At 41.7% G+C, this 68,656-nt stretch overlaps 8 protein-coding genes across 12 annotated transcripts in view; 5 read left to right on the forward strand and 3 right to left on the reverse strand.

Moving 5' to 3' along the window:
* The window catches only part of LOC115821043 (eukaryotic translation initiation factor 2 subunit 2), a 4,768-nt gene extending 313 nt beyond the window's left edge, over window positions 1-4,455 (forward strand). Inside the window, exons 2-9 of one of the 3 annotated variants that reach the window (XM_030784790.1) lie at window positions 357-534; window positions 874-974; window positions 1,339-1,471; window positions 2,095-2,195; window positions 2,576-2,724; window positions 2,908-2,964; window positions 3,062-3,147; window positions 3,400-4,455. In XM_030784790.1, the coding sequence (XP_030640650.1) occupies window positions 357-534; window positions 874-974; window positions 1,339-1,471; window positions 2,095-2,195; window positions 2,576-2,724; window positions 2,908-2,964; window positions 3,062-3,147; window positions 3,400-3,575 (981 nt within the window). In that variant the 3' untranslated portion in view covers window positions 3,576-4,455. The remainder of the gene's footprint in view (window positions 1-356; window positions 535-873; window positions 975-1,338; window positions 1,472-2,094; window positions 2,196-2,575; window positions 2,725-2,907; window positions 2,965-3,061; window positions 3,148-3,399) is intronic. The other 2 variants (XM_030784791.1, XM_030784792.1) reach the window with 2 other exon arrangements.
* A 934-nt stretch (window positions 4,456-5,389) lies between these two features.
* LOC115821236 (cytochrome c1, heme protein, mitochondrial-like) lies at window positions 5,390-8,784 on the forward strand. Its single transcript, XM_030785013.1, has 7 exons — window positions 5,390-5,467; window positions 6,176-6,366; window positions 6,658-6,784; window positions 7,044-7,201; window positions 7,490-7,650; window positions 8,088-8,188; window positions 8,680-8,784. The coding sequence occupies exons 1-7, from the start codon at window positions 5,390-5,392 to the stop codon at window positions 8,782-8,784; spliced, it is 921 nt and encodes a 306-aa protein (XP_030640873.1).
* Window positions 8,785-9,556: 772 nt separating this feature from the next.
* LOC115820398 (14-3-3 protein beta/alpha-A-like) lies at window positions 9,557-13,445 on the forward strand. The gene is made up of 6 exons (XM_030783968.1): window positions 9,557-9,636; window positions 10,975-11,280; window positions 11,477-11,600; window positions 11,800-11,963; window positions 12,177-12,272; window positions 12,382-13,445. The coding sequence occupies exons 2-6, from the start codon at window positions 10,987-10,989 to the stop codon at window positions 12,436-12,438; spliced, it is 735 nt and encodes a 244-aa protein (XP_030639828.1). The 5' UTR covers window positions 9,557-9,636; window positions 10,975-10,986; the 3' UTR covers window positions 12,439-13,445.
* A 2,399-nt stretch (window positions 13,446-15,844) lies between these two features.
* pabpc1l (poly(A) binding protein, cytoplasmic 1-like) lies at window positions 15,845-24,461 on the forward strand. Of its 2 annotated transcripts, none has more exons than XM_030784496.1 (14): window positions 15,845-16,037; window positions 16,959-17,152; window positions 17,513-17,628; window positions 18,288-18,427; window positions 18,889-18,983; window positions 19,131-19,268; window positions 19,802-19,897; window positions 20,876-21,142; window positions 21,313-21,394; window positions 21,847-21,966; window positions 22,143-22,279; window positions 23,738-23,846; window positions 24,136-24,266; window positions 24,399-24,461. In XM_030784496.1, the coding sequence occupies exons 1-14, from the start codon at window positions 15,845-15,847 to the stop codon at window positions 24,459-24,461; spliced, it is 1,881 nt and encodes a 626-aa protein (XP_030640356.1). The 2 variants fall into 2 exon arrangements, with proteins under 2 accessions (XP_030640356.1, XP_030640358.1); XM_030784498.1 differs by having other exon boundaries at window positions 21,319-21,394.
* Window positions 24,462-26,507: 2,046 nt separating this feature from the next.
* or90j1 (odorant receptor, family 90, subfamily J, member 1) lies at window positions 26,508-27,440 on the reverse strand. The gene has a single exon (XM_030785257.1). The coding sequence runs from the start codon at window positions 27,438-27,440 to the stop codon at window positions 26,508-26,510; it is 933 nt and encodes a 310-aa protein (XP_030641117.1).
* A 4,030-nt stretch (window positions 27,441-31,470) lies between these two features.
* On the reverse strand, window positions 31,471-46,403 carry LOC115821430 (MAP kinase-activated protein kinase 2-like). Its single transcript, XM_030785258.1, has 13 exons — window positions 46,173-46,403; window positions 43,248-43,387; window positions 43,000-43,064; window positions 40,829-40,908; window positions 40,478-40,604; window positions 40,283-40,358; window positions 40,018-40,142; window positions 39,564-39,649; window positions 39,100-39,180; window positions 38,348-38,457; window positions 33,982-34,053; window positions 33,184-33,941; window positions 31,471-31,622 (listed from the first exon to the last, which is right to left on the reverse strand). Exons 1-13 carry the CDS (start codon window positions 46,401-46,403, stop codon window positions 31,471-31,473), a joined length of 2,103 nt encoding a protein of 700 aa, XP_030641118.1.
* A 1,064-nt stretch (window positions 46,404-47,467) lies between these two features.
* Window positions 47,468-54,915, forward strand: eif2d (eukaryotic translation initiation factor 2D). 2 transcript variants are annotated; one of them, XM_030784669.1, is made up of 15 exons: window positions 47,468-47,617; window positions 48,099-48,289; window positions 48,585-48,668; window positions 48,884-48,974; window positions 49,751-49,858; window positions 50,538-50,842; window positions 51,277-51,394; window positions 51,976-52,021; window positions 52,128-52,234; window positions 52,812-52,967; window positions 53,111-53,200; window positions 53,442-53,537; window positions 53,646-53,766; window positions 54,019-54,193; window positions 54,751-54,915. In XM_030784669.1, the coding sequence occupies exons 1-15, from the start codon at window positions 47,562-47,564 to the stop codon at window positions 54,819-54,821; spliced, it is 1,815 nt and encodes a 604-aa protein (XP_030640529.1). In that variant the 5' UTR covers window positions 47,468-47,561; the 3' UTR covers window positions 54,822-54,915. The 2 variants fall into 2 exon arrangements, with proteins under 2 accessions (XP_030640529.1, XP_030640530.1); XM_030784670.1 differs by lacking the exons at window positions 50,538-50,842; window positions 51,277-51,394.
* A 3,670-nt stretch (window positions 54,916-58,585) lies between these two features.
* LOC115821431 (probable G-protein coupled receptor 139) lies at window positions 58,586-60,123 on the reverse strand. The gene is made up of 2 exons (XM_030785259.1): window positions 60,069-60,123; window positions 58,586-59,523 (listed from the first exon to the last, which is right to left on the reverse strand). Exons 1-2 carry the CDS (start codon window positions 60,121-60,123, stop codon window positions 58,586-58,588), a joined length of 993 nt encoding a protein of 330 aa, XP_030641119.1.
* Between the last annotated feature and the right edge of the window lie 8,533 nt (window positions 60,124-68,656).

A 68,656-nucleotide genomic window follows, 5' to 3' on the forward strand; every position in this document is an offset into this window, starting at 1 on the left:
ACACCGTTAACAAAATTCTAGGTATTATGTAAAGTGGGCTAATGAATGATGAAGATTTTTGTTTGTTTGTTTTTTTCCCAATTGTAACGTGTTTTCCATCCATGGGCGCTTTTCAGTAGATTTCTCGAATTTGTCGGTATAAACTGCCTAACACTTACCTACTGGTAGGCTATATTTACAGTAGTCAAATCAGTCATAGGGGCTCTGTGAAGAAATAAAGCAATTTAGGCAGAACAGACATACAGAATCAGTGGGCAACGCAAAGCACATTCACACCTCTGCAGCAGCTCAGTGAATGGCTTTACAAAAAAAGGCCTAAATGTCAGAATTCGTAATTCTTGTGCAATTTTTTGTAGATTTTGTTTGACCCCACCACGACTAAGAAAAAGAAGAAGAAGAAGAAGCCCTTCATGTTGGACGAGGATGGAGAAGGCCTCAGCGAAGAGACTCCGCAAGTGGAGACCAGGGAGGCAGAACCCGAAGGAGGAGAGGAGAGAGAGGTAGAGGCAGAAGAGGAAGAGGGGAAGAAGAAAGGTGAGGGCAGAGAGGACTGAATGGACAGTTTGTTCAGGTTCCCAATGGTTCACTCTGTTCAGGAGGTGTCTTGTAAAGCACTGTGTGGTACTAATAGTACTGTAGAATACACTGATTTCACTTGACTTTGCAGCTGTGAAATATCACATTCCACTCGGCTTCAGTCTGACCAAGTACTTATGCACTGAGTTATGTAGCTAATTGAATACCACTAACTGGTTTCATTCAATCAATTGTTGTCTTTCTTTTTTCCCCATCACAGATTGATCTGAAAGTATTCATGATTTGGTATATATTGCATGTTTATCTTATTAGTCTTTTGTTTTCCCTGTTTATTAGAGCCGTCAGACGACCTTGATGATTTGAACTTTTTCAATCAGAAGAAAAAGAAGAAGAAACCAAAGAAAGTGTTTGACAATGACCTTGAAGAGGGGATGAAGGTAAAAAACCCCCGTTTCACTGCAGCCTTTAAAGAAAGAATTCCCATGAATCAGTCTTTCACAGAAAAATTCTCACACTGATGCAACAGGGTGTGACTGCCATGCAACTGTTAGATTTTTCATTTTTATTTTTTATGGTGGTGCCAAATTGCTTTTGATTTCATCACTGTATGCGTAATTCCATAGTAACCAAATGGAGTTGAAGAACAGACTGGAAATTTGGTAACCGTTGCCTTTTAATGCAGCCCCAGAATTTTAATTCTAATGTTTACTTGTGATGGTGTTATTGTATTTATGTCTTAATGTATTAAATGTGATTCCAAGGCGTATCTGATCTGTTTTTCTTTCTTGTAACATTAATCAGGAGTTGAAAATCGAAGCAGAGCCATCAGAAGGCATGGAGGAAGATGATCTGGACCTGATGCTGCCGGCCAAGAAAAAGAAAGCCAAGAAAGTGGAGTTTCATGAGGAGAGCGATACAGTCGAAAAAGATGATGGTGAGGAAACATATTCTCTTTATTTTCAAGTGTTGTTCTTACAATAAGCCTCTGAATTAGTCCAGCCACAGATGAAACTTTGGAAGATTACTTATTATTAGCTGGTTTGTTTTGTTTAATTTGATGAATCTGAGTATTCTTTGCGTATATTAACACATAGTGAAAGTTCTCTGATGGTGGTTATAACCATTGAGAAGGAACCATAATGTTATATAATGTAAGATATGTATAGTTTGCCAAATTCCGAATATATTTAGTTACTTTCTCAACTTATATGTTGCTCATAGAAATTTGGGGGTAAGAATGTACTTCCTTGTGTAAATGTATTCCATTTTAGGGTCGTCTTAAATCCATTTATATTCACTATTCTCTGAACCTCAGTCGCACCAAAGCCACTATTACATAAACTGCCTTGTCAGTAAGTGCATGGTACAGGCACCTTTTAAATGTTACGTTTGTCCACTTAGATCTTGTTTGTCAGGTTGTTCCTCAGGAATTTTGTAAAATGCTGATTGTTCAACAAAAAAAAGGCAAGGAGTTTGGATTGTTATGCGACATGAGTTTTGGTAGCATTGAAACCTCTTTTTCATTCTGAGTGTTTTTTTCTTTTTTTTTTTTTCAAGCTTTGGATGATGATGAAAGCAAAGGCTCAGATGGCATCACATTCAGCTCCCAGACAGGTCCAGCCTGGGCAGGATCAGAGAGAGACTACACATACGAAGAGGTACACACACATTCACACACACAAACACTGACCAAACAGAGGTACACGCACATTCACACACAAGCACTGCCCAACAGAGACACGTGCACATTCACAGACAAACACTGATTAAATGCAGAGTGAGACTACACATACGAAGAGGTACACACACATTCACAAACACTGACCAAACAGAGTGAGGTCATTGGTTGATTTAAGGTGACTGTGTTTTTATCTAACTTAGTGAAGACACTAATTTATTGAGTTCAACACTTTTCAAAAACAACCACTGACATCATTAACATTGATCTTGCTTAGTCGATAATACATTTTATTCAGGGTCTTTTTTTTTTTGGTGGTGGATATCACCGCCCCTTGACATCCCTTACATCTGCCCACAGCTGCTGAACCGCGTTTTCAATATCATGCGAGAGAAGAATCCAGACATGGTTGCTGGGGAGAAGCGCAAGTTTGTCATGAAGCCTCCACAGGTGGTGCGAGTGGGGACTAAGAAAACCTCTTTTGTCAACTTCACTGACATCTGCAAACTGTGAGTAGATATAGCACTTTCTTAAGTTTCTTAAGATGTCATCATCTGAAAGGCAATACAGATCAACTTAATTGCATATATGAAAATTCGGTTAAACTGGCCTCTATTCTGTGTGTTTGTGTGTATTTAATGTATTCTGCAATAACAGCTTTAATGATTTTCATTTTCTTGTTTTATGCGCAGATTGCATCGTCAGCCAAAACATCTTCTGGCGTTTTTACTGGCTGAGTTGGGAACCAGGTAAAAACTTGTCTTTAAATGGTGATTTTCAGCACAACTGCTGCTCTGCCATTGTGTTCTTTATGGTCACCTTTGATCTTACTTTCCTTTTTTTCAGTGGTTCCATAGACGGAAATAACCAACTTGTTATCAAAGGCCGTTTCCAACAAAAACAAATAGAGAATGTCCTGAGGAGATACATCAGTGAGTAGAATGTTTACTTTTTAAATTTGAATCAGTCATTAAATAATGTTGCTGGTGTGCAGTCAGTAAATTTTTCTTTATTGGTAACAGTTGTTACAGATGCCTACATGAGTGGTCAGTAAATGTGCGTCTTACTGATTCTTTTTCTCTCTATTAACTTTACTGAAAGACTGTTAAGAATAGCCGGTGCCAGATTAACCATAATAAATAATGGATTAATTACAATGTGCTTGATGTGTTTGTGCTTTACAGAGGAGTACGTGACCTGTCACACCTGCCGATCTCCAGATACGATTCTGCAGAAGGACACACGTCTTTACTTCCTGCAGTGCGAGACATGTCACTCGCGCTGTTCCGTCGCCAGCATCAAGACTGGCTTCCAGGCCGTCACTGGCAAGAGGGCACAGCTCCGTGCCAAAGCCAACTAGTGTTCCACCCCCACGCCATCCCAATGCCCCATCCCCAGTGGTCAACAGTCGGGGCACCCACAATACCTTGCCATCTTACCGCCCTACAGCAGTTCTCTTTACAGAGGCAAGGTCCAAGTGCCCGCCTCCTCCACAGGCTTGGACTACTGGAGTGCAGTGTGGAAGGGTGTGGAGTTTGGGTTTTGTTGATGTGCTGTGTAGGTTTTCAGAGAAAGTGAATGAATCTTTATCACAGAGATGCTGGAAGGTTGTAGCTCAGAGGCCTAGTGAAGCGTTGGTCTCCCTGCTTTGTCCCTCAAACCTACGGCTGGACAAACAAAGCTTCTCAACCCATCTCTTCTTTCTTATTAGCATTTAGCATATCCGGTTGTCAGGACAGATTACCAGTATGTTTTTAATCTGCCTAACTGAAAGATTGAGTTTTTCAGTCCAGTTGGAGCTTTTTTCCCCCTCTCCTCCCCTAAGCTATGAGCCGAAACACTCTCATGTATGGCTTCTCTCTTTGGTTTACATAGCTTCATTTTACATTTTGCACATTTTTGTGAAATTTTCACCCAAGTTCACACACTTCCCTACTGTTACCTTTTGAGGGGGGAACGAACTCTGCAAAAATGAAAATTTTTCTGTGTCAGCCAGATATTTTGGGAGCTTCAATAAACACGCAACTGTTTTCATTTTTAAGCATTGTATGAGTGATACGAAGTTTAACTTTGAATCTCACTCTGTATAAAACACCTTAATCTAGTCATTTCACCTATTCAGAGGAAGTTATTTGTTTATGAGAATTCTTAATGTACAGGGCAACAGATGGTGCACTGTATGTTCCGAGTGTTCTTTCAGATAGTTTTGAATCAGTTTTTTAAATAAAGAATTTGACCTGGATCCTAAATCTTTGTTTTACTCTGCATGATTTCAGGATATTGAAACTGTGCCATCATGTAACATTGAATATCCATAATACAGAAAATAAGTCATCCACGTGACATTATCTGTTCAGAGAAAAGCAGTGTAACTTCTAGCTAGGAAACACTTGAGGTGCCGGAGGAAATGCCCAATTAGGCAGTCATAGCGGAAGCTTCATTCAGGCTAGTTCAAGCCTTCCAGTCGTGAAATATCCTATTGTTTAGATAGACAGAGAGATAAGTACTTTATGCATTCATTTAGGGAAATTCAGGTGTCCAGTAGCTCATACAATGTAGCTTAGCGACAATACACAACAAATCAGGTAATGTCATTGCTTAATAACAAAGTAGTCCATGAAGCATTATTACACAGACTCCAGTAGTTAAGTTATTGCACAGAGTCCAGTCCAATTCAGGTGTCCAGTAGCTCACACAATGTAGATTAGAGACGATACACAATAAAATTAAAAGATAATAAATAAAAGTAAATAAACACAATAAAAATAAAAACCACTTGAAGCATTATGGCAGAGAGTCCAGTGGGTGAGTGTGGTGGTTATGGAAGGGGAGAGAAAGAGAGAGCCTTTAACTATTGGTTCTTTGCTGCTGGTCACTAGCTAAGGCACAGCCTGATGGCGGTGGTGACAAAGGATCCCCTAAACCGTTCAATCTTGCAGCGCAGCGAGGTGAGCCGGCTGTAGCTGTTTGTCATTTATACTCTCTCCTCCAAACAGATTTCAACCAAAAAGTCCTGGAGGTTCACTTCGGTCAGCTATCTTTGTATTTCACTTGCGTAACTGAAATTTGTGTAACGCCATTATGTGATATAGGTCAACTTTACAGTAGGTTCTCGACTGACAATGAACACGTGATAAATTTCTCAATAAGCCGGTGTCTGCAGGAGTTAAAAAGATGGCAGTCCTGAGGGTACTCTCTAGCAACGCTGGCAGGTCTCTGCTGAACACAGAGGGTGCAGTAAGAATTTCAAAAGTAAGTTTCAAATGAACATAAGGCTGTTGCATGTAGCATGTTTATGAAAACTGAATTGTCTAAGAATTAAGAAATGTCTCTGTATGCATTGTGTCAGGTATGGTCTAGACAAGGTCATGCTTAAGTTTCACAACTAGCAAGCTGTAAGTGGTAAGCAGGGTTTTGATAATTCTAGAGCCAAAAGACGTGACTAAAGGTAGCTGACTAAGCTTCGAACCCCCAGTTTTGTGTTCTCCATTGGGTTATGTAAAATGCATTTGAAAGCTTAGCATAGAGAGAAGAGCGGTAGACTTGTGGTTTGAATGTACTCCGCCAAAAGTTGCCGCTGGTTAACTTAATCCAGACGTGAAGTGACATAGTGTTGAATCCGTACTGTTCACGTAATTTTAGCTATCTCGAATTAAGAGTTCTAAAATGCATTCGTCTGAACTACAAAGAGAGATTACACATCAGCTAATTCTGAGGTTGGTTTAAGCAAAAACAAATTGCGAATACACTTGGCAATCTGAGAAAAAAAACGTACTGCAGCACTCGAAATGTACAGCACTTAATAACATGAAATAATTATCACACAGTGCGCTTTGTTGTCCTTTATGTTTCATTGAAACAAATGTTAAGAACTCGAACACCAGAGAGTCACGTGAATGATAGGGCAGCAGTCTTACATGGTGATATTATATGATGTCTAACTCCTTTCTTTGGTAACAGGCAAACATGTCCTTTGCTAATCTGTCCAGAGGGAGAAGGGCTGCTCTTTCTGTCCTGGGTGTGTTTACTGCAGGAGGAGCTGGATTGGCTATTGTGCTTCACCAGGCTGTCAAAGCCTCCGACCTGGAGCTGCACCCGCCTTCATACCCCTGGAGTCATAATGGTATTCTATCTTCTCTGGACCATGCCAGGTCAGTCAGTCACATGTTAGAGTTTTATACATGCTAAACCTGTGTTACTCATCTCCAGTCCAGAAGACTGTGCAAAGACAACAAGTATGGAATATCAGCCATAACGCCAAAACTTGACTGGTTTAAAAGGACATGATGGTGGGGAGAGAGGGGGAGAGTTAAACTGAACACCTTCCTGGGGCTAAAGTTGAAAAATTGCGCTACGATGTCTTTATCCATTGTGTGTGAATTCACCCTGTAGAAATTGCACAAAATCTTGATGATGGAATTGTGTGTGTGTGTGTTGTGCAGTATCCGGCGTGGCTATCAGGTGTATAAGCAGGTGTGTTCGGCCTGTCACAGCATGGAGTACCTGGCCTTCCGTAACCTGGTGGGTGTGTCGCACACTGAGGCAGAGGTCAAAGCACTGGCTGAGGAGGTGAGACTTACTCAAAGCAACAAACCATTCAATAACCAATACACAACCTCACAGATGATCTGCTATACACATACATATCACACAGAGTTCCACTTAATCATCAGAATTATAGACTGCACCATAAACTTGATTGTAAATGCATGGAATACAGCCAGTTTGCTAAACTGAGAGTGAATATAAGAATAATGAGACCTTTGCAATTATACCAAACTGGATGGACTTTATCTAAGGTTATTTCTCTCTGTGGGGTTCTTGCTAGATTGAGGTAGTAGATGGCCCTGATGAAACTGGTGAGATGTTCACTCGCCCCGGCAAGCTGTCTGATTATTTTCCCAAACCGTATCCGAACCCGGAGGCAGCACGTGTGGCCAATAACGGAGCTCTGCCTCCCGACCTCAGCTACATCGTTAACGCCAGGTAAACAAGGAGCTGTAATGTCCCCCCCTTAGTTCAGCTCGTGTGCAGATCAGGTTTATTCACACATACATGTCTCAGATTCATGTGCTGATGATGTTAGTTAATGCCACAGGTCTGTGATCTGTGCAGTATTGCTGTGTGCCAATGATCTAGGCCTGCCTCATAGCCTGTTTATCTGAGTTGAAAGTAAGGTCTGTTTTAGGCTAATAATTGTTTGTGTGTGTGGTAGACACTAAAGTTTGATTTGCATTAATGTGTGTGTGTATGTGTTTGTGTGTATGTGTGCAGGCATGGTGGAGAAGACTATGTATTCTCTCTGTTGACTGGTTACTGTGATCCTCCAGCTGGTGTTTCTGTGAGGGAGGGGCTCTACTATAACCCTTATTTCCCAGGCCAGGCCATTGGCATGGCCCCTCCCATTTATAATGAAGTGCTGGAATATGAGGATGGTGAGTCTAGTGTCCCTTTAGTGTTTGACTTGGACCCATGTCATTTCAGCCCATCACCACAGTATTCCCTGTAAAGAATTACCTATTTTATTTTGTGATCTTGCAACTTGTATATTACTTGTTCACTCTCTTTCATGGTCTGTCCATTCTTCATTTTCATGTTTTTTATTTTTATCTTTCTCACAAATGGTTGCCATCTGATTGCACTAAAGGCTGACCTACCCCCACCCCAGCCCCTCGTTTTCACTTTTCTGAACAAATATTAAAACATATCTCCATCTGTTTTGCTGCTCAGTAAAGCAAAAGGATATTTCAGATCAGTCATGTAAATTTTCAGTTAATCATTTGGTTTCCATTAAGTTGATGTTGTGGTTTTGTGGTGTACTTTTTACTGGCTGCTTTTAGATGAGTGACTTGTGGTCGTGTATTGTTTTCAGGCACGCCAGCGACCATGAGTCAGGTGGCTAAAGATGTGTGTACCTTCCTGCGCTGGGCGGCTGAACCTGAGCATGATCAGAGGAAACGCATGGGCTTAAAGGTACTTCCTCTTTCTGCCCCATGTCCTGTTCATCGGAGATGAAAATCACTTTTTCTCCAAAGGCAGTCTCGGTGCATGTCACATTTTTCTTACAAATGTTTAGACGGAAGTCTCGCAAACTTTTCACATTCTGTTTTTAATTTAAGAGATCTGCTGCCTTTTTAAATGTGTGGCATCCTGTCAAAAGGGAAAAACTTTCCCCTCCACCCAGGTGTTTCTGGTTTGCTGTCATAAATTAGAGAGGGAAGTTCATGCATTTTCTTAACACATTCTAATTCTAAGTGTAAGCCTTGGAAACTTTTACTGAAGAAAATGGGCTTGTAGTCTAAAGTTGATGTGTTTCATGACATTATGATTTGACCTATTTGTTGTTTTGTTAGTTTCTTGAGAAATAGAAATAAATGCACACTTCAGAGTTAATCTCCTCTCTTTCTTTATCTCTTTTCATGTTTTCTTTCTCACTCTTACTTGTATTTTCTCTCCCCTCATAGCTGCTAATGGGCTCAGCAGTGCTTATCCCATTAGTGTACTACATGAAGAGGCACAGGTGGTCAGTACTCAAGAGCAGAAAGATCGCTTACAGGCCACCCAGATAAAGACTGCTGTCTCCAGCCTCTGACCTTACATCAGCTCACAGCAGAGACACACATCTGATGGTTTGGTAAAACCGCAAATGTGTTGCCTTCACTTGGTGAAGTCTTATGGTTTTCCTGGTCTCTGCTTTTTGTATTGGGAGTGCTTCTTGAGATGAGTTCTTGTACTTTGTGGTTTTACGTATTTATTTATTTTACCAACAAAATGATCCAAATACACATGTGAAGGTTTTGTAGTAAGTGTTTAATTACTGTGTATGCGTGATGATGGTTTATTATTCTGTACAGTTTCATATGTAAATAGGTAATACGGTGCTGTCTTCTTAATAAATTGTGGGTTCTCTTGTAAGGGATTGGTCTCCTGTCATGTATTATTACGTTTCAGATACGGTACTGATGGTGCTGTGTCACTTTTCCAACACAGCACCGTGAGCCGCACCCTTCATCACAACTGCTCTGTGACACACATTTTGCGTTTCTGTAAATTACTTAGTCATGCGTTCTAATTTCTGTACGTCCAATATAACCTAACAGTGTTCACTGAGGGTAAAGCGCCCGGGAATGGTACGATAAAATTACCGCTTCATGACAGTTATGACCACTATATTAAATAACTACGTTAAACGTATATATATTCAAGCCTTGACACTTGAAATTCTTTTTAGGCAGAGCAATCAATGTATGTTTTTCAAGTAAGATTTTAGGGAGAAGCTGGGCGGGTAGGGTTTAAAGGAAGCGGAAGTGTCAATTTTAGCGGAAGTGGTACTGCCCAGAACAACTGAAGAGCGAGACGGAGGACGGAGGCTCCAACTGTATCTTTCATAGATAAAAGCAGGAGTAAAACCCGTTTATAACGTGAGTTTGCAACCTTATTTCATTGTGGCAGTTTGTTATGTTTTGAAGTGTGTTTGCAGGGGATCTAATCTTACCGCAGTTCGCGTGCAGTTGACGGTAGCCATTTAGCGCGCAAAGCTAGATCCGTATTAGCCACCTAGAACAGTGGCGGCTATCCATATAGTTAGCACGGTTAGCTAACGAAAATCGGGAGCAGTCAGAACAAGGACTTAGTTAGCATTTTGCTAATCTAGCTAGCATACTTTCAGCTTTTAGCTATGAAGGGCCTTTTAGTCTTATCAGCGAAAGACATCATTTAGCGTCGGGACTTTGGAATTGACACAGATTTTGGTCTGAAAGAGAGGACATGTGGGTCTACAAGCGGAAATGGCACCGAAAGTTGACAATGCCCATTGTTGGTTTTGTAGCCAAAATGAACATTTCACTAAGCAGGACTAGCTATTGTCGGTAGTTATTTAGCTAACTAGCTCTTTTTAACCGACTGCATGGAACGTGTATCTCGTAGATCTTTGGCCTCCGGCGCTAACGTCATGATTTGTAGAATTACAGTTGATGTAATGAAGGCTATCGAGCTAACAAGATAATTCATAGCGATATTCTAGGCGCTTAAGCTATACGCGGCCTATCATTACATTAACGTCAATGTAATGCTAAAAATGCTCATCACGTTAGCTCGGTGAGACATATCGTGTTGAATTAACGTCTAAACCTCGCGCGAACATGAATTAAAAATTTCATCTATATTGTGAGGACTTGCATCGCAGTTGTGTGGTTTCTAAAAGGGAAAGCGGGTACATGTGTGTTAAATAGGTCGTGTCCTAATTAGCATGTAAAATCTTGGAATCTGTACCGTGTGACAGGCATACAACCCTCTTAAAATGCAGTTGAATGGGAGTGTCTCCAGCAGTGCGATGCAAGGGATGTCCTACTACAATGACATCATACCCTGCGCGCACTGAAACGGGTTTTGTGAGGGAAAGATGAAACTGTAGCCTTACCTTATCAGCGGCAGTAAACTAATTAACGCCTGGAATGTGATTTTTGAAGTACATAGTTGTTATGGCTAGGATATAGGTTGATTCACTTTCAACCAGGAAACAGACTGAATATTAAGTCAAATGAGCCAAAGTATTCACGTGATATCATCTCACTTTGCTCTCTCCAAAAGTAGTCTTCTGGAAAGGAACATCATTAACACAAATAATTAAATATCTCATCAACAGTATAAGCACATTATTTACAACAGGTAACACCTTATGTAGCATATGGGCCCATGCTGTTTTTAAGTGGTTAACTGCAAAGTTATTTAACCTAGGTCTTTTTTGTCCTCCTATATAGCCGGAAAAAACCATGGACAAGAGTGACCTGGTGCAGAAGGCCAAACTGGCTGAGCAGGCCGAGCGTTATGACGACATGGCGGCAGCTATGAAAGAGGTCACAGAGGGTGGGGTCGAGCTATCCAACGAGGAGCGTAACCTGCTCTCCGTGGCTTACAAGAATGTGGTTGGTGCCCGCCGCTCTTCCTGGAGGGTCATCTCAAGCATCGAGCAGAAGACCGAGGGCAACGAGAAGAAGCAGCAGATGGCGCGCGAGTACCGCGAGAAGATCGAGACGGAGCTGCAGGACATCTGCAATGACGTACTGGTAAGACAGTGTTTAATATGATGTACTGGTACGACAGTGCCTAATGTAGTCTTCTGAAACACATTTTGTGGAATCATCTGGAATCAACACATCATCTGTGGAATTCCCACTGTATAGCTATGTCGGCCTGTTCTTGATCGACACTGGAAGCAGCAGTGACTAATATCTGATTTCATCCCCTCTGCATCTCCACCAGGTTCTTCTGGAAAAGTTCTTAATTCCCAATGCTTCTCAGGCTGAGAGCAAGGTGTTCTACCTGAAAATGAAAGGCGATTACTATAGATACCTGTCTGAGGTAGCATCTGGAGAATCTAAGAAGAGTAAGTCAAAAATCATTTTTCCTTTCTCTATTTAACCTCTAATTTTTCAAGAGTGTAGGCTTTACCTCCTTGTTGATTTGGTCCATTTGCATAATAAACTGCCAGTTGCCAAACAATACGCGAAAGAATGAGAATTCTCAGGGGCTAACATATATGGATGCATGTATTACATCTATTCTGGTGGTGTCTTCTTTGATAGCCACGGTAGAGAATTCCCAGAAGGCCTATCAGGAGGCTTTTGAGATCAGCAAGAAGGAGATGCAGCCCACACACCCCATCCGTCTCGGGTTGGCGCTTAACTTCTCCGTCTTCTACTACGAGATCCTCAATTCCCCTGATCAGGCCTGCACTCTGGCCAAGACGGTGAGAGAGTAACAGAAATCACATTCACCCCATAAAATCCATTCACCAGTATCACAATGACTGGAGTTCACAGCATACATTACATCAAAAGCGTCCAACTAACAAACGCCAAAAAAATTGGCTACAGTCTCTTCACTAGGCCTATGAAGTATGTTACTCACTATATGCGATGTGTTTAGTATTTAAAATAAAATAAATGTTGTTGCTGTCCAGGCATTTGATGAGGCCATTGCTGAGCTTGATACCTTAAATGAGGATTCCTACAAAGACAGCACTCTGATCATGCAGCTACTAAGGGACAACCTAACTGTAAGTGCCCATGTTTACATTCTTCTGCTTTTTCATTTGCTGACATCTCCTTTTAGGAATGTTTATGTAACGCCCACCCCTCTCTCTCTCATCCTGTTCTCTCCTGCAGCTGTGGACGTCGGAAAACCAGGGGGATGAGGCAGACGCTGGAGAGGGCGAGAACTAGAGGAGCCGCACCACTCCAGACACCTGCACACACTCATCTTAAACACACAAACGGCTTCCCTCCCCCCTTCCCCCCGCCCCACCCCACTCAGCCCCCAGCCCCTCCGAGTCGCGCCTGATCTGACACACAAAAGCCCCTCACACACACTCACACACAGACACACACATTGGGGGGCCCACAGGGTGCAGATGTTAGCAGGTCCAATTATATTTTTTTTTTGTTTGTTTTTGTTTTCCTGTTCGTGAGTTTAATGTGGTTGTATTGAGTAGTGAGTACATATTCTTTGTGTGTGTCTTGTGTTTGTGTGTGTGAATGAGAGCGAGTGTTATGTGAGAGTGAGTGAGTGTATGCGCTTGTGTGTATGTTTGAGAATGTGTGAGCATGTGTGTATTGGGGGTCGGGGGTTGTGAACTCTAATCGTCCTTCCTGATAATTCCTTTTTTTTCCCACCCTAGCTGGTTGTGCATTTTTCATCCTTTTTTGTTATGGTCATATTTTTTTTTTAGTGTAATTCATCATGGTATTTACAGGTTTTATTGTATGGTTATTAAACTGGCAGTTTATTTTCACCAAACACTGTAATGCTGAGTTTTGTATCTTTTTTTTTTGTTTGTTTGTTTTTGTTTTGTTTTGACCTGTGGTACTATGCTTCTCAATTTGGATATCTGGTCTCGTTGCTGGGGTTATTCACTTAATACCCAACACAGACCCACGGTCGGCTGGCCATTTCATAAAGTAAATGTCTGAAAAGTAAAAATTCAGTTGATATTGTGTCTTATTTTAAGAATCACATTGCAAACACAAGTCAGACAGTGGTAAGAAAACGTAAGTTATGTGTTAGACATTGTATTTGTTTGAGAGGACTAAATGTGCTGCTTTACAGTTCCACACTTGCTTACTAATTTACCACGTCACAGCGACGTTGAATCCGCCTTTTGACGGAACAAGATGCATCATTCACGAGAAATGACCTGAAATTTGTGCCACAAATATTCTCCCTTGTCCTCACATGATTAAATTACGTTCATGATTCACGTCTTTAAATGTTTTGGCCATTCATTTGCACACTAAAATTATGAATCACAAGTCTTCAACCAATTTGGAGGCGGCAACAACAACAAAAAACGACTACAGTGACACGGGATTTGTAGCGGTTCAAATTTGTTTGAATGTCGCTACAGGGAGTGTGGTAGTCGTGCCTTAAAATTGCTTTGTGAAAGGCCCAGGAACTATTTTTTGACGCGGAACGCATTTCGAATTTCAAGAAAGTGTACAAATGACATTCAATTAACGTGAGCATGCAAGGAACTACCAGGTGTTTCTCCGCATCAATTAAATTAAAACAAAAACATTCACGAAGAAGTTCCGACCACAGAACTACTCAAGTGATAGCCTGAATTCTTTCCTGGATTCGTATCACTGATTAAGGTAAGTACAATGAACCATTTTTATTTCTCTAATATAAATTAGTCTTTCTTCGGATGTAACTATCGTTTCGTCTGTCCTGGTAAACTGAACATCTCTGGACGTTGCTAATACTTATTCAGGACTGAGGATAGCTGTTGCCAAACTTATCTCGCCAGTTTGCACTAATCATTGGTTAGGCTGTATTTAGACTATTTATCTATGTATTATCATTAAGTGAGGATTAACTTACCTTCTTTCACAGTATTGGATACAAAATGTTATTGTGACTTGAATAACAAAAGCCATGCATGCATCTATTATTAGTTGTTTTATTTGAGCTAGTGACTTTAGCTATCTTTGTTGTGAAGCCCTCATATAGGACATACTGGTGGCATAGATATGGAGTTTAACAATGCGACAGCATAAGTACTCCAAATAAATCTATGCTTAAGAAAGTAGACTGAAGAAAGTGAATTAGCTTGTCAAGGCGGTGCTTGTCAATTAGAGGTGGTTTCACCCCTGAACACTGCTTTGCTAGCTTGATGAACATTTCACTTTACCGCTACAAGGGATCGCCATGGAGAGCCCACGCGATTCTTTGCTTATAGATTACAACTGTAAAGAAATTACCTCAGCTCAATCAAATGTGTTTTAACGATAGTTGACGACAGAATACGCGATTTTCTAAGCGCTAGATACATCATAGCTACTGTAACCTGTTTTGGGAAGAATGCAAAGAATTCTGTCTTTGATGAGTGAATTTGGGTACATTTGCTGTTGTGCTCTGCTCAAAATGGTCAGCACTTTCTGGCATTTACACGATTTTCCTCCATAAGTGAGTTTCCTCTCTAATATACGTGACAGCCAAACACGTAGGCTTTGAAGTTATCGGATTTCAGAAGAGAACCGTTAAATTAGTCTGGTTAGTCTCAGTAGGCGGGATAGCTTTATCAACACATAGATAGCGGTGGATTTGAAAGACAGATCTGCACCTGATTGAAAATAAGAAATGTAACGCCCAATGTAAATACACTTGGGCGTTAAGTCTCTCAGGTTTTCTCGTCGTTTCTTTTGTAGGTTATTAGGGGGTAAATTCACGCATTTTACATTTTGACATTTGAGCCCGATTTCCTGCTAGAATTGGACAAGATCACGCACGTTACGTGACCTCGTACACGCTGGAAATACACACACACACACACAAACTTTTTTTTAAAGTGACTACCACTGCGGAGTAGTAAATTAAGTCAATGAGGTGTGAGTGCATTTTGGCTGTTATGAAAAATTAACGATTCTTGTCGGACGTAGGCGCCCGAATCTTTAAAATCCCAGGCATTTAAAACCCTCCGAAGTACCAGCAAACATCCAGATGCAACTTTTAATTAGCACACTTATAAGTCACATTTTGCTTGTTGATAGATCGACACGATGAGAGGACAGTGTACAGCGGTGGAAAAAGTAGAGGTATTCTTGCATTAAAAAGTACTCTAAGCAGAGTTAATGTCTCCTGAAAAATACTTGAGTAAAATAGTCACTCATTTACAATTTACAATTTACAAAAACGGTTGTCAGTTTAACTCTACTTGGAGTAGTTTTTTTAAACAAAAGTACTTCTACTTTTACTTTTTCCACCCCTGACAGTGTAAAAATACAGTCAGTCAGCTTCAGTGTTTTGATATTAGCTCATGGTGGAAGTCCTCCTGAAACTTAGCCTAGTCTACTTCACATGGCTTGCCTTGTATGGCTTTCTTCTGATGAGTAATGACTGGTTCACTGAATTTCTTCCACATAATTCTTTTCTCTATAGCTTTCTTCCTTCTTAGTTTTATTCAGGTGTGTTCGCACTTTGAGGTTCTGTAAAAGCACACATAGAGATTTATCCAAATGCTTTTTGCACTGTATCTCTCCTGGTACTTAACCCACCAAAGCCAGATGACCAGCAGGTGTGAGTTAACCTACACATTACTGCTGGCCTTGCTTCCAGTGCAGGGTGTACAGAATGAACAGCAGTGGGTCAGCGTATCCTCTAGCCTCGCTCTACGTCGGGGACCTGCACCCTGATGTCACTGAGGCCATGCTCTACCAGAAGTTCTCTCCAGCCGGGCCAATCATGTCCATCCGCGTGTGCCGTGACATCATCACCCGCAGGTCTCTGGGATATGCCTACATCAACTTCCAGCAGCCTGCCGACGGTGAGTGTTTTGAGCGCCAGTACACACATACTCAGAAAACACAAACGCACATACACACAAAATCTTTGGAATGGAACATAGATATTCACTGTCATAGATTCATTGATTCATCACTTTCATTGATGTGCACTGAGCTTCAGTAGCATACCATCACATGACTATGAGCTCTCTCTACTCATTAGTTTATTTGTGAGAGATTCCACCCTGATTCAGCAAAAATGTGCGTAAGGACTAGGGTTCCTCGGCTCTGGTAGTCAGAGGAGTGAAGTCCGATTGGTTGTGGGTTCTGATGAAATATCTCATGTCTAGCACCGCACTGATGTCTTGCACATTTTCGTTTAATCTGTGTTTGTTAATAACTTGTTCTTGAAGGTAAGATGCTGGATCCTTTTAGTTATGAGGCTTGTCCAGACAGTAACATCAGCTGTGCCCTCATGGCTAGCATACATGGTACTGGTTCCACCTGCAGATTCCCCTTAGCAGTCCTTCCTATATTAAAAACGTCTCTCAGACTTGATATGAATCTGTATATTGATTTTAAACACGGCTGTTGTATAGAGTGATGCCAGCTTCAAGGCTCCCTCTCACACTGTGTAGGCACCTATGGCTTTGTGGGTAGAACTGAGAGGATGATGGTCTTTACCAAGCTTGCATTCGTTGATGATTCTACTAATTGTGTAAAACAGTTGTAGTGACTGGCTTCTTATGCATGAGTGGAAGTGAGGGCTAGTCTCAACCTTGTAGAATCTAAAATTGGTTTACAGCAGAGGAAAAAGTAAAAACGGATGGATTTCTGCGAGAGCAAGCATTGAAAACTTGGAGATAGTAGTCTCATTAAGATGTGTATTCGTGGTTTAGCTCACTAGCCAGTGTGTCATGAACTGTTGCCCCCTTGCCTATTGCTTTTAACATCTGTTACAGCGGAATGTGCCTTGGATACAATGAACTATGAGGTCATCAAGGGTCGACCAATCAGGATCATGTGGTCACAGCGAGACCCTGGCCTGAGGAAGTCTGGTGTTGGCAATATCTTCATTAAGAATATGGACGAGTCTATTGACAACAAGGCTCTCTATGACACGTTCTCTGCCTTTGGAAATATTCTGTCCTGCAAGGTAAATAGAGGGGGGAAAAAAACAAGATTTTTAGAAAACAGTGAAATACAGCCAACAATTCATATAAGTCGTCATGATGTGGACAACAAATTTTTGACAAGTGATCAAGTACTTTCATTGACTCTCCATTGATGTGGTGATTTGTACCTCATTCAGATTTAGATTTTTTACTGCTTGTGTATTCATTTATGTGACCGACCCCTATCCAGTTCACCTGGATGGTGTAAACAGTCATTCATATAATACCGTCATTATGCCTCTATCATCTCAAGTTAAGATGGAAAATGAGCTTAAAGTCCAAATCAGTTATACAAACCCGTGCAGCCTTGTTCTCATGCATCGTCATATCTTGCCTTGTAGGTGGTTTGTGATGAGAACGGCTCTAAAGGCTACGGCTTTGTCCACTTCGAGACACAGGAAGCGGCCAACCGGGCCATAGAGACCATGAACGGGATGCTGCTGAACGACCGCAAAGTGTATGTGTTCAGTAGAAAAGTATCGACCGCACCCTATGCACGCTCTCACCCATCACTCTCCTGACCTCAGAGTCCAATCTGCTGTCTCAGCTCAGGTCACTGTGGCCTGAATGGACTTGCCTGTAACTGAGGTGTGTATGCCATACGTGTCTGACTAAGGCCTTGGCAGAGAGCAACAGAGCTTAGGAAGTCTCATCAGTAGACGTGAAGAGCGATGCTTGGTAATGACGAACAGGCTCTGATCAGTCTCTCGCAGGCATTAACGTTTGACCTTTCTTTGTTCAGAAAAGAGCTGGACAATGTCGGTGCAGTCCCAAACATCCGCTCCCTGGGCGAAAAATGTCAGGTGTCCAAGTTTAGGTCAGTGTGCCAGGAAAGGTTCTAAACTCAGACAGTAAGGAAAGGTTTAAGAAAGCTTACAGAGCAAACACATGACTGCCGAGAATAACAAAGTCTAATCAGAAGTCACTTTGACTGGAGCAGATTGACTATGATGCCTCCCTCACTCAGGCAAATGTCTCCATGTCTGGTATATCTTTTCCGTTTGTCAGTTCCATGGCTGTTATTTTGATATCTGATTTCTCGTCATTGCATGAAACATGGCTGTCTTCTCCTCTTTATCTGTTTCATTGACTTTTGCATTGTCTGCTGTCGTGCAGTTTTGTAGGAAACTTTAAATCTCGTAAGGAGCGGGAGGCTGAGTTTGGAGCGAAGGCCATTGAGTTTACCAACGTCTACATCAAGAACTTTGGAGAGGATTTTGACGATGAGAAACTGAAGAATCTCTTCTCTGAATATGGTAAGCAGGCACTCTGTTCCTGGCGATGACTTTTTTTTTTTGCCAAAACTTGAAACGGTTTTAATATGGCCAACAGGAAAACACTTGTGTTCACACTCCGTGTCTGAGTCTTTTGTCCACTTGTAAAAGGAAAAGTTGCTTGAAAAAGATGTTAACTGTTGTACTGTGTCAACAGAGGTTTAACATTCTCTGGTATCCAGTGTATAAGAGCCTCTTTAAAAGTTTAAAGAGACCAAATGAAATTAATAGAAATATTCTACCAACAGCACACTATGTGTTTTCGTGTTTATCAGGGTTTTTTTCAGAAATGCGTTTTCTGTACGTAAATAAATGTCCTTTCCAGTCTTTACGATATAACTGTACTCAAGTGTTTGCTTCCATGCTCTGTCCAGCATCAGTAATGCTGTTTGAATTGTGTGTCTCGTGTCAGTAGCCGTCATTAAGATGTGTGTGTCTCACAGGCAGGACCCTGAGTGTTCGTGTTATGATGGACGAGAGGGGACAATCACGAGGTTTTGGCTTCGTCAACTTTGAAAACCATGAGGACGCACAGAAAGTAAGAGAAAAGCTATCTTCACCTGCCAAAATATCTTGTGTGTATCCAACTTCAGATAATAACATGGTGTGTTCTCACTCCCCCCCCCCCCCCCTTCTTTGTCTGTCTGTGTCTGTGTGTGTGTGTCTGTGTGTGTATGTGCGTTAGGCTGTACAGGAGATGAATGGTAAAGAGTTGAATGGGAGGATTCTGTACGTGGGACGGGCTCAGAAGAGGCTGGAGAGACAGGGTGAACTTAAACGCAAGTTTGAACAGATCAAACAGGAACGCATCCAGCGCTACCAGGTGCACTGATTCACAGAAACATAACCACCAGTGGGTGATTTGTAGGGGGGTGAGGGGGGGATGCCATCCCCCTTGTTAGCAAAATGACCAAAATGTCTCTCCCTTGTTTACCTTCCATCCCCCTATATACTCTATAGCAAGGGTCTCAAACTCCGGTCCTGGAGGGCTGGGGTCCTGCTGTTTTTCTTGTAGATCAACTAAATAGAATCTCTGATTGGCTGAAGAGTATCCACACCTGTTTTCAAGGTGAAAATCAACAGGTAACTAAGAGATGAAAACAAAAATCAGCAGGACCCCGGCCCTCCAGGACCGGAGTTTGAGACCCCTCCTCTATAGAGTAGTGTCAGTGACCATTGGGCCATTCCCCTTTTAAAATATAACATATCACCTACTGCATACTGCATATTCACTCATGCATTAACACATCTCAAATCCAACCATTCATAGAACTGTGTTAATAATACTGCAGCTACAGAGCTGGTTTTTGCCCTGACAGATGCCTATTAGCTGAACCATTTTGATTTGGACCACAGGGTGTGAATCTGTATGTGAAGAACCTGGATGACAGCATTGACGACGAGAAACTAAGGAAAGAGTTTGCTCCGTATGGCACCATCACCAGCGCCAAGGTAACTCCGCCTAACCCAGGAGTGAGTTACACACAGCAGAGTCTGTGTTCAGCGCGTACACACGTATAAGACGAGAGGCTTATTACTGTTTTCACTGGAAATGTGGAACAAAAAATGATGAAAGTGAGGCAGTGGGCTCCAGATCACCACTGGGGGACAGTATATCCTCAAAGCTGCTTTTTAAAGGCCCACAGAATTTAGATACGTTACCTCTTATGCAGCTGCTTGAGCTGCTAGTTGTTACAGTTTCTGATTTTTTTGTTTGTTTGTTTGTCATTGTTGGAGGTTATCTACTGTTTTGATATTCCTGGCCACAACATTGGCTTCCCCTTTTTTTCCAGCCTGTGTTTACACCCACATTGTGATTCGTCATCGTTTTCTTATTGGTCATTGGAGTTTTGGATACAAGTAGTTCTCTAACAGTCAGCAGAAACTTTTGAATAAGAATGAATAAAAACCCTGGCTGTGAGAGCATGTATGCAGAGTAACAGTAGACTGAAAGGTTAGAGGATAAGAGTGAGAGTGTGTCCAGGGTATATAAAGGTGAATATATAATTACTGACTGACTGACCACTCAGCCTAAGCTTCCGCTCTCTTCAGCATTTACTTTCTGTGTTTATTCTCTTATAACTAATAACTAACTGACAGTTACAAGTGGGTCAGGTTCCTTTTCACTTGTCAGTGGCCATTAGTTTGTTTTCCTCTTTTTGCCACTGAGTCAGTTGTACTGAACACATCCCTCTCTGCGTCACGTATGTGTGGATTTTGATTTTAATGCATTTTATCATTCCATTACCAGTTTTGTGTGTTGGAATGTTCTCCAAAATGGACTGGATTAAAAAGTTTTTTTTTTCTTTGTGTTCTTTCTGATCAAACACAATCACGGATAGCACCCTTTTTGTGTCCATGTTCTTTATCTGTTTATGTGTGTGTGTGTGTGTACCTGTGTGTCTGTGTCTCTGTATGTTTTGTCATCAGGTCATGACTGAAGGAGGCCACAGTAAGGGCTTTGGTTTTGTGTGTTTCTCCTCTCCGGAGGAGGCCACTAAAGCAGTAACGGAGATGAACGGGCGTATCGTGAGTACCAAGCCGCTGTACGTTGCCCTGGCGCAGAGGAAGGAGGAGCGGAAAGCCATCCTCACCAACCAGTACATGCAGCGACTGGCCAGCGTCAGGGCCATGCCCAGTCCAGCCATGCCCGTGTACCAGCAGACCTCCAGCTACTACGTGCCCTCTCTACCTCAGGTGTGTCTCTGTGTCTTCTCTTCTGTAACACAGGTATTTCTGCATCTGTGTTTAATGCAGATACTCTTGACTCGTCTGTATGAGTGCTGTGCCTTTTTTATTTAGGAGTACTTGCAGAAGTATGTTTTGCATGCTTTCATGTGTGTTGAATTGTGTGTGTATGTCTACAGCCTCAGGGTCGTGCTTTTTACAACACTGTGCCTAATCTCCGCTCAGCGCCCCGCTGGGCAGCCCATCCTCCGAGACCACAGGGTGAGCTTGTCACTAAGAGAGAATTAGATTCTTAAATCTCTACTCCTGTCTTTTTTTTTCTCTCTGCAGCTCCCTCTCAAGAGAGTCTGTCAGTCTATATTAAAGGGCTTTTTTTCCACTCTTAGAGTTGCATGACAAATATTTTCACATCTTCATTTCCTGTTTTTGCCCCCCCCCCTTTTTTTTTTTGAAATACTGTTACTGGAAGAGTGTTGATGTGTCTACAGTATGAGGGCAGGAAATGCTCTCGATTTAAAAGCATGCTTTGTGGTTTCTCTGTATTTGCATCTCTTTATATTCCTTTTATCTATTTTAGCACATCCTCCATTTTGAACTGCTCTGCTCCTTGTCACTACTAAACTATGGTTTCTTCCCTCTCTCTGCTTGGTCAGTAGTGTGAAAGTCAATGATTAGTCGATGCATATCTTCTGTGCTCTGATTGGTTGCTTTAGCTCCGTACTCGGCACAGGTTGTGAGGTCGGCTGTACCACGTAAGGCTTCTACCCCTATCAACACTGTCCGCCAGGCTTCCACCCAGGCCCCGCGAATCCTCAACAACACACAGAGAATGGGTACTACACACACACACGCTCACTCACTCACTCATGCACACAGATGGACATAACTCAGCATTTGACTTGTTCTCCCGTAGCCCTCTGGCATCGTCTGTGCCTGTGCCTATGTGTGTGTGTGTGTGTGTGTGTGCGTGCGCGTGTATGTTTAATTGTCGCTCTCTGTCTTGGTTCAGCTAATATTGGCACCCAGACGGCAGGTGGGCGTACAGTAGGTGGTGCTGTGGTCAGAGGAGTCAATCAGTATAAGTATTCTGCAGGAGTCAGAAATGTGCAACAGGTTATCACTGTCCCAGCTCCTATTGTACAACAGGTAACACACACACACAAACATTTTTTTTTTCGCTTTAGTAATGAAAACAGTGTTGTCTGTTCGCTAAAATGGTGTCAGATAGTAATAGTGTCGTGTATTTTCTGTCGGGTGTTACAGAAAGAGCAGTGCTTTGTGTTACTGTTCTACCATGGTGTTGTGTTGCAGTAGTATGGTAATTGCCTGTTGGGCAGGTTATTGGCAGGTATGGATTTAGTGCTTAAGTTGTGCTGGCGTGGACACATGCTATAGAAACAGTGTGGTGAAAGTGTCTTTGCTTTTGTGAGATTTTAAAGGCTCTCAGAGTCTTGCCAGTGGTTCGGGGCACTTTGGTCTGGTGGAAAAAATAAAAACAGTAAATTTAAATGAGCTGGCTAATAGACAGCATGACTGTCAGTGCTCTGTCAAGCTAAAACAATCCATTACAGTCAGAGGGAACACAGTCTGGTACAAGTTGTTAAATAAGAAATAGAATGTTGTGGGTTTTAAGAGCGCTGTAGATGGTGATGGTGTGGTGAGAGATGGTGTCTGTGCCGTAGATGGTGATGGTGTGGTGAGAGGTGGTGTCTGTGCCGTAGATGGTGATGGTGTGGTGAGAGGTGGTGTCTGTGCTGTAGATGGTGATGGTGTGGTGAGAGATGGTGTCTGTGCCGTAGATGGTGATGGTGTGGTGAGAGGTGGTGTCTGTGCCGTAGATGGTGATGGTGTGGTGAGAGGTGGTGTCTGTACTGTAGATGATGATGGTGTGGTGAGAGGTGGTGTCTGTGCCGTAGATGGTGATGGTGTGGTGAGAGGTGGTGTCTGTGCCGTAGATGGTGATGGTGTGGTGAGAGGTGGTGTCTGCACTGTAGATGATGATGGTGTGGTGAGAGGTGGTGTCTGTGCCGTAGATGGTGATGGTGTGGTGAGAGGTGGTGTCTGTGCCGTAGATGGTGATGGTGTGGTGAGAGGTGGTGTCTGTGCCGTAGATGGTGATGGTGTGGTGAGAGGTGGTGTCTGTGCCGTAGATGGTGATGGTGTGGTGAGAGGTGGTGTCTGTGCCGTAGATGGTGATGGTGTGGTGAGAGGTGGTGTCTGTGCTGTAGATGGTGATGGTGTGGTGAGAGATGGTGTCTGTGCCGTAGATGGTGATGGTCTGGTGAGAGGTGGTGTCTGTGCCGTAGATGGTGATGGTGTGGTGAGAGGTGGTGTCTGTGCTGTAGATGGTGATGGTGTGGTGAGAGGTGGTGTCTGTGCTGTAGATGGTGATGGTGTGATGACAGATGGTGTCTGTGCTGTAGATGGTGATGAGGTGGTGTCTGTGCTGTAGAAGGTTTGATGACAGGTGGTGTCTGTGCTGTAGATGGTGATGGTGTGGTGTGAGCTGTAGTGTGTACTGTAGATGGTGATGTTTTGAGAGGTGGTGTTGTGCTGTAGTTACAGTGTTGACTGTATTTAATGATGTCATTGCCTCCGGTATAGGTCATGCCTCCCCCAGTGATGGAGCCTGCAGTACATGTACGAGGACAAGAACCACTCACCGCCTCCATGTTGGCAGCTGCCCCACTCATGGAGCAAAAACAGCTACTGGGTACACTACATTTTTTGTTCGTGTGTATGTGAGTGCTTACGTGTGTATGTGTGTCTGTGTAGCTTTAGTTCAAACGGCTGTTCCCACTATGCTGTTTATGGTAAATTTTTTTTAATAGTTTGGTTTATTTCTATTACAAAAACACTTTCACCCTGTTGTGTGTTTCTGTCTGTGTGTTTTTCTCTTTGTGTGTGTGTGTGTGTGTGTGTGTGTGTGTATTTCTGTCTGTGTGTGTTTCTCTCTTTCTGTGTGTCTCTCTCTTTCTGTCCGTGTACCTCCCTCATTACAGGTGAGCGGCTGTACCCACTGATCCAGGCCCTCCACCCGGCGTTGGCTGGTAAGATCACAGGCATGCTACTGGAGATTGATAACTCTGAGCTACTGCACATGCTGGAGTCTCCAGAATCCCTGCACTCCAAGGTACTAAAGACCTGCAGTTCCCAGCTCTACTACAGTCTACAGAATGGCTGCCTCAGAGTTATCTTTTTATCTTTATTTGATGTAGCAGCACCATCATTATTTTGTGTGTGTGTGTGTGTGTGTGTGTGTTAGGTTGAGGAGGCAGTAGCTGTGCTTCAAGCTCACCAAGCCAAAGAAATGTCCCCTAAGAAGTGAAGAGCCCCTTCAGGTAATATTTAAACACACACACACACACTCTGTCTCCTACATTCCATATTTATTCACAGCATCCTGTTCACTCTCCATGACACAGAGAGGTGAGAGAGTAAAACATGTAACAGGAGGTGCAAGTGTATGAAACTGTTTCTGTCAACTGAAGGAGGAAAACTTCAGGACACCTTTAGCTGACAGCCCGTTTTTACAGCCCTCCTCAATTTTCCCTCTAAATGGCCGTCGCTGTGACTGGTCGGTGTGGCATTGTGTTCTGGTCAGAGTTCAGTCTGGACTATGACTTGTCTTGTGGATCGCAGAGTTTGTGGAGAGGGTTAGCAGTAGGTTTTAACTTAACATGAAAGCTTGTATTGTTATTGTTGCTTTCAGTCCTGTGCTCAGATCCAGTGTCTGCAGTTATTCTTGTTCTTTCGATAATTTATTTATTTATTGTGTGTGGAGAGAAAAATTACACCAGGTGAAATAAATATAGTCTTTTATAGTTTTGTGTGCGAATGTTTCCACCTTTGGTTCATATGTTTTCATACTGAGTTTATAAGTGAAACAGTAGTGAGCAGTTTCCTTTTGAAACTAAAATGCTTAAAAAGACTTAAAAATTCACTCTCCCAGTTCATATTTTTGTGCTCTTTTTCCCCCTTTGCCTTTAGACATGACACTGTCAGATTGTCTCTCTCTAACTGTTGACTGTGTTTGTGCAGTAAGTGTAATTGTGTTTCTGTAGTGTGCTCTGTCGTTGTGAGTTCTATTAGTAATATATTTATCACATTATTTGGATGTGAGATGATGTGATAATTGTCCATACGCAGTTTTACTGATGTATCCTTTTCTTTTCCATCCCACAGGAAAGAGTGCTGAAGTTCCACGTTTTGCTGAAGGAGGAAAAATGAAACAGAAAAAAAGTAAAACTTTGAAACAAAAAAAAGAAAAAAAAAAATTGTTTGTAAACCGCACTTTTGGCTCCCAGGTAGCAACATGAAGCATTGACTGGTTCAGAATGTCTGTATGGGCTTTGGAGTTTGTTCTACTTTTGTTTGTTTATTTAAAAAAAAGGTGGGGAGGAAAAAAATGAAATGTTTATGTGAATTTTCTTTATGCATTAAAAAGTCAAAGTCAGAATGTGTTCTGTTCATTATTGTGTTGTTGGTTATGTAACACCACAGACATGCAGGGAAGATTAATACTGATGCTCTATATCAGTCCTTTCAGTATTACTGTAACACCTGTCCTAAACCTGTAAAAAAAAAAAAAAAAAAAAAGCAAAAGCCAACTTCTCATTTTTATTAGTGACTAGCTAGCATGTTTTAGACTATGATGTCTGAAGAGATGGAGTAAGAGGGTACAGAGAATATGAGGCAGAGGGAGAGAGGGGGAGAGTAATTATTTATGGGAGAGTTAGGGTAAGGGACTTTTTTTCCTTTGTATTGTGAGACAAACCTAAACACTTCAACTTTGAACTGAGAGGTGACTGACATGTTTTAAAGTCACCCCAGGGTAGAGCGTGTCTTAATCAAAACTTGTGTCCATGTGTAAAATTAGCACAAACTCTAATGCTGAATTTGAGCAGGAGGAAACGATATGTAATGCTGGTTCTGACGTGATGGAATAAAGAATAAATAAATTCAGTGGCCGTCTGAGCACAGTTGCTTTTCAAAATATTTGCAAAACTCAAATGCACACAACATGAAACCTGAACCGAGCTGTTTTGTTTTCTCTAAGTTACATGTTATAATGAAATCTTTTTGAGATTTAATATGTGACAAGAGCAAAGAAATAAGAGGTGTCTTTTAAACATTGAATAATAAATGTTGTTTGAAAACTCCTTCATGGCATGTGAAAGATAAGAAATGCACCACTGTGCATTTAGTCCTAACAAAAAATTCAACAGAAGTGAGCTGCGCTTAGAGGAAAATACTCATCAAAAACCATCAGCTCACCATCTCTCTCAGCGCTCTGCACAAATGTGTGTTCCTTTCACGGTACAGGGAATTTACAAGAGTCTTTGGTTGAAAGCATGTGGACTGATTGTGTGTGTCAAACTGTCGGGTCGACGGAGCCCTTAATGAGCCGACACAAAACCAGGCCCTCTAAGTGTTTTTTAAAGGTCTGGTCCCGGAGGCCGTAGATGAGCGGGCTGAGCAGTCGTGGCAGGATGCTGCTGATGATGTAGTTACAGAAGAGAATGACCGACCTGTAATCTGGGAAGAGCACAATCAGTGTGGCCTCCACTATGGGAGTCACGTAGGACGTCATGCAGAGCACCAGCTGTATCCCGTGCAGTAAGATGGTTCTCTGGGCCTTTTGGGCCTTGACCGGGTCTGAGGCGGCTGCCTTGGCTGAGAAGAGCACCCTGAAGTAGGTGTAGAAAAGTGTGACCCACACAAAACACAAGTGGCTGATGTTAGAGGCGAGATTATTGTCGATATTGTACTTGAGGCTGAAGATGTTGGCGTGGTAGCAGAGCCTGCCTGCGGTGAAGAAAGAGAGCGGTCGCAGGGCGAGAGTGATCAGGAGGTCTATGACGCCAGGCAGAGCACCCAAACACCAGATAATGGCAATTAGCATTTTAGTTCGTTGTACGGTGCAGATCAGGGAATGGTGAAGAGGGTAACAGACAGCCACAAAACGTTCCAGAGCCATTCCGGCCAGGTTGAGAGGCATGTTCTTGTGCACGTTGTTGGCGATGAGGATCAGAATGCAGCACACGATAACGTTTAGGTCTCTTACCGTGTAACCCAGCACATGCAAGGCGACGGAAACAGACAGCATGATGATGTCGTTAAAGACCAGCTGCATGTAGAGAATGTATCGGCTTTCGCTCCTGAGAGAGGGCGTCCTAACGAAGGTAAACACCAGCAGGCTGTTGATGGCGTTGATGATGATACCAAACAAGACCACGGTCAAGTTTTTAAAAACGACCTCTTCGAAAAAATCCTTGCGTCTGTCAGTCTCTGAACTGTTGTTCATTTCTCCTGTTTCTAAAATTTTTTGTGTGTTCTGCGTGATAACCCAGAATATTTGGATCAAATTGTAATTTATTACAATACACTCATATACAATATCAATTTAAAAACCGATCAAACATTTCCAGAAATCATCAACAACAACAAAAAAACAGCCTGTCTTAACACACGACAGTTCAACGTTTCAGTTAAACAAAATGAAAGTGTGAATCTTTTCCAGATGTCAATGGGTGCCCTGTGTGGTGATTGAGATGGTTCCCTGTTTTCTCTCCTCTCCCTCTCTATTGTTGGATAAATGTGCGAGAGATATGAGAGACGTGATCAAGTCATGCTCACAGTCAGCAACTAAAATGTATAAACAATGTCTCTGGAGCTCATTTAATGTCAACACTCAGTCCCAGATGTTGAGTTTGGATCAGGGGGGGCCAAGTATATACCCCAAAGCAAATGTTGTGTTCTCATTAACCTTTTCCACAAGTTCTGAGGCTCACTCTAGAAAAGTTAAGTGTTCAAAGATTGATTCAAAATTGCTAAAAATACAATGGAAGCATGGAGAGATGGATGTTTCATATGAATAAATCAGTATTTTCCTTATATATATAAAAAATAATTACATTTACTGCTTGCCCAGCTGAGGCATACCTATGCAAGCCCAATAAAACTTTTAGAAATCTACCTTACAATGTAAAATGTAATTTGATTTAAAAAGTTCAGCATTATGAATGAATGTTTCTGAGTTTTTTTTTTTTGTGATCCTGTCATTCAGACAAAGCATCTCTGAAAGATTTTGCACTGTGAGTACAGTGAGAAAGTAAAACATTACCTCCAATGTCTTTCTCATGCCCAACTACGTTATACATTCAGAAGGTTAAGTTCTTTTGAAGGCATAAATGTAACTCAGTCTTACCTGATCTCTGTCTGTGATTCTTTCTAAACTATAGCAATACATACAAAATGGACAATAAAATAATTAGTACACCTCAGGTGTCCACTTGATTTTTAATTTAAGACAATATTGCTTTTTCTCATATTTTCACTGGGGTGCTGATAATGAAAAATATTGTTCAAAGGTTTTTCTTTATAAATTCATTTTGATTAAAAATCTCAATGTATTAAGGAAGACCATGGTTGCATGTCAAGTATTCTCCTGTGTAGCTATCAATATCAGAACATTGCACAAATGTCATGTCAATATTAGTTTAAGTTTCAGTGTCTTTGGTTGAAACGGTCATGCCTTTTGTCCTCATAAAAATTTTTGCTCAAAAAATTCCATCAAAAATTCTATCTTTGTGACCTATGAGTTGGTTGTGTCTGTATTTTTCAGTGGTTTAGGAATAAAACGAACAAAAAAAGCAAACAAAAAAAAACAAAACTTGTGTCAAGTACCTGTCTTTATCTTGTTTTTTGTTGCCATTCCACTGTTTTCATCTGTAGAGGTATTAAATTATGAAAATATATAAGGTTTCATGTATATGCATTTACACCCTCATATGAATAATATGGAAACAGTGTTTTTATCACACTTCACAGGGAATGCATCAAATGGTTTGAAATCATGAAATGGGTAAATTTATCCCACCTCTGCTCCATCACTCATCACACACAAACCACTGATGTATGTTAAAATGGACCAGCCCAAGAAACCCCAGTAAACTGCATTTAAATCATGAAAATCAGCATTACAAAGTACAAAATAAAGCTGTTGTGTGAATACCAACCCTCAGAACTGAGCTATAATTTATAATAACTACCACTTACAGGAACCTCTGGCTTCTTTTCAATAAACATGTCTGTTTATGTAGACGCTAAACATACAAGCATTTAATGTGAACGCACAAAAGCACAAAAAATGTTACTTAAACTCATGGAAAAGACAAAAAAAATTTGTGATGTTTGTATGAGATGACCTTAAATGCGCTTAAGAGAGGAAGTTATACATTTGATATGCAAATTAGTAACCAGTGCAAACCACTTTTGGTTGTGATAAGTGCTTTGATCAGTCGCCCATGTCTTCCTGTTACACTTGTATTGACGCACCATATACCATACAGACACCATGTACACTTAATGTAATCCTGAGACAACCAAGTCATCAGTTTCTTTGTAACTTCTTTTAGTTTTGTAATTTCATTTATTCTGAATAAATCTGGAGTACTTCAACCTTTGTTTTTGTTATTGCTGGCCTTCCAAGCTGGACAGAGTGATTGCAGTATAAGCTTTCCCACTGTGTTTTTCCAGAATTTAGATCTATAATGGTATTAAGAGTTAGTTAGTTAGTCATATGGACTGTAACGAGTATGACGCAAGAACAGGTGAATATATGCTGAGGTAAAAGTAGTTGTAATTTGTTGATCTTGTTTTGTTGCATTTGGTTTTAATTTCATAATTTCTCAGTGTAATTGAGAGTATAGCACTAAAATTGGCCTCTTCAGAGGACATTGAGAGTTTTTTGAATATGATCTCAAATTTTTCTGCCAGTCCATTTGTCCTAATTTTGTGTGTTGTGTTTGGATATGGCGTGATAATTGCTATGGCATTATTCCTAACCTTATGGAATAAATGCTTTGTTTTAAATGTCTTGTCTCTGTGGAGTGAGGTGGTTGAGTAAACAGGCCGTCTTTGGGGGGGTGGGGTGTTGACATTTCTCCTGTCCACTGAGCCTTGCATGAACATTACCTCTCTGATGGTAAACACAGGCCTCACTGAGGCACAACCAGCTCTCCCAGAAGGGGACTTCTGCAAACGTCTGGGCCAGGCAGGGCCCTGTTTTCAAACCCTAATGACAATGTCTGGGATTACTTCATTCTTAAGGGAAAACTCACAAAGTTAGTTTTATAACTGGCTTAGGAAAAAAAAAACATTGAAATTTAAAACTTAGGAAAATGAAAGTCATCAGCTTTTATCTGAGAGTTCATTAATCGATGTGACCTGAGGCTTGGAAGGTTTCACTAACTGTCCTGCCTCTGTCAAACCACAAGCAGATGTGGGTAAAGATTAAGAATGTTTCAAATGCAGTCATGTTATGAAAGAGGATTGTTGTAGAATCACTTAGCCTTAAAAGACATAAACTTTGCACATTTAAGTGGTTACAGCAGCAAAAACCATTGTGTGGTTTACCAGTGGAGGCTCTTCAGTTCACAATACATTGTGTAGTGATTGAATATGTAAATCATACATGTGTAAGACAGTTTTGGATTTACTGTTTTATTACCCAAAGTGTTAACAGCACGGTATATTTAAATATTAGAGGTAAAACGTACACATCATGATCTCTTCTGACACAGAAATGGCTCACAAACAGTTCTTTCACAGTGAGCATTGCATCGGCTGGATTATTTATACTAACACATGTCGGATAATGCTACTGGTGGAGTGACAAATGTTACAGATTGCTGCTCGACAGTTTTTATAATTACATTTGAGGGCTCAATCAGTGATTGAGGTTTCATGGCAATTTCTAATTTACACGTAACGATTGACTAATAAGACAGCGATCACAGTTTGGTACTTGGAAGCGCGATACTTCCAATATTTCAGCGAAAAGTCACAAAAAAACCCCCCAAAAAACCATTTGTCTACAGAATTTTATATTTTTCTCTCAGAAACATATATCTTTGTGGTTATATTGGAAGCAAAGCACCAATGTAATTCCCAACCTTCAATTTAAAACCACTATTCTTACCAATACCCATATCTACTGTTTATTCAGCCACCACTCTTTCTGTTTCTATATCAGCTACATATTAAAACTAATTGCTATCTGAATACATAGTCCAGTGGATACATGTTTATAATGATATTTCTACTTCAGATGCTACATTTCAATATAGCTATTCACCAAAAACTCACACCATGGCGTTATTATGATCACATTTCCATTCAAGTTGTCAAATGCTTATGATGCGTAATCTGCATATTTAAATCCTGTTATGGTCTTGACAGTGGTCACAGGATGGCAGCCGGGCCTCCGGAGCTTGATTACCAATGATCACGTGATGACATTGATGCCCATAGCTGGGAAACCGTCACCGCGGTTACAGGCTGAAGCTACCGGCTAGGCGCAGACAGTACACAGTCTCCGGGGGCACGTCGCGGGAGCTGATCTCGTTGCCCTCAAGTCGTAACACGCGAATTTGGGAGTAATTTGTTATGTCCACAACCCTACAGAAACTGCTCAGAGAGAACTCTGAAGGGGAAATGTCAAAAACAACAACAACAACAACAAAAAAGACAATGAGTAGTGTGTTTGTCATAGCTGAATCACCCCTGGTGATGGTAAACAATGTACATCCACAATATTCCCCACATTAAACAGCATAGCACTGGTTCCAGTTCAGTGATGGAATAAACTGGTGATAGTTGACCCCAAATACCCAACGACACCTGATAAAATCTGTTTCTATATCATGCATGTGAAACATGGCCAAAGTGATGGCCCTGTTCAGTGGACCCACCAGCTGGAGAGCAGTTCAGAGCAACTGTTTGAGTGATTTTGGTCGGGAGGCAACCAATCCCTTTGGGCTTTGTTCAATTTTTAATCTCTATATGTCAGTTTATGCAAAGTTTTCACATGTAATGCACTTTAAACAAACCAAATTCAGATAGGGAAGTGAACCATTATTTGAACTAAAAGAAAAAAGAATGTGGTTCTCAGATGTTCACATTGCTTGTTAAACTGGAGGAGGGTTCAGTTCTTCTTCTGGTTCCCTTCTGTTTTTATGGCATCTCTGTCCACTTTCCAGATCACATTCTTTTTGAACTCAGATCTTACCTACTTTAAACTGTGAATTGACACCAACCCTGCTCCCTCTACATGAAAACAGCAAAACATTACAACTGACAAAACCTAAAAGGCCTGGTTTTGCAATATTATTAATTACCTGTTAATTACAAGAGACGAATAAAATGGGAGGGAGGGAGAGAGAGAGAGAGAGAGAGAGAGAGAGAGGGAGAGAGAGAGGGAGAGAGGGAGAGAGAGAGGGAGAGAGAGAGAGGTAATGAAAATACATGAATAGGGGCTGGTGCAAAGTATCTAGAGGATCATATCAAGGGTTTTCTGCCTGTTCCTTGGACCTCTACATGTCCCGTCTTGCATGCATTTTTGATGTTATTAATTTCCTCACACGTCACATTAGAGAATGTGAGCATTCCCTTTAGTGGAAAACTGCAGACTTGTAATTATGAGCATGAACATGAGCATGACTGTGAAGCCCATTCTTCAAATGTGTAGCCCTGGTTCGAATGTGTAGCCCTGGTTCAAATGTGTTGGCCTGGTTCAAATGTGTTGGCCTGGTTCAAATGTGTAGGCCTGGTTCGAATGTGTAGCCCTGGTTCAAATGGCATGATGCTCATTTTGTATCCTCTCTTTTGTTTGATTAATTTGCTTATAGTTAGTGGAACTATTTTGTAGCAGTCTTTTAAATATTTTGATCTTTGCATTAACAGACCTTATGTGTAACATAAGTTTTGTTTCAGAGGATCATTTTGGGTGTTGGGAATGTGAGGGTTTTAAGCTTCTTTTTTGCTCCCACAGCTCATTTTCCAAACAAACTGCAGCAAATCCAACTCATTTGGAGGTTGCAGTTTTGCCTTGTTTGTATAATGTTTCAACAATTTTCCCTGGAAAAACCCCCCAAAAACTCGAACAGAGAACAAGGAAATGCTCAACTAGCCCAGGGAGCCAGAGAAGTTTGTCAGTTCTAACTAACCCAGAGTAATGATTTATGATTGGTTCACCTCTGTCTTACCTTTGATCTGATTGGCCTGCAAGTACAGGTTCTTCAGGCTCGTGCTGACAGTTGGGATCCTCTCTAGCTTGTTATGTGATAGGTCCAGCTCTATCAGTGTGCTCACATTGAAGGTGTTGGCAGGGATTCCTCCATCTGTGAGCCTGTTGTGAGCCAGCCTCACGAACTGAAGTGCAGGCCGAAGGCTGAGAAAGTTGTCCGGCACTGCCTCGATAAGGTTGAACTCAAGATAGAGCTGACTCAGTCTCTCTGGCAGGCCATCTGGAACCTTCCGCAGCCTGTTCCCACGCAGGTCCAGCACATTTAACAAAGGGAGCCCCTGCAGAGCCTTACCCACCTCCTGGATGGCGTTCCTATAGAGAAGCAGGGTGGTTAGGTTGTCCATGCCACGAAAAGCGTCCGCAGGAATGAGAGAGATGTTGTTGTGGTTAAGCCTCAGATCGCGGAGTGAGCGTGGCAGTCCCTCCGGCACACTGGTCAAGCGATTGTGGTGCAGGTAGAGGAGGTTGAGGTTACGCAGCTTGGCGAACACGTTCTTGCCGATCTTGTCGGAGTCAAGCTGGTTCATGTGGAGGACGATCCAAGAGAGCTCTGTGGCGTTGTCAAAGACTCCATCTGGAATGGTGGTGATCTGGTTGTTCTGGAAGTAGACATACTTCATCCGTGTGGGCACGTAGGGTATGTGTCGTAGGTTGCGGTTATTGCAGTACATGGCTGTGGGATAGGATGAGGGACAGGTGCACTCCAGAGGACAGTCCCTCTCAGTGGTAAATTCGTTATCTGTCATTAATATCCTGCTGACAAAGGGCGATGAGAGTTTTCTTGGCGTAAATGTCGCAGAGAGATCCACCAGTCCCGCCCATACTAGCCATGCAATCCACCCATGCATCATGTCTGCAGTGAGAGAGGAAAGGCATGCATGATACAGCAACTGCATGGTGATAAATGCAATATCTCAGACTGTCCAATCATGTGCATGCTGTGACTGCCTGACCACAGACACAGAGATATACACGTTGATAATTCAACATATTAATACATGTCATACACATATGCACATTTTGACTGTTCACCATGCGCGTGCGCGCACACACACACACACACACACACACACAAACACATTCACACACACAGACAAACACACACACACACACACACACACACACGATAATTCAATGTATTAATACATGTCATACACATATGTGCATTTTGACTGTTCACCACGCGCACGCGCACGCACACACACACACACACGTACACACATACACACACACATACATACACACATACACACACACACACACACACACACACACCTGCATACAGATGCCTCTATGGGTTGACCAAAGAAGTCTAATTTTCATTTATGAAGAATGACATCATTTTTCCACACTCTGAAGATATTCCGTAATTCTCCAACAATGTAAGGCATTACAGAGCTGTCTGACATCTTGGCATAGACACAAAGAATTCCTGTTCCAACCCACTATTCATGAAATAGCTGTTTACTCTAAAAGTCTTCAAGATAATATGCAAACCACATTCCCCGTAACTTAACAGTCCTATGTAGGAAAATGCCATTTCTTGTGTTGAAATGACATGCCTGCGATGTTTGCATATGCTGCCCAAAGAAAGGTTAAACAAAATTTACAGAGATGATGACTAATTGCATTTTAGTCTCTGCATCAACAGATACTGATAACAACGCCTTGTCTGGAGGCACTGACAACAGCAAACAGATTCACTCTCTCTGTAAGAGTACACGCATTTTGCCTGGCCATTTAATCCCTGAGATATTCATATTATTTTAAAAAATGGTTAATGGTAGGATACAGGTATATCCTCCTAACATCCTCCTGAAATCATAAATTTGTGAAGCACTTAAGACCAAAATAAGTTAACAGGCAAAAAACAACAGGTTGTGTACAGATGTTTTATTACTTATGTTATCTCATATTACCCGGTCCTCTAAGACCCATCTTATTACATCATTAGAAATTTCTGCACACATTTCAAAAAACTGTTTTATGTCAAGAAACTGAAAAATAAAACATTCAGAGAGCCTTGTCTAAAGACTTTTCTGTCCTACTTTTTTAATGAAATATGCATCCTTCCAGTTTATGCCATTGTCCCCACATGATTTATTGAGCTCAAGCCAAGGAACAAGTTATATATAAGTTATATAAACTTTTTTAAAAATGTAATCATATTTTGACATTCTTTTATTTTCTGATATTTGAGTTAAATACAATGTACATAGTGCTGTTTTCCCACCTTACAGTGGGATAACCTTCACACTTCATGATCACAGCTGTTAAACCATTATGGTAATAAAGGCAGCATTGGTTCTAAATAGGAATAGCTTCGACAACTGAAAATATAAGTATTGCATGTGTATGTGTGTGTGTGTGTGTGTGTGAGTGTGTGTGGGTGTGTGTGTGTGAGTGTGTGTGTGTGTGTGTATATGTGTGTCTTTTGATTGTTTGTTTTTTTGGGCAAGATAAAAAAATCTGATGAAAAAGGCTTAAGAAAAACATTTTTGAATACACAAAGCTGGCATAGCCGTGTTTTCCAAATATGCTTTTTGTGTGCTGTGACAAAACAGACTTGAATCATTAACTTTTTATTCATAGAGGGAGCATATAATAATAATAACAATAATAATAATGATAATAACAACAACAATAATAATAATAATAATAATAATGATTATAATAGCATTAATAATAATTATAATAACAATAATAATAATGACATTTATAACCATGCAGTCCTTATATTGCCTGAATGCAGGTCATACTAACTAATCTGTAAAACACAACAGAACACAACAGAAAATAACATTGCCATGAAAAGAAAAGTTTGTTATCTGGCAGTAGTCAGTTGCTAAACTAAATGCTCCCCATTTGTTTAATTTAGCCTTTGGGAAAAAAAAGATTTATCCCAGGTAATTAAAACACAGTGAATTCTCAGTGACTTACTCAGCAATGTCTGTTGTGTTGTGTACGTCCCCTCTTTCTCTTACTTTCCTTCTCTCAGTCACTGCGAGCTTTTCTTGCACCAGGAGACAGATGGAGGCATTCAGGGAGGTGGGCCAAATACCAACTGCAACTCCAACGTACACACATGTATGCACACATCTTAACTCAATTACAGACACATCCGTACAGCTATTTATGAACACACACTTTTGCACAACCGAACATATGCATAACTCAATATAGTCACACACACACACACACACACACACACACACACACACACACACACACACACACACACACACACACGCACATCTGTTCCTGAACAGATTCTGTTCTCTGTATCTGTTAAGACCAAGGCCCAAACCTTATCATTAACTCAAACAGTTAATGGATGTGCCTGTATTACTTACACGTGTGTGCGTGTGTGTGTGTGTGTGTGTGTTTTTATGGTCGTCTCTGTGAAAGGCAGAGCGTTGCATGTGTGTGCATGCTGGTATAATTTTCCCATACCTGTGCCCCACTCTCACTGTTCTCTTCTCCAATGTACCCCACAACAACATTTATCCTTTTTTTCTGTGTCTTTTTTCCTTCATTTTCGGTCATCTGGTGTTTTCCTGTCAGGGGTTGAGGTTAGAGATTGTCCAAACACTGATGTAAGCATTTTCCCTCTGGCAGCCTCTTTGTCTCTGTCATTTTCAATCTTCACTTCTTTGCATTTAGGAATGAAAATTACAGCCTTTGAATTACAGGCTTTTTGTCTCTTAGAGGGAAAGTAAGACAAGGTATGTATTAAATGCCCCTAGACCCCAAAAGGAAGGCCTTTTAAGAAGATCTATTGCAGACAGACACTGTACAACTTCATTCAGAAATTCCACAAAAGCAGATGATGTTGTTGTACACTTAAGGGGATCAGTGCTTTCTTGTCAAAATCCTGGCAACGTTTTACCCGTCACATAAGTGTAATCACTTTATCGAATGCAAAGACTAAGGCGAGCAAATGGCGGGGGAAAATTAAATATATGTGAATCACGGTATGTTCGTAACCAAAAAAGAATTACTCTAATGAGATTTTTGTTTTCGTGTTTGACTTGAAGACTTCTGAGGGCATTCATTAGTGTATCTGGAGCCAGTTATTTCAGATATTACGTCATCTTGATTTACAGCAGGAGTGAATTTCGTTCATGCTTTGAAGCTGGAATGTTTCTGTTCTCGTCTAAAGAGTGTGTTAATATGGTGTGTAAAGCGTGTGGTTTGGCTAAGGGACACATCCATAGGCAGACAGTTACTCTCACTCTGATCTGGACTCCTCATATGGGACCTGTAAGAATGTTTAGTACATGCTTCCTTCTGTGATTTTTGGCCCTCTCTTTGCCTTTTTATTCCATCCATCTCTCGCTCTCTGTCCTCATAAACCCTCCATTGCTTCTGCTGTTCTCTGTCTTTTCTTTTCTTTCAGTGCGAGCATGTTACCAGAGTTCTGTCTCTGACACACTTAATGCTGTTCAGATAATCTAAATGACACAAACTCATACATAGGTCTTTCACTCTTGAATTCCTCTCTCTCTCTGTCTGTCTGTGTCTCAATGGCTGTCTTTTTCTTTGTTTCTCTCAGAGTTTCTCATATAGCAGTCGTGGGAGGTACAGGTACAGTGGTGGAAAGTTCTGGCTTGTGTTTCCCCATTTTCACCACAGAAGAATGACACAATTCAAATAATGATATAAAAACATTTTAGTTTATTATCTTGAGACAAGAGATGGGTAGTACTGGCCCAGTAGTGCACTACCACAGACGTACCAAACCCAACACCAAAATCTGTACAGAACGTAAAATAAACAGAAAAGTGGTATGGTAAAAGGCAAGAGCAGATTTCATATGAAAATTTTCCAAATGAAAATGCACAAGATGGAACTGAATTCAATTAGCGTGAACGAGAATGTATATTCTAAGGATTTTATCAGAAGAAGAGTTTTGTGTGTGTGTGTGTGAGTGTGTGAGCGTGCATTCGTGTATATAATACATACAGTTAGCGTGAGCAAGAATGCATATTTTTAGGACTTTATCAGAAAACTGAATTTTGTGTGTGTGTGTGTGTATCTTTGTGTGTGTGTGTATATATATGTGTTTTTATTTGTGTATGTGTGTATGTCATGACTTTGGTGTTTCTGCAGCACTGAGTGTTGCTTTCTTTCTTCTTTTCAGAAGGAGTGGATTGGACGAGTCTTCTATGGTCTTGATTTTAATTTGATCGTAGTCCACTCTCATAGTCGCCAAGGCATTGGTCATCTCCTCCTTTTAACACATTCAAGGAAATACAAGTGTTATGGGAGCTGTCTGCCACTCTTGACTTATTGACAGGCATGTTTTGACAATTGCCACCCTTTCTGATATGTTTTTTCAGTAGACTAATCCTTATCACTGTTTCTTGTTTTTATACATTTTAATAATTCAGTAAGTATATCACTGTGCAACTTCAACAGGCTGACTGATTGAGAACAGATTTGGATTTTGCCTTCAAGACAAAAGAGGTAAACACTCTGCTTCATCCTTCCTTCTTTCAGAGCAAATGAGAACAATTTCAACAAAATTACACTTTATTCAGAAAACCCTGTGCCAACAAGCAAAATGTTTTCATAGATATATAAGGCTTAAATGGAAATCTCTGTTGACATGACCAGCAATGTTAATGGCACAGTAAATAAATATAGTCTGACAATCTCTTAAACTCCAATTACCTAAGACACACACAGAAGAACTCCTGTACTAACAAGAGTAAAACATTCTCAGAGCTAATTTGTTTTCTCACTGTGTTCAGAATGACCCTCTCTGGCTTTGGATTTTGATTGTTCATTATTTTAGTATGTGCAACATGGATTGAGTTACATAAGCTTTAAAGTAAATAGAAAAGAAAAAGTGTTTGCATTTTGTGCTGACCTTAACCTCTTCCCAGACACTGCTCTCTTCATTGAGGATGCGGCTGGTGTGCAGAGGGGTCTGAGGAACTTCCATAGACTGCTGTAATTCAATCACAAACACTCCACATTAACACACATTAACACACTGTACAGTTCCCAGTTTTTGCTTCTTTTTTTTTTTGCCAGGACACGATGCACAGTTTTGTTTGTTTGGCAGAGATACAACAAATGCATTCTGATTAAAGAGGAAAGTAACAATATGTCCCAATCTTAACGCAGAACATTTCTATGAAAAATGACCAGTCGTAATTACTGCAAATGTAGCATTGTTTTGGTTTTTTTTGTTTGTTTGTTTGTTTTTTGTTCTGCATGAAGTGCCATAGAGGACATTTTCAGATCCATTGATCAAATCCTCTCAAAGTGATGGTTTAAATAGTGAAATAAGTCTGTGTGGTTATGTTACTGTAAAGTGTAGAAACTAACATTGATCCATGGGTGATTCATGAACTCTGAGATGGTCATTCTCTCTGTGGGATCTGTGTTGAGCAGGCACCGAATAAGCTGTTTAGCTACAGAGAGCGGCGAGAGAGAGAGAGAGAGAGAGACGGAGAGAGAGAGAGAGAGATAGAGAGAGAGAGAGGGAGAAGAGAGAGCTATAATGAAACTAAGGCAGGGCAGGTAACCCTTTTTTATAACTCAAACAAATGCAGTATGTTTTCAAGGTCATCTATGTAAGTGTGTACTGTCGTGTGAAGGTCAACAAGGCAGTCATATTATTTCTCACTGGTCTCATTCAATGACCCTGCAGGTCCATCACCTCCTAACAGCAGAGTCAATGCATGCTCCATTTATCTCAGCAGCAAAGGTCAAATGTTCAAGATCACCGTGATCTTGCTTCGCTTGCTATATATGGACAGTAACACAACGCCTCTGTTACCTTCACTCGATACATCCGCCCACTCTGGGTCGGGAAACTCATACTGGCCGTTACGAATCCGCTTCTTCATTCCAGGAGAAATAGCCAATCCATTGTTAGAGTAGAAAGGTGGATATCCACACAACCTACATAAAGAGAGAGAGAGAGAGAGGTGGGAAAAAACAAGACACAGAGACAGAGAAAGAGAAATGTAAGACTCAGTTGTGTCTGTAAGGGTAATAAGTCATAATGTGTGTATTATTTTAGAACAGGCTCCTCCACTTACAGTATGTACATGATGACCCCGAGAGACCACATGTCACATGACTTGTCATATTTTTCAGGGCCAAGAACTTCTGGGGCTAAAAAAAATAAACAGACTTTGGATCCCTTGAAAGTTCTCCACTGATACCACATCTATTGTGAGGGCTGAGGAATTTATAGCATGACATGCTGATTTTAATGCTAGTTTTCTCCTTACCTACGTAGTATGGAGTGTAGCAGGGTGTGGCCAGGGAGTTCTGTGCCGTGGTCTCTTTGGCGAACCCAAAGTCAGTGAGTTTGAGTTCTGCATCAGGTTGTCGAGATGTGTATAACAGATTCTCTGGCTAAGAGCATCAGACAGTGATTGGTTAGCTAATGCCAGCTGCCACAGCCTCTCTGCTTGTTCTGTGTTTGTAAATGACAATTGACTGGAAAACAGAGCGACATCAAAGCCTGAGGAATCGCACAGTGCCTCTGATCTGAGTGAGTCTGTAAACAGCTGGTGTGTGGCCGTCAGGTCATTAGCTGAATGGTCAACTCTTATGGATGGGTTAAACTGTGACCTTACCTTAAGATCTCTGTGGGCAATGTTAATAGCATGGAGGAATTCAATGGCTTCTCCTATACTCCTCATAATGTCTGAAGCTTCTACAGAGAGAGACGGAGAGCGAGAGAGAGAGAGAGAGAGATATCTGTAAAGTATTCTATTAATATAAAAGGGATTCTTTGTAACCAACTGGAATTCTGTGTAATTTCAGCAGGCATTATAAATAACTTATAGGTATTTTATGTGACTTCATTAGCCCCATTCTTTGCTAATTATGGGTATTCCTGTAACCTAGGACTGTGCCAAGCATTAAATCAATGCATGAGCCTTTTTGTCATTAACAGTGGCACTTATACCAAATTGCATTCAGAAAACACTCACTCTTCAAAATGTATTAATGTGCCATTTTACAAAAGTCTTTTTTTTGTCCTTGTAATATGTGATTATAATATGTAATCTTGGGATTTTGAGATAGTGGAGACAGACAAGAGAGCTAGGGGCAGGTACGGATAATTAGGCATTATGATTCCATCTTAGCGACACATTTTTCTGCGTCTTTGCCATGTTTAACTCATATTTTGGATCTGTAAACAAATATAAATTGGCTAACTGTAGTGAGATAGGAAAACAGTTGGAGGTTTGGCTGTTCTGCTTTGTAATTCATAGTTTGAGTGTAACTTTTACCTTCGGTTCACTACACGTTACAAATTAGAAACACAGAATGCAGAATGCGGAATACTTAATGTATATGCTTTTGGGAAACAAAGGAATATCAGTGAGCATTCTCTCAGCAGACACTATACGGCAGATATGTGGAGCCCATGTATTTCTCCCATCACTAAACTCTGGCCGTTAGTGATCATTAATAAAACAGTGTTACTACTGATATCTATGTGAAACAAACCCTCCTAAGTTTCTAACAGTGTTATGGGTTGTCCAGTTGATTTGAGGAAGAGCAGACATTCTGGTACGTGGCATTCAGGAAACACCACCTCCCCATCAGTAAGGCTGCAACGATAACCGCATCACCGCCATACCACGGTATTAGGAGGTGTACCGCAGTGTTGAGCCCGTCACCGCCATTACTGTCATAACAGCACCTCCTGAATTTTGCCCTACCACTTTTGACTCTGAGAGCGTGGTCGCAAAAACAGCAAGCAAGTCACCTAACTCAACAGTTTGAGTGCTTAAATGAAGGTCTACAGTAGTCTATTTGCCCCAACCAGAGCTGTTAAGAGAGTTTTTTTCTACCGCTCTGGCCCCGACTGTGTTCATGTAACATGTAAACAACAACCCATGTTGATGTAGACACAAATGGTTGCCCATACATCTTTTAATCATATACAAGTCTTCATGCTATATGTAGCCTTTAGCCTCCGCCATCTGCGTCAGACTTTTTGTTACTCCCTAGAGTTACTCCCTACATCCCTAGAGAATGTCACACACATAAATGAGTAATTAAACACAGGGGGGTTTGGTTGCGGTATTACTGCAAACCACAAAGGTGGCATTCTTCGAATACTGTGGCAAGGAAATTTCTATACCGCAACGGCCGTTTACGACACCTGTGTGACAGCTGACATAAAACAAAGGATCAGGCTTAGGGTTGTGCTCAATAAAGCCGATACTGATCAGTTAAAAAATGCCTTGATCGGCCCCGATACCGATCTTTCCCTACTATTAAAATAAATTAATGAGGACATTTTATAGCTTAAAATAGCATAAGTTACTGGTGTCTACTTGAGAGAGAGAGAGAGAGAGAGAGAGAGAGAGAGAGAGAGAGCGAGAGGGTGAGAGAGAGAGAGAGAGAGCGAGAGGGCGAGAGAGAGAGAGAGAGAGAGAGAGAGAGAGGGAGAGAACATTCCATGCATTGGGCTGCACTATCATAGAGAAGTCAAAGGTGGAGGGTGGAGAGAAGCGAGACCAGGAATTCCTGTAAAAATTCTCATGTCATTAAAATTCAATGACAAGCATGGAGAAGACATGGAGGGAAAGCGTTAGGGGGAGTACGAGGGGACTGGTAAAACGTAAAATGTGGAGTAAGATGTCTCTGTAGGCTACAACCCACTATTAAGCATGCTAGGAATACATGTCAGTTACTATGGAATTAAGCTGTAATACAGAGTGTGTGTGTGTGTGTGTGTGTGTGTGTGTGTGTGTGTGTGTGTGTGTGCGTGTCTGCAGTACAGTACCTCTTTCTGTGAAAGCCTGTTCCCCACGTGCTTGAATACGGCTGAACAGTTCTCCACCATCCATGCTGTGCCCAAAACATTGAGACATGAAAATTGTAAACACATTACTCTAAGCAGTAAATGATGGTACGGTCTGACTTAAAAAAACTATATTTTTGTTTGGTTTCGATATGCTACAATGTACAGTAAGGCACAATAGAGAGTACACACATATTAAGGTAATGTAATACGATTTGTGTTTTTCTTACTACTCCATGACGAGAAGAAGGCATTTCTTGCCCTGGTAGAAATTCTCGTAGACATCAGCTATCTGTACGATCCGCTGACACGCCGATGCCCTGCAGTGAAGCTCCGCCTCCCTCCTTGCCTTCGGACTGTCCTGTAACATCTGACAGAGAGAGAGAGAGAGAGAGAGAGATATGGACACACAGAGCAGTGGGAAGTACCAGACTAAGTCAAAGCACTGATTATGCATAGCTGAAAATGCTACAGACATATATCTGTAACAGAGCAAGGGTGAAAAACATAGAGGTGGAGAAGGGAGGAGAATTTGTAGAGATCTGGAAACCAGACATTCTGGCATAAACAAACAAATCAGAGGCTCTGCTAATCCAGTGGATCAGACAATGTTGTTTGCAAAAAAAAAAAAAAAAATAATGAAAGGGGATGGTACGCCTAGTGAAGTAGAGTCATATATCACTGCTGGTGACCTTTGGTGATATAATACACGGATACATCATTACATATAACATTTCATTATAATGACACCTGAAATTTCATAAGTACTGCAAATACCATGTTCACTTAAATAGCAGATCCACCAGAGCTTGTACATCTTTCATCTACACATACTGTAGATCTAAGATCCATAGGTCTTGTAACAGATGTTCATCAGAGTAAGATTCACAAACACACAATTTTGTGATTTAATGCTTTAACCAACCAAATGAGCACAGACTAAACAGTACTTGGTTTGAGCCAGGCCTTTTAATAACCTTACAGTGCAAGTGATTACTCAAGACCCATATTTAAGCCCTGGGGTTTTTTTAAAGCCTTACAGCTGGTCAACTTAATGCCTAACGTAAATGTAATGTAAATGTACAACTCAGAACCCTTCCTGTACTAGAGCTTGAAGAATGTGAATGAAGGTAACTATGGAAACCACAATGTGTTCCAGAAGTCTCACAGGTCTCGGTATAGCAGCCCACGTTTGTTTATTCAGCAATAAGAACTTAGCACAGAATTTAGGTAAACTGCTATATTTTACAGTGTCATTTTCAAACAGAGAACTAAACAATATTACTGAAACAAAATTTTGTTTTAGAGATTTAATCCTGTTGACAGACCACTACTAATGGCCCCAAACAGCCACTCATTGACTAATTATGTTTAGTTATCAATGTGACACGTATGATTTGTGATTACTTTTCAGTCACTCATTAGTGAGTCATCCCCCAACTTTTTTTTTTACACTTCACTGAATGAGAAGTGCAGGCAGGCAGAGGAGTTCTGATGTCCACATTAATGAATACATTGTTCTGATCCAGTTGTATTGTTCGACTGAGCGTACTGGCAGTATGCTACAGTTACAAACACAGTAATCTGTCTAGACCAAATAAGCTGACAGCATGATAAGAGGATAAAACCCAGAGTCCAGTTTGTGAAGGAGCCAAAGGACTGGCTGCTGTCTCAGTGGCAGACTGTGTTATGTATGGTTATGACATCTTAAAAGACACTTCTGGAAACGTACTCTCACTTAGCACGTCAGAGCCAGCAGGAGGACACCTTATGGCTGCCTAACTGTAAGGACATAACTATATAAGATTGATGAAAATGACAGTATCAGTCTGCAGAATCCCTGTCATTAGTAGGGTAAGCATACATCTAACAGGCTGTCAAGGAATTATGTGTCACTGACTAAAGCATGTTGTAGGTTTACTCATTTATTCTGAGTGTCATCTGGTAAGCTGTTTAGGCCTCTGAAAACATCCCTCACTTGCCTGGAATGTTCCCAGTGCTGCTGAAAGGTAGAGACACACTCTAAGTAGACAAACACTCAGTTAACCATCAGCATTCAGATAGTTCTCATCTCATCAGGAAATTACCTCAGTGACCGATTGATCCTTTGTTGATAATTTTAGGCTTTTGTAAGTTTTCCAAAAGCAGGCTAGAACAAGCTTATCATAGCCAAACACACAATACCAATAACAAAACAGCAAGCCTGTCAGCTAGCTCAAAAGTTCAAGTGCTTGAATGAAGCTATAGTGGCCTATTTGCTCCAACCAGAGCCGTTAAGAGAGAGTTTTTTCTACCACTCTGGCCCCGACTACGTTCATGTAACATGTAAACAACAACCCATGTTGATGTAGACACAAATAGTTGCCCATACATCTTTTAGTCATACACATTTTCATTCTACATGTAGCCTTTAACCTCTGCCATCTTGGTCAGACTTTTCTTGTTACTCCTGCCTCTCCAGAGAACGTCACGTACCAATTACATCACACCCTGAACTGATTGGTTCTTGTGTGGTTCTCATTTTATAGCCACTGATGTCAGTGGTTCCAACTTTTGGACAAGCAATTTTGAGGAGCCATCTTTTTTGGTGCAAATGCGTGGAACCGGTTCTAGATTAGGCACAGGAACCGGCACCACGTTGATGGAAAAGGGCTATAAATCCCTTTTGCTGGGCTTTTGGCTGTGTTAGCTGCCTTCTCCAAATGCCATGAAAAACACTCTCTTGTATGATCAATTTATTTTTATAAATTTTGAATTTTATGTTTTAGAATAGGGGCAATAGTCTGGAAACACAAATATTTTTCCATACTCTCTTTTCTTTTTCCCATACTTATCCTGACATGGAAATTATTACAATCAAATTCCATACTTTTCCATACTGTGTAGGAACCCTGTACCACAACACATTACCAATTTCTACTCCCTGGTACTCTCTTTCTCATAGACACACACATACACACACACACACGCACACACTCATTCACACAATAGCATGGGTTCTTTAACATTTCTTGGGCGTTCACCGTATAGTTAACTTGACTTCAAGAACCAAACAGATTAACAAAACTCATGTTTTTTTCTATAAATCGTGTACATTCAGAGCGTATTCAAACAGATTAACAAAACTCATTTTTTTCCCCCTTTAAATCGTATACCTTCAGAGCGTATTTGACACCACTGCTCTTCTGGACTATCTCAAGCACCTTGCCGTTAATGCCTAGTCCCAGGACCAGACCCGTGAGTTTGTAGTCTTCCGTGATGACGTTTTTCTTAAACCGATGGGTCGTTCTTGAATAAGTCTGAGGGGGTGGGTTGTTCTGCTGGTTTTGCCCCTCTTGTTGATTAGGAGAAACCACATCATTTTGATTTTGTGAGTCAGCAAACATGTCGCTCTGAATGGTAGCTTCAAGTAGCTTGCCGTTTCCCCGACCGCTCTCCCTCTCCTTTAAGGGGAAGTTGTCTTGGATGTGTTAGAGGATTTAGAGACGATCCAATTAGCTGGGTTACCACCAAAGCAGCACTTTATTTAACAGCATGCTGCTTTATTGGTATTGGACCGCTCTAAGAGAGAGGAAACAGTTTCCACTCTCTCCATTGTTTAAATGAGGTCTATCCATCCATCCGCTCTGTCTAACGTGGGATAATATTGGTTTATTCTAGGCCCATGTCCGGAGTCCGCGGTGTTTTCGCCGGTGGCATCGGGAGGATTCAGATAGGATACTTCTACTGTCACTCACAATCTTAGATGTCCCGCATCCCTTCTACACTATTGTCCCGCGAGAGCGCTCAGATTGATATTCAGTACTGGACACCGCCTCCCCTACGACTTAACGTACTTTATCACGGTCGCCACCTTTTTTAAAGCCGAATTCACTGAGCCCAACTAATTTCTTGAATTGCTGGATTATATAATTGTGAATAATTACTTCTTCATAACTTAATGTGGTTGTATGGACGGCATGTCCCTGGCCGCTGTCCATAGTCCCTACACTTTATGATTTTTGTTTTTTGTTTTGAAACAAAAGAAGTCGCGATTAAACGATTTTTTTTGGAGGAAGTGAATTCTGGTTTTAATAACTTGCCTCATCAACCAACTAAATGAAAACACGCTCAGACTGTGAAGCTATTAGAAGTATTAAAGCTCTAATGACAGTTCAAAAACGAAGCAGAAATAAAGCGAGAAAAAGCTCTTTTGAAAGGAATATTTAAAGATTTAAGCACGCCTGCGTATTCCTTGTTGTCAGTATTTTTATAGGTTAATTAGTTTATTTTACGGACGTGTATTTTGGACTGGTATTACTCAACAGTGTATTCCAGGAGTGTCCACAAGGATGCCAAACAAGTACCGGCGTTGTTTCCTAGTCGGACGTTTATTGGTGTTGCACAAGCGCAACAGTCCCCGGCATTTGCCAGCGTCGCTTTGCTGTAAAATGTGTTTAACGGTCCTGCCTAAAACTTGATTTCGGCGCGTTTGTCGCTAACATTTTGCTCCCAAAGACCTCGAGACCTACAAAAAATACACAGACAGTGCGAGTGACTCCAAGATGTTCGCAAAAGCGTTTCGTGTGAAGTCGAACACAGTGATAAAAGGATCCGACAGGTGTGTAACTGGCCAGCAGACTGTTCTTTAATATGCAGTTATGTGTGTTAGTTATGACATTTTAAACGCCGTATGACAGAGGTTTGCACATCAAATAATTCCATTCAGATGAAGCTATTCTTTTAAGTGTTGACGACCAGTTATCATCACCCCTGTTCTATGCGCCCTCCACTGCAGCAGAAAATAGTTCAACATTGATTGCTAACCAGTGACTCTCAAAGCAGACGCGCAGATTACACCTGTCATAGGAATACAGATTTACTTGGTTACAGCGATCGGTTTTCGTGAAATTTGCGCATTGACACAGGGTGTGGTTTTATCTCCCGTCCTTTTGAACCCAAACAGTGAATCTGACGTACATTTCATACTGCTGCCCTCTGCCAGAGTTCACAGCACTTAATATCATAACCGCAAGTTCTCATGACAGTAATTTGCCACTTACTCATCTCTCTTCCGCCTGACTCTCCTCTGGCTTTCCCAGACGAAAGCTGAAAGCAGACATCTCTGCGGCTTTCCCGTGTCTTTCTCCGGAAGAGCTCTCTGAACTGGTGCCGAATAAAGAGGACCTGAACGTGGTGAAGATTTACGCACATAAAGGAGATGCTGTCACATTATACGTGCTCAACAAAAACCCCATGTTCTTTCAGGTAGAGAAACAGCTATATCCAACAGGTAGGCCTGCAAGCAGTGCTTTTACGCACACACACAAACCTCTGCGGAGAGGAGAGATGCTTGACTTAAAGGCCCAAACACTGCAGTATTGGTGAAAACAGCACATGAGCTGAAGTAAGACATTGGGCAGCATTGTATTAACTTTGGGAGCAAGCGTTCTGTGATTAGAAGTGTATAGTAACCTGTGTGAATAATAACAAAGGTTTGTGTCAAGTGTCTGGTCTTTAACATAACCCCTCTGAAGGCAGAGATAAAACTTATTAGACTCTTCTTTCACTGTTGTTTTTTTTCCTAGTGTATACGCTTTGGCGTTACCCTGACATGCTACCAGCCTTCACCACGTGGCCTCCAGTCCTGCAGAAACTGGTGGGTGGGGCAGGTGAGTGTCTGAGAGTCTGATGTTTGGGTGGTGGTCACCTCTGGGTACCTGACATTTTACTGAGCCAGTAACTGTTTTGCCCACTCTCTCTGTCTCCTCTCTCTTCTCTTTCTCTCTCTCTCTTCTCTCTCCCCCTCTCGCTCTCTCTCTCTCTCTCTCTCTCTCTCTTTCTCTCTCTCTCTCTCTCTCTCTCTCTCTCTTTCTCTCTCTCTCAGACCTCATGTTGCCTGGAGTGGTGGTCTCTCCTGGTGGCCTAGCTGACGTTAAACAGGGAGACTTCTGTGCAGTTAATGTGGTTAACAACAGGTAATGTGAGTCATAGTCTACACTCTGCAGTTATGTAAAAAAAAAAAAGAAAGAAAATATTTCCACACATTGCTTGTTTGCACAGATAATACTGTAATTTTGGTCTAGTCAGGTTGGAAGCTTTATCCATAAAGATTGACAGTCCTGTTTGACTGATTGACAGTCCTGTTTGATTGATTGATAGTCCTGTTTGATTGACTGATAGTCCTGTTTGATTGATAGTCCTGTTTGATTGATTGATAGTCCCGTTTGATTGATTGATAGTCCTGTTTGATTGATTGATAGTCCCGTTTGATTGATTGATAGTCCTGTTTGATTGATAGTCCCGTTTGATTGATTGATAGTCCTGTTTGATTGATAGTCCTGTTTGATTGATTGATAGTCCTGTTTGATTGATTGATAGTCCTGTTTGACTGATTGACAGTCCTGTTTGATTGATTGACAGTCCTGTTTGACTGATTGAGAGTCCTGTTTGACTGATTGACAGTACTGTTTGATTGATTGACAGTCCTGTTTGACTGATTGAGAGTCCTGTTTGACTGATTGACAGTACTGTTTGATTGATTGATAGTCCTGTTTGATTGATTGATAGTCCTGTTTGACTGATTGACAGTCCTATTTGATTGATTGATAGTCCTATTTGATTGACTGATAGTCCTGTTTGATTGATTGACAGTCCTGTTTGACTGATTGACAGTCCTATTTGATTGATTGATAGTCCTATTTGATTGACTGATAGTCCTGTTTGATTGATTGACAGTCCTGTTTGATTGTAGAGTGCCTGTGGCCGTTGGTACTGCAGCCATGTCCAGCACTGAGATGCAGAACTGTGGGATGAAGGGGAAGGGAGTGAATGTGTTACACACGTACATGGACCAGCTGTGGTGAGCACTACACTCGCACATACATACACACACACACACACACACAAACACACACATAAAGAACCACTCTATGAGTTGCATCTAGGTTCTGGAGTGGTATCAAGGTTTTTTTTTTTCTTAGGTGCCATTGAATTATTAGTAAAACACAGGTATGTCATTTTTGCCCAATGTTCATGCTCCATTACAATGATTTTCTTTTGTCTCTTTCTTTCTTGTGTTTGTGTAACTTTTGTGAAATTTAGTCCAAATCTAGCCAGTTGGGGCTCTATTCTGTTGGAACTGCAGAGAGCTTGATACTCTGTCAGAGAATTGTATATTGCAGTTTGCCAAATGTACCACGTGCCATCGGAAGAAAGCACCAAAAGGAATCGATTTTCTATATTTTAAAACACAACCAGTGGTCTTAATAATACATGGGTTGTTACTGGCTTTGATAGCCCTTCTTCAGGACTTCTTTGGAAGTCAATATGAAGCGCTCTGCTGTGATGGTGTAGTGATAAGGGCTTTGGTCTAGTAACTAATGGATTGTGGGTTCAAACCCTGCGCCTGATATTTCATGGCTCATCCACAGGCCTCTTACCTGTCACATACATAGTGACAGCCTAATTTTATGCCGCTCTAGATAAGAGAGTCAGCTAAATGAACAAAACTGTGAATTTATTTCCGGTTTCTCAAATAGGGCATTTGGAGATAAAAGCTCTCCACCGGTTATACCACCTGCAGACTGCCAAGGACAGACAGAGAAAGAGCCAGAGGGGGAAGAAGGCAGTGGAGGAGAGGAGGATGAAGGGATGCAAGAAGGGAGAGAGGAGAGTGAAGGAGAGCATGACTCCGTGGTGGTGGAACCGTCTGATCTAAACATGCAGCAGCTCAGCCTATCAGAACAGGAGAAAGATGGAGGGGAAGAAGAGGAGGAGCAAGGAAATGGAGAAAAAGAGGAGGAAGAAAAAGAGGAGGAAGAGGAGGACTCCAGATCACCCAAAGGTACCACAACTCTTGTGTCAAAAGATGCTTCTCGTTTTTATTTGTTTTATTTAATTTAGATTTTTCAAGTGTGAGTAGTTTTCACTGATTTCCAGAATTAAAACATACAGTGAACTGGTGTTAATTGATCTCTCTCTCTCTCTTGCTCTCTCTCTCTATTGACCAGTGGTTGCATTAGAAGGTTTAACACTAATGTCTTCTACCAAGCCAGACTAGGATTTGTCTAGGTGTCTGACTGTGTGTGTGTGCTTGTATGTCTGTGTGTGTACATTGACTCTGTGTGAGTGTGTGTGTGTGTGTATGTGTTGATTGTGTGTGCGTGTCTGTCTGTGTGTGTGTGTGTATTGACTGTGTGTGTGTGTATCTGTATTGACTTTGTGTGTGTCTGTTTCTGTCTGCCTGTGTGTATTCATTGTGGGTGTGTCTCCGTGCAGAGCAGATGGATGCCTTGTTGCTCCAGTGTTTCTTACACGCTCTCAAGACCAAAGTAAAGAAGTCAGAGCTCCCCCTGCTGACCAGTACCTTCCTGAGGAATCACATGGTCTCCTGCTGGTACTTAACACTACCTGTTACTGAACTTCCTTAATCTCTTCTTAACACAAGCTCCTTACTCATCTAGGTCTGTACGGTCAGATGCTTGATTTCATCTCATTTTCGGCACTATTCATTGTCTGGAGTGCTCAGTTGTTTTCGAGTGGAAATGCAGGGGCGTGTTCATTGGTGCCTGTAAAAACTGGTCACTCTCATTTTAGTTCATGCTTCACCATAAATGATTGGATGTGACTGCTGTCAGTCTTTTTTTTTTTTTCTCTCTGATCTTTAATCTTATCTGATCCAGCTGTTTGACTGTGTGGTGTTCTGCTGTCACTCAGTAATACACAGCATAAGATCTTTTTGTGGTAGAAAGAGCTTAATCCTAATATGTGGTGTATATTTTCTCACAATACCAATCCCCGATCCACACATGCACAAAGCTAACCCCCCTTGTAAAGATAATTAAAGCCAGCTCCATTACACTGTTAATAATGTGGTCTTTAATTAAAATGCACATGTTTTCCATTAAAGCATTTTTCTCTCAATTGTTCGAATAAGGTTCAGTTTTAACTGATCTAAACCTGCTTTGTATTTGGCAGTCCACGTGGAAAACAACTGGACATCAAGAAATCCAGTTATAAAAAGGTGCGTTTTTACGATGTTTTTTGTTCTTCGTGGATGTACTGGTAGTTCTGTGTCACTGGTAATAAATCACTCATTTCTCTCTTACTCTCTCTCACTCTCATATCAGCTCTCTAAGTTTCTGCAGGTCATGCAGAAAGAGCACAGTTTGGTGCAGGTGAAGGAGTTGAGTAAAGGAGTAGAGAGCATTGTGGAAGTAGACTGGAAAAACCCAGAGTGAGTACAGACCTCCTCCTTTAACCTCTGGCTCTGTCATTCATCACACACACACACACACACACACACACACCGCTGCACAATCAGTTATACATTTAAGAGACAACAGCAGATTTCTCACGGTCATATCTCAGAGGACACAGAACTTTGTTGTTTTGTAGTCTCCAAGGACCTGTTTGATAGTGTAATGATTGAAGCATTGAGAACAGAGCATCTTTTTGTGATGTGTTTTATGTATTTTTTATTTTACTTATGATAGTACCGTCAGGACTGTCAAATGCAAGGGGGCTGACTGACAAATAGAAATTTTAAAACTCATATGTCATGTGAAATTACTGTCTTGATGAGACTTTGTGAGAGAAATGGCAGTCTGCGGTGTAGCCACCCTTTGACTGTATAATGGACTTGAACAGTGATTTAAATTAATTATTGCATTAGCCAGTAATTCATTCTGCATTAGTATCTTGTTTAATAATTTTTCTTAATTTGATTTGCCTTGTCTCGGTCAGAGGATAAGTCAGTCAGCACGTAGGCCAAAAATAGATCTTGATGCTTCCAACTCTTATCGCCATTACAGATTACGATCTTTCTCTACGCCCGAGGATTGTGGGCCAGCGGAGGACTCTGTGGAGGGAACAGGGGCGAGTGAGGTGCCTTATCATCCTCCTGAAATCACACCCCTTTACTCTGTCACAGCACGTCTTGAAACCCTCTTCCAGGACGCACAGAAGAGGTGCGTGCGTGTTTGTGTGGGTGTGCACGCACGCGTGTGTAGATATGTATTAATTAATTAGTCAGTTGATTAATGCATTTGTGTCTGTGAGAGGGAGGGATAGAGATTTAGTGAACCTCTGTGTCATATTTATCTCCTCTCAGAAAAGGGGCGGTGCTTCAAGCGAGTGATATCAGAGCTATCATCACTGACTACGTGAAGAAGAACGAGCTTGTCGATGACACTAATAAAAAGTAAGAGTAATGATGTTATTTGACTATCAGTTCATTACTAGCCCCTCAGGTAACAGTCTCACTCAGTGTCTCTGTTTTGAGTGTGCTGGTTTCCTCATCTTCCCCCAGTTTCTGGGTCATATTTCTCTATATGCTCTATATGTATAGGATATGTAAATGTTTATTAAAATGACCACAGCTGCATGTAGGGAAGTCTTTCCCCTCAGGCTGTAATAGTTGTAATATTTCTTTTCCGTTTCAGTTATGTGAACATAAACCCCACCCTTTGTGACTGTCTCCTGGAAAAATCTGAGTACCAGGAAGTGGAGAAGCTGAAATGGGATGACCTGTTTAGCAGGTAATTCAATGGCTCAGGTATTGTGCAGCTGTTTCGTTAAATTGGTGTGACGGCTGCCTGCCAGACTGGTGCGTATTGCAAATGAACAGCGCCCTCTTGTGTTTACAGGACGCTTAGCAGGATGCAGGCCTGCCATCAGCTGCTGTTCCCAGGCCAGGCTCCTGTGATAAGGAAAGGCACAGTGGAGCCCATAGACATCACTGTGGCCTCTAGAGGTTCCAACAAAAAGGTACTGGCACTTCATAGAGTCACAACCCAACCTGGCAGAACTGTAGTTAATGTACCTGGTCATTGTTTGATTGCTGTCTGACTCAGGTCTGTGTGTTCGTATGTGTGTGACTAATATTCTCCGGTTGTTTCAATCATTCATATGTTCGTATTTAGTGTGTGTGACGAATATTTCCTGCCTTTATCGGTTGTGTGTGTGTGTCTGTATCTGTGCCTGTGTGTGACTGTTTTCTCTGTCCCTCTCTCCCTGTAGGTAACCATCATTAAAAATCTAGAGGTCTTTGGTTTGGATCCTGCTGTAGTAGCAACCACTCTGCAGCAAAGAGTCCAGGCCAGCTGTGTCCTCCACGCCGCGCCAGGAGCTAAAGACCGCCTTCTAGTGCAGGTCCAAGGAAACCAGGTCCAGCAAGTGGGCAAACTGCTGCTAGGTACTGTAAAGCCATACACCATTCATTTGGTCCTGCCTACTGCAAAACATCTCACCCTCCCAAAAAGAACCAGACCGGGTAGTGTCCAGAACTCTGGAGGACCAGTTTAAATATGGGTTTTCATTGCCCATCATTACCTAACTGAGTGGTCTAAGAAACATTTTTTTTTCTTTAAAGTTTTACAGTACATGTTGATTGAAAGGCCTTGTTGGAGTAGTATTGGACACCACTGTCTGGATGTTCTCTGAGTTTACATCAGAAATTTACATTAGAAACATGTATTTACATTAGCAGTATAGCAGTATGTGTAATTATCATTACACAGGTACATGTGCATAAAGGAATGCATGACTGTGTATGCTTGCAGTTCACCAGTATTGTATATAATATATTCCCATACCACACGTTGTAAGGTACTGATATTTACACTAGGAGTGCATACAAAAAAAAAATCATGACAGTTTTTTGACACCTGCTCTAAAAAGGATAAAACAAAGACCTTTTGTCCAGTTTCTGTTACCATGTAAGATTCACACCTCTTTTTTTTTTTTTAATAGATCAATACCAGATCCCACGAAAATACATCCAAGGGCTCGAAAAAGCAGCCAAACCTGGCAAGAAGAAATAGTCCAGTCTTTTGGCCAGCGACTAACACTGAACACCTGTAACACACTGAGGACTACTGCCTGTCTCAGATCCCCACTCACATTAGACACACTCAGCCCTCCTCTCTCATCCTCACATCTTCACATCAAACACATACAGTGTCTGTCTCATAAAGACACTCAGTTGTGTATGCAATAAAATTTCATTTTGGAACATTTTCCATGGTAATGGTCTGCTTCTGTCTCTGTGTTTGAGACAATGAGGGTGTATTTCTAAGGGGGTGGGGAGGTATCTAAAGGTCGGGTATTTTTTTGGGGGGGGGTGCCTTTTTCAGTGGCATCATAATATCTTAAAACATAATTCCCTCCACACAGTGCAGTTGTACTGATAAAATATGTATTCTGATAGGGTAGAGAAAGGTGCAGTGGTTGTGCTGTTTTTGATAAGTGGCAGAATTTGTATTGTAGAGAATCAGAGTCTGAGAATCAGATTTCTTGGTGGTGCCATTGTGAATAAACAGTCTCCACCACTGAGAATAAACACAATGTGCTTATATTAGCTCCATTACAGTTCCACATGTGAACCAAGACATTTTGGCTGTGTAATCCGTAAACACATATGCAGGTAGTAACATATGCAGTCTTTGAAACATGTTTGTGTGTTTGAAATCTGCTTTCCCATTCCTGTGTGACAGGTAGATAACATTGATTCATACTGGACAGGATTCCTAGCCATTCACTTTGTAATCATGACTTTGAGAACGATACCACAAGTTACGATGAGTCTTACCATGACCTGCAGATCACAGCACACAGAAACAAAAACTCCAGCTTTACAGTCTAGAAAGTGGCCTGGCTTTTACCAAGAAGAGTGCAAGAGTTCAAGCCTTGTTCTTTAATCACAGGGTCATGGGAGCTTAAGTGTGGCTTCACGACCTTTAGGCATGTAGGTATCATTCAGCAGCTGTAAAAGACAACGCTTTCATGCTGTTCCAAAGCACGAATGACCTTTGATTCAAAGTTTTTTGGTGAGTTAGTGAATTATGGACCCCTAGTTATTTTCAATGTACGTTAAAAAAGAAAGACAGAAAGAGAGAACAAAATTAGGCTATGTAAAGATGATATTTGAACGTACCTTGCCAGGTTGATAGGCATCTTGTTCTTGTCTGTTTCACCGTCAGAACTTGAAGAACACGTTTGTCAACAAACATCAGATTTGGTCCCCTGTGGATCACTGTGCATAGTCACTAGCTAAAATGTTGATATGATAAAGCGCTAACCGGGGCCTGTAAACGTCACATGAGCACAAGCCAGAAAACAGGAAGCTGAGAAGTGCTAGCAGAGATCAATGTCATAATCATATAGGTGGGATGTTGTTGCGAGGTTAATTCGGCTTCATCCATTTGTTTAATTATCATTATTTATTATACGAAGAAAAGATTGTAGATGCTGCGGGCAGTACTATATTTCATCAACCTTATTAGACAACGCAGCTGTTGATGATAATGGCTGAAACGTGTATTTTCGTCATGGTAACTGACCATCAACATAATATGCTTCTTTCCATAATATTGATCGTAACTAGCAGTTAAACAAACCAATTATAGTCATTTTTAGTGTCAGTTCGTATCAGGCATTGCAGTGTATTACTCTGTAATACGCGAGCCGTCAGGGAATAAACATGCCTTGTCCCGTTAAAACCTTATTATCGCCACGGGACATAATTGCTTTGCGCTTGTGTAAGGGCAACATCACCTCAAGGAAATTAAATTTGAAATTCAAACATCGCTAATATATGACTCAGTATATCGTAGCCTTGCAGATCTAACTTTACGACGCAACAAAAGTATGTCAAGCGTACACAGACATTTCATGCGAAAGGTCAGTTATAAGCATTTTATGGACTTCAGAGTAAACATGGACTGAGGGGATCCAAACAAGAACATAGTCGTTCGGTAGTGGAGCGTAACACTCTCGTCTATTACGAGGAAAACCCCATACTATGAACGATTATATTTGTACACGAGCCAACAATACACCTTAATCTCTCCAGTTTATGAATAATAGAATTACTAGTATTTTTCTGGCTGTTCTTGATTTCTTTATTTCTTTCGCTCTCAATGTACGTCTTTTGTGTCCAATTAACATGCCGTTCAAATTGCCTTTCAACTCTCAACAGGCCTACATGACGTGCTGATCATTGTGCTAAACTTTCGCAGGATAGAAGCTATAATTGGAATATCACACCCTCTTCGAAACACGCAGGGAGAACACTACTAGCGCTTGTCTGGGAGTGAAATGTCACAGAGCAATAAGATGGATAACCAAATGTAGCACACGGAACCGAACAAAAATAGCCGACAAAAAGGCGAAGAAAAATGAGTATAATTCCTTTAAGCGCACTTTGCCACTGGAATCGTCCATGGAACACATAAATATATGTTTTGATATGAACTGCTCTAGACACTGGACTATTCTTGATGAAAAGTCTCCGGTTCTCTAGGCTAAAGATCATTTTAAAAATCTTCTCTACAATTTTCCTTTGCAGAACGCACCCTACCATAAAATTGATGTTCCAGGACTTTCCATAAAAAGTGATGTTTATATCTATTGTTTGATGGCGCAGTGTTTGATCGTCCCGTTGTTAGTGAAACCGCTCCACTCAGCAGTGTGGGGATGTTAGCGTGTGCACATGTTCAGGAAACATTTATTGCTTCATAGGATACACATGGTCGAATTTTTTTTTCTTTTTCCAATGCGCACAAAGGTCCGTTGAAGTTTTATTAGACATAGGCCTACCATAAACATAAGATTTGTGAAGCCCACTTCCTGTAAAATACCGAGGCAGAGGTGTAGATTTAATTTTACGGGGTTTTTTGTTTTGTTTTGTTTGTTTTGGGTTTTTTTGTTGTTGTGGTTTTTGGGGGTTTTTTTGTTTTTTGTTTTTAGTTTTTAGGCTGTTTGTGGCTTGTAGACTGTCCCCGAGTTTCTTTTTTGGCATATGAATCTTTTCTCTTTGACACATTCATCTATTTTGACAAACCTGTAGTTCGTAACCCAACTATTTTATGTCTTTAGGATATTACCAATCTCTCAAGTTGTTGTAGACAACTCACATATGTGCAGACCAAAATATATTTACAGCATAAAGATATATGCAGTACAGAAGGTATGGAGCACCCTGTAAAACAGCAGGTGTTGGTGACATTGCAGACAGCAGAAAAAAAAACACACGAGAGTCCATACATTTACTTCCTGTGATCTCTTCACACAGCCCCTCAGACTATCTGAACTGCCTTTCATCCTTGCATCCTCTCATCCTCTCCCCAACATGTTCTCCTCATTCCAGACTCTCTCGATCTAACACCATGCAATCACACCTTACCAAATGAAAACATTACAACTGGTACATTTCATTGGTGGGTGTAAGAAAGAAAAGATGTATCAGTCTTTGACTTTGAAATTCCCTGTCTTTTGTCAGTGATGTGTTATGACTGCTGTTAATCAATTTCCGAATACCTAAATCAGCCCTCCAGAAAGCTGGTCCTATCTTTCATTAGATGACAATATCTACCAGGCTCTGAAAATTCAGCCTCTGGTTGCTCTGCAGGATTAGCATGACTTTAGCCAGAAAGAAGAATGGAGCTCTTCTCCTTCACTCTGCCTCTCTTTTTTGGCTTTTTGAATTGTGTCAAGTTAAGGCTCAGAACTCTCTTTTAAATGTCTGAAATATTGCCCCAAAATAATGTGATTTAATGCAGAATTTTGATGATCTAATGTGAGGAGCTCAGACATGACTTGGTGTTGTGTCGGGGTGTGGTTGGAGCACACAGCATGCCCTGGAGAGGGAACAGGCCTGCTTGAGGGACATGATAACTTCCTGTCTAAATTTGGCCTGCGTGCAGGCGTAGAGATACATGTTTATAGCCGCGTTGCTCAGACTTAGCATCGTGCCCAGGTCGGCCGCCACGTTGATCGCCAGGCCGTAGTCATCACGGTCTGGGACATGTATGGTACGCACAATGATCTGTGTGACGGAACGCATTACTGATAGCAACACGAAGCTCATGGAGACGGTCACCAGGAGAACCACGGACTTCCTCTTCCTCGAACGCAGCAGAGGTGTCGCCCTTTGGCCGCGGGAAGAATCGGTCTTCGGGGTCGCGTGGACGCGGTTACTGAGGGAGATCTGACGCAGGATGAGCCCGTTGAGGATGAGGATGATGAGAAAGGGCAAGATGTGGGAGAGCAGAGTCTGGAGACCCACCAGGGAATGGACATACAGGGTAGAGGCATCAGGCCGATAGATGCAGAACCAGCGTTGCAGCTCTGCATTGTAAACGGACATGTAAGCCCAGTAGTACGGAATCGCCAGAAGGTGACTCACGACGAAGACAGTGGCAATGGCCCACAGTGCACATCGTGGAGTGCAGAGCCTGTTCTTCAGGCTCCAGGTGTTGATGGCCAAGAAGCGTTCTGCTGTGAAGATCACTACCAGCCAAATGGAGGCGTTGCTAGCACCATAATTGAAGATGTCTCGCACACTGCACCAAGGTTCTTGTGACCAGAAGGGCTCCGGCGTGTGGTACTTGATGGTCAGCTCCAGAACCACGATAAACAGCAGCACAGCTGTATCGGCCACGGCCATCGCCATCAGATAGAAGGTACTGGACCTGGAGATCATGCAGTTCCTTCTCCAGAAGATGAAGAAGGTCATGATGTTTGCTGTTGATTGAAATGAGACGTGGAGATTCTGTGGTCACACTGATCTCAGGTTGTTTTATATTAATTACATATGGCACACTGGTCTTGAGCACTGAGTCACACCTTTTTGCGTTAACATATGTCTTGTGGAAGCAACAAGCATTTGTAAAATTCCATTTAACTTGGCGGAGCAGTATATTTTTCCATGCCACTGTTTGACATTCAAGTCTAACAGCCATTAGCTGAAATACTGACATGTCTGAGACTTATGTGTTGACTAAAGAATGAAGAACCTTTAAGGTCAGTTCATGCCTCAGTTTGTTCATATCACAGCATGATCCATGCAAATGGGCTCTTGTCAATATTGGCATGTTCTCCTGTACGTCAGGTCTATAAGGTCATGTGCAGTCAAGGAAAGGAAACTGAATCAAAGGAAACAACATAAATTATGCGGTGGATCTCTTTACCATGAAACACTCGAACAGTCACAGACAGAGTTTAGGTCTTAGTGTGTGTGTGAGTGTGAGTGTGTGAGAGAGAGAAAGAGAGAGAGAGGTGGTACTCACAGGGAATCCCGATGACAGCGAGAAGGGGATAGTAAACTCTCTGAACATGGACCATCCAGTGCTGGTGAGTGCTCATGTCTTCAGTGTGGTTTCCTGGCGTACCCATTCTCCTCTTCTCTCTCATTGTTACACGCTGTCCTCACCACACCATATCCTACAGTCACGGCAGGGGACGGAGGTGGAGTGGGTTGGGTTGTCTGTCTGGGACTTGCCCTTTACACATACCCAGCAGTGGGCACAATACCTGAGTATCACAACTGTCTGTGTTTACCTGTGTGGCTAATCATTACAGCATGCACACACACGCGTGCACACACACACACACACACACACACACATTTTTCACTTCATTGGTGATGTGTTTTTGTTTTGTTGCTGTTGTTTTTTTTAGGACTGTTGGTCTGTCGATAAGAATGGCTATACGATCTCCTTAGTAAAACGTCACTTCAAACTGAACTTCATTTTCAAACTGACCTATCAGTATCATGTCAGATTACACATAAAGGTTTTAGAACAGAATACCTCTGCAGACACTCTATGTTAACCTGACAATGCTCACTCGGACATGATAGGGTTTTTTTCTTTTGTAGCTTGGCTGCAAATTAATGACAAAATAATGATGATAAATAATAGATGTTTTCTCATGTTAAATGTACTTTAACATGAGAGATCAACCCATAAAGTTATTGATTCATGTATGTCACTCACAGGTATGACAGTTCTACTGAACCTCTGGTGACTGGCAGTTTGACTGAAGTGTTTACATTTTAGATTGACATGTAGTCATTTGGCAGATGCCTCTTCTCACAAAGGAGTTTTGCTGTATGTCCTGTGGTCCAGACAAAAGGTCAGTGCTGTTCTCCTCCAGGCTAGACCAGACTTCTGACAGCATTTCAATGTGACACTCATAATCATGTACACAGTGTGAATCACTCTAGGTCTTGTCAAAAAATGGTTTTTAGCTCTTTTAGTTTTGCCCTGTGATTAAAATAGTATATGTTTAGTTTAGTGTTTCTTACAGGTTCTCTCTCTCTCTCTCTCTCTCTCTCTGTAAACACATCAGCTGGCCTGGCAGTGTCTGTGCTGTAGATCTGACTCTGGGCAGATGTTGCAGGACAGTGGCTTTACTCAGAGAAGGCACACTCACTAATCTGGCAGGGAAGATCATTTCTGGGCCTGTCTTTCTGGGCTCCCTAAGAAGCTTAGCCGTTGAGGAAACACAGACTCTTGGAATGGTTTCCCTTGTAATCCGCAACATCAGATATTCCTGTCCGTGAAAACAGATTAGGGCTGCCATTTGCCTTTGGGAAGAGAACAGGAGACATTTAAGAATACATCTATCAAATGAATTGTATTTGTTTTAAGATCAGCGGTGACTGATACACATCAACACACATCTAGACTGGCTTGGCTTACACAGCACACTTACTGACCTGAGTTTAGTTTGATACCAAAAATGACAAATGTTTTATTTTGTTGGGCTGGTGTTCGCCCCATATAGAGGATTTAATACTATGCAGTCATACAGTTGACCAGCAGGTGGCACTGTGTAAAAACCTTTATTGAGGAGCGTGATTACCGCTGCATTTGCTCAGAACATTGTACTGACCAGCCTAGTCACACTGTGGTTCCCCCCTAAATTTATGATGTTCAAAATCAATGATGTTAAAAAGAAATTAAAGATGCCTTTCTTTTTATGTGTTTCTCTCTGTAAATTGAAAACTTCTCTAAGTTTAGATCTTTGTCCTGTCACCTCTTAACCTTGAATCCTGGACAGATAAAAATTTAAATGATAGGTCTATTGAGCAGCACAGCTGAGGTGTAGTCTATTGCAAAGGGAAAGAGAGAGAGAGAGAGAGGAGGAGGAGGACGAGGAGGAGGAGGTGGACTGTTGCCATGGTAACCAAGGTGAGCGATTGGTATTCGGAGCGGTGCTGGGGAAGAGACTGCAGAGGACGGTGTGCCTGGTGTTCGTTGAGGAGGTCAGCTGGCTGTTCCCCTCTAGAGCACCACAGCACAACACACAGCCCAGTCTCCAGAGACAGGAACCACCGGCCTCCAACCGGGGGACCTCCTCGTCAACAATGAGCTCCCCAAGGGACACAGCATCCGAGCAGGTAATTTATCTTCCAAACAGTCTATAAACGTTCCTAAAACAGTGCACAAACATCCCTAAAGCAGTGCAGAAACATTCCTAAAACAGTGCAGAAACATTCCAAAATGATGCAGAGAACAGAGAATAACATCATCTCATTATCTGTGAACAGCATTAGTGAATTAGTGAATTAGTGAACAGAAGTAGATCTTACTGTCCAGTCTATCACATACAAATCTGACTCTGCTAACTGAGGTCCCTATGAGTCTCCCATCGTCAGATGCATATACGTTTGATTAGTGCTGGTATAGACTGTGTAAGGTTGTAGTCTGACCAAGAGAACAGCAGTCTTTTTTAGAAGGGCTGTACACAATGAGGAGTTTTCCTGTATACCTCACACAAGGTTATTTCAGTCTCTTTTTGGCCTTCCACGACTGACAATAAAGGGCCTTCTCCATTGCTCCTTCATGTCAGACACAAACAATTCAAGATCTGAATGCTGTTGTTATATGGGAGTATTGTTAATTCTGATGCCGCCTGGCCGACTGTCTGTTAAAGCAGTGGGACCTGCTCCACGTTCTTCAGCACTAATGCAAACCACTTAAAACCTTAAAACCTCTTCCTGTTTGTTCACGTCCACAGAGAACTACTGCTGCATTCCAGTGAGAACTATAGCCGTGTCTTTTCCAAACCTCACATTCTTTTTCTTCTTCTCTTTCTTTTTCTTTTCCTTTTCCTAATGTGCAGGTTATTCTGATGTTATAGGTCAGGAGTGTTAGCACCATAGTCCTTGTCTTTTGTTCTGTCTCCAGCTCCTGTCCTCATTCAGTATTCACTTGGTGTAGTCGAGGATCTGACACGTGGTGGCCACCCTTCTCTGTTCTCTGCTGCAAAGAGCTTTGTTCACGAGTGTTTGACTGGCCATCACCCATGGCTCAGAGATAAAGACACACCTCCGCAGAGATGATTGAACTCGTCTGCAGGGTGTGAAGGCGGGATGTCAGGCTGTTTTGAGCCAGGCTAAACGAAGAAGCTTGGTTGGCGAGGCCTCTCCACTGACTGGTTGAAATAGTAGAAACACTTGAGAATAACAGAGACACTCGAAACCTGAGGGTCAAAGCACGGGATTGAAGATTTTCACATTTACATGGGTTCTTCAGTTATGAAAATGATGCCTGGTTTAGATGGTTATTAATGAAAGTCTCTCTTTCTCTCTCTCTCTCACACACACACATGCTGTGTTGTGTGTTCTTAGATTTGTATCATGGGGATTTTCAACATCGCATTTGCCAGATCTGTGCCCTCTCTCTTTGGGTTGGGTGCTGGGGAGTGTTATTTGGCATAGCCCTTGTCCCTGTCCTTTGCTCTCATACTGGTCATTTTTGAAGGGAACATGGGCATGATTTGGCAAGCCACGCTTCCTGGCGTAACACCAGTGTCCAGACTGAGTGAATTGCAGGAGGTAGAGCGGAGCTTCTCTCTGATCCATCTAACAGATTACGTTTGATCCTGCTGAGAGGATTGGACAGGCCAAAAATGGATTACACTGTTCAACGTTTATGTTTTTTTTTTTTTCAGGGAAAAAACCCTGCTTAACCACTTTGATGAAAAACAGAAAAAGATAAAAAATAAAAAGGTTTATGACTGTGGTTTATGAGAGATCAGATTTTAGACTCTGGTGCTCCTGGGATTGGCACATCTGACCCATAGATGGATGATGATGATGATGATGATGATGATGTGTGTGTGTGTGTTTGTGTGTGTGAGTGTGCGTGCATTCCACTGTTCATGATTCCTCATACAGGTAAGTCTATAAGGTATATGTCTAGATAAAATTATTGCTCTTGCGCTTATGGGGAATTTCATGTGCTACCTAACCCTCTCCAAATCGTCTTGTTTCACCTCACTGAAATCTCAGTCTGAACTCCCAGAGCATGCGACGGGATTTAGCGACCAGAAAGGCTTTTGAAAAGCCAAATCACTGAGGACAAATGAGAAAGTGTGTCCTGAAAATGCCTCTGCACTGACCACCGGAGCGTAACAGCCCTGTGTCGGTGTCTGTGTTACCCACTGCCATATCTGTTAGGAGAACAACACACTGCTACACCGCTTATCACTTCAGTATATGTATACACACACCCACACAGTTTATCACTAACACACACACACACCTCACCTTATCACCAACACACACACAGTTTATCACTAACACACACACACACAGACACAAACACACACTTCACCTTATCACTAACACTCACACACCTCACCTAATCACTAACACACACTTTATTACTAACACACACATACACACACACAAAACACACACATACACCTCACCTTATCACTAACACACACACACAGACACAAACACACACCTCACCTAATCACTGACACACACTTTATCACTAACACACACATACACACACACAAAACACACACATACACCTCACCCTATCACTAACACACACACACAGACAGACATACACACACACACACACCTCCCCTTATTGCTAACACACACACATAGACACTTTACCTCACCTTATCACTAACACACACATTAATGCTAACACACACACACACACACCTGACCTTATCACTAACACACACCTTATTGCTAACACACACACACACACTGAACTGGCGTGCTCTCACTCACTCTGAACTATTAAAACACACACACACACAACTACTCTGTACTATTAATGCACTGACACATGCAAAGACAAAATTTTGAGCCACTCACAGATTGTAGGTTGTCCAGTGTTTTCTGCTGACTGTCAGGGGGATGACAGAGCCTTTCAGAGTCTGTGTAACATCTGTGTTACTGTTACTGTTCTGTAACCTTAAGACTAAGAAATACCTAAACCATTCCCCCAGTCATAACGAGTCCTCTCACCTGTTGACAGGTCCATTACTCATCTTAACCTGTCTCTAATGACTCTGTGCCTCTCAGCGGCCCATATGCCACTGTGTTTAAATGCAGTCTAACAGGGGTGTGCTGGGCCTGGTGTTGAGTTTGTCAGCTCTGCAGCAGGCTGTGTTTTACAGGCATTAGTGTGGTGACTGCACTGTGTCGGCCACTGCTGCAGTAAGTAATGACACATTCCTCTGACTGTGGAAGACAGGCCCTGATAAATGTGCTTCACCTTTATAAAGACACAGTGCTCTCTCTGTTAAGGTCTCCCTCTCTCTCTCTCTCTCTCTCTCTCTCTCTCTCTATCTCTCTCCCCCCACTGTGGGAAGAAATAATGGGGGGAGGATAAGTGTGTGTGTGTGTGTGTATGTGTTAGAGAGTGTGTGTGTGCGCGTGTGTACCTTGATATAAAACTCCAGGTTCTCATCCATGGAGAAGATATGGTTGAAAATATCTTCAGCAATGCGGGGAATGATGCCCATTTGCTGGGGATCATGCAGGTTTCCCTTGGATAGGACACCAGACGTCAGTCAGCAGGTATCGGAGACTACGACAGGCAAACAATAAAATCTTGACGTATCAGAATGAGTATGTGGCAGTGGTGATAAAGAATTGTTTTAATGCTGCATTATTGTATGAGTGGTTATTAAGTAATTTGACTGTGGTAAGTTATGATTTTTTCTGACAGCTGTTTGTGCTGCAAGTCAAGTACTGCCTACTCGCATACCCATGCATGTGTGCGCACACACACACACACACACACGCATGCTTGCACACAGGGCACATGGCACACATGTGTAAACACTGTGAATAGAGCCATGCTGTGTGGTCTCTATAGACAGAGAGAATGAAGTGATAGCAGTGGTCTGGAGGAATATATTTTTAATGAAACAGAGAGAGTAAGAGATCAAGGGGGAAAAAGCCTAAAAGCAAAAAGCATTAATGGACCCAGAAAGTCTCTTATCGTGCATTTGGAAGCATATGACGTGCTCCCTCAATAGTTCCCCTCTCTCTCTGTCTGTGTCTCTGTCTCTCTCTCTCTGTCTGTCACACATGCTGCTTATGTGGTTTTAGATCTGTAATGCTCTGTATTTTGGGGTTTTTATTAGATAGAGGAGCTCAGACAAACAGTAAGAACTGAAGGATATAACAGAAATGTCTTTGGGTGGTGTAGTTGAGACTCTTCAGTGGAATCAAAAGGCCTCGTCATGTGCAGTATTAGGCCATTACATTAGCCCCATCCCAGTTAGCCTGACTACAGAGACAGTATTTTACACTTTACACTGTATTACAGCCAGCTGTCCATTCATCTGCTTACTCACGTGTATTTTCTAATGGACATTGGTAGTACCTCTTCCTGTAAAAGTAAGGTCTCTGCTTTTATCTGACTTGCTCTGTTCTGATATTCCTAACTTACTCTGTGGGGGTTGCTTGGATGGGCTGAACTCAGTGCTTTATTCATTTAATTTCCCATCATTTATAAATGTGCCATGTTACTAATGTATGGCATCTGTGCTTTCGTCAACCAGACAACTCATGGAAAGGAGCGTGGAAATGGAAATGCTACACCAACTCCTTCAGCGGCGTTCCCCTAGTTTTAAATAGCTATGGATTCGCTCAAACTGGTCTTTACTGGCTTTTGTCCTTAAAGTGCTTACTTTGTTATCCTCAGCATGTTATCTGTGCTCTCAGTCATGGGCGGATTTAGGCATGGGTGACATGGGCAGCCGCCCAGGGCGGCATCTTGCCAGGGGCGGCGCAGAGCCCCCGCACAAAAATTTCGGAATGGTGACATTTGTGCGATGGGTTTTCTATCGCTCATTTGCACATTACGTCAGTGATATAATTTCATTGTGTCGGTCAATTAACTTTGTTGGAGTGTGCACCCTCATTCCAGTTTGTGAGCTAGGTAGGCTACTGCCTGGGAAGGACTCCCACTATGAAGTATGAGATGGGGAGGGGGGGGAGGGCGGGGTTTGCCACTGGAAGCCCGAGGTAGGGGGAATGGGGGAATCTATCAAACAGTGCACCTCTAACTTTGTACAGTACTAATGCAATTAGTAAAAGCAGTCACACTACAAAATGCAACCAAATAAACCTCAATTCATTCATAATACTTTGAATATATAGTTTCACAGACATATTGTTGCATTTCTCTCTGGTTGGTGTTAAATCGTTAAGAATAATATAAAACCAGTCTGCACCTGGAGTGCTGGAAGCTCCCAGAATATGTTAATCAACACCGTCCATGTTATGCCAAAAGATGGAGAGAAAAGTTTAACGATTGCAGCGGTAACCTAGCTCGCTTCTAATGTACAGTCTCACTGATTTGTGTAGGTACATATATTTTGTATGTTTGGGGGGTGGGGGGTGGGGGGGTGGGGGCTGGGGTCACCTGCCTTTCTTTAGCTGATCCATATAAACTCTGGACGCGAATAAACAGAAACACGCTCAGCTCATAGCTAGCCCAATCCATATTATTTTAGGATTGATGTTTGACTCCCAGTTATGATGTCACTCCGTACCACCAGCCAATCTTATGTCTAGATCGCAAGGTATGTAACGTGATAGCGTTTAAGAAGAAGGGTGAAGCGTACAATGGCTATGCAATGTATTTTGTAGATTTGGAAAATCGGAGTGACCAGCAGAGATTACTGGATTGTAAAGCACAATTTCTTTTTAATTCCATCTAAAGTAGGCTACCCTTGACACTGAGAATATGTTCCTGTCCTGCTGGTGCTTTGAAGGCTCCAGCTCTCCAGCTCTGGCCTCTGTGTTTTGACAGTTTTGATTGCGTCAACTTAGAAGTTGCGAAGTTGCAATGTAGCATATGCTATGACCTCCTGGTAACACCACTGCCTTCCCGTTTCTGTCTCAAACTGTGGAAAAATGGTACATTTAGCTGCCAGAATTAAAAAAATTTTCCCCGGGGGAGGATGCTGCCGGGCCCCCCTACAGGTCTGGGTTTACCCCGTGTTCTTGCCCCCCCATTTTGAAACTCGGTCCGCTGCCGCTGGTCTGCACAGCACCAGAGTGAATCGGTTTAGTCTTGACTCTTGGTTGTCCGCGTTGGGCGATGGGTAATGTATTGCTAGAGTGCCAAATCAGCACAAATGGATATTTGTCTTTGTTACTTCTTTTTGATATTTATCATATTTAGTCTTATTTATATATATAGTTTCATATTTATACAGATTTAAATGTTATCATTATTCATTCATGTTGTTCCAAAAGTCTGAATAAAGATTACAATTAGTGCAGAATGGTGTGTATGGCAGGGCGCCATACAAGCTAGAACCTCCACTGCTCTCAGTTCAGAACTGCAGGTCATAACGATGTGAGTTCTAACCGCCCTTTGCCGATATGGATCAGGTGAGTCTGAGTTTGAGTAAGGCGAATGTTAAAAGGCTTTGATTCCTTGAGGAATAGACTGGAAAGCATCAAGTACCCACATGACTCATCATAAGTTAAGACATGTCACTTGCAACATCATTATCGTGTGGAGCAGACGTCGTGTGAAAACCGAATGATGTTCCTCAAGCTTTTAACTTAATCATGTGGCAGTGATGGCGG

The sequence above is a fragment of the Chanos chanos genome, chromosome 9 (assembly GCF_902362185.1).
Source record: "Chanos chanos chromosome 9, fChaCha1.1, whole genome shotgun sequence".
NCBI lineage: Eukaryota > Metazoa > Chordata > Actinopteri > Gonorynchiformes > Chanidae > Chanos > Chanos chanos.

What these genes read in the sequence shown, in the direction of transcription:
- LOC115821236 (XM_030785013.1), top strand. Translation starts at nt 5,390, where the DNA reads ATGGCAGTCCTGAGGGTACTCTCTAGCAACGCTGGCAGGTCTCTGCTG. An exon ending in AGCTACATCGTTAACGCCAG is followed by an intron (nt 7,202 to 7,489) that starts GTAAACAAGGAG and finishes GTATGTGTGCAG; the next exon opens with GCATGGTGGAGAAGACTATG. An exon ending in GGAAACGCATGGGCTTAAAG is followed by an intron (nt 8,189 to 8,679) that starts GTACTTCCTCTT and finishes CTCCCCTCATAG; the next exon opens with CTGCTAATGGGCTCAGCAGT.
- LOC115820398 (XM_030783968.1), top strand. Translation starts at nt 10,987, where the DNA reads ATGGACAAGAGTGACCTGGTGCAGAAGGCCAAACTGGCTGAGCAGGCC. An exon ending in ATCTGGAGAATCTAAGAAGA is followed by an intron (nt 11,601 to 11,799) that starts GTAAGTCAAAAA and finishes CTTCTTTGATAG; the next exon opens with CCACGGTAGAGAATTCCCAG. An exon ending in CCTGCACTCTGGCCAAGACG is followed by an intron (nt 11,964 to 12,176) that starts GTGAGAGAGTAA and finishes GTTGCTGTCCAG; the next exon opens with GCATTTGATGAGGCCATTGC.
- pabpc1l (XM_030784496.1), top strand. Translation starts at nt 15,845, where the DNA reads ATGAACAGCAGTGGGTCAGCGTATCCTCTAGCCTCGCTCTACGTCGGG. An exon ending in GAAATATTCTGTCCTGCAAG is followed by an intron (nt 17,153 to 17,512) that starts GTAAATAGAGGG and finishes CTTGCCTTGTAG; the next exon opens with GTGGTTTGTGATGAGAACGG. An exon ending in CAACAACACACAGAGAATGG is followed by an intron (nt 21,967 to 22,142) that starts GTACTACACACA and finishes GTCTTGGTTCAG; the next exon opens with CTAATATTGGCACCCAGACG.
- or90j1 (XM_030785257.1), bottom strand. Translation starts at nt 27,440, where the DNA reads ATGAACAACAGTTCAGAGACTGACAGACGCAAGGATTTTTTCGAAGAG.
- LOC115821430 (XM_030785258.1), bottom strand. Translation starts at nt 46,403, where the DNA reads ATGTTTGCTGACTCACAAAATCAAAATGATGTGGTTTCTCCTAATCAA. An exon ending in TGAATCACCCATGGATCAAT is followed by an intron (nt 39,181 to 39,563) that starts GTTAGTTTCTAC and finishes ATTGAATTACAG; the next exon opens with CAGTCTATGGAAGTTCCTCA. An exon ending in GTGTCTGGGAAGAGGTTAAG is followed by an intron (nt 38,458 to 39,099) that starts GTCAGCACAAAA and finishes ATGTGTTAAAAG; the next exon opens with GAGGAGATGACCAATGCCTT.
- eif2d (XM_030784669.1), top strand. Translation starts at nt 47,562, where the DNA reads ATGTTCGCAAAAGCGTTTCGTGTGAAGTCGAACACAGTGATAAAAGGA. An exon ending in GTGATAAAAGGATCCGACAG is followed by an intron (nt 47,618 to 48,098) that starts GTGTGTAACTGG and finishes TGGCTTTCCCAG; the next exon opens with ACGAAAGCTGAAAGCAGACA. An exon ending in AGAAATCCAGTTATAAAAAG is followed by an intron (nt 52,022 to 52,127) that starts GTGCGTTTTTAC and finishes CTCTCATATCAG; the next exon opens with CTCTCTAAGTTTCTGCAGGT.
- LOC115821431 (XM_030785259.1), bottom strand. Translation starts at nt 60,123, where the DNA reads ATGGTCCATGTTCAGAGAGTTTACTATCCCCTTCTCGCTGTCATCGGG. An exon ending in CGCTGTCATCGGGATTCCCT is followed by an intron (nt 59,524 to 60,068) that starts GTGAGTACCACC and finishes TTCAATCAACAG; the next exon opens with CAAACATCATGACCTTCTTC.